The sequence below is a fragment of the Schistocerca americana genome, unplaced genomic scaffold (genome assembly GCF_021461395.2).
Source record: "Schistocerca americana isolate TAMUIC-IGC-003095 unplaced genomic scaffold, iqSchAmer2.1 HiC_scaffold_86, whole genome shotgun sequence".
Lineage (NCBI taxonomy): Eukaryota > Metazoa > Arthropoda > Insecta > Orthoptera > Acrididae > Schistocerca > Schistocerca americana.
In genome coordinates this window covers 629937-702025 of record NW_025726631.1, presented here as the reverse complement: position 1 = coordinate 702025, position 72089 = coordinate 629937, and the positions used below count along the sequence as shown (strand labels likewise).

The 72089-nt window shown below is 40.9% G+C and overlaps 1 long non-coding RNA gene across 2 annotated transcripts; it reads left to right on the top strand.

The window, feature by feature from the left end:
* Positions 1–43658: 43658 nt before the first annotated feature.
* LOC124591663 lies at positions 43659–63942 on the top strand. 2 transcript variants are annotated; one of them, XR_006977213.1, is made up of 3 exons: positions 43659–43763; positions 52260–52552; positions 63509–63942. It is a non-coding gene; the product is annotated as an uncharacterized LOC124591663 (long non-coding RNA). The 2 variants fall into 2 exon arrangements; XR_006977212.1 differs by lacking the exon at positions 43659–43763 and adding an exon at positions 51845–52179.
* The last annotated feature ends 8147 nt before the right edge of the window (positions 63943–72089 follow it).

Sequence of the window (72089 nt, the reverse complement as noted above, 5' to 3'; positions counted from 1 at the left end):
GCTCTCATATACCAATAATTTCAGAGTCAACATCTATAAGCAGTTCACTAACTTTATCTCTAATACCTCTTACATTTTGATGAAATACGCTAATTCCTTCTCTACTCGGGAACATGACGTCCTCTGATGGTGATTCCTTAGTTAGAGGGGCTTCCTTTAAGCAGGTATACCTATCAGCTGACTTCAATCTAAAAAAGGTGCAGCTCTAACACCAACTACTACAGGAATTTTTCCACGAGTGATCCCACCACCCCCTCCCACTACACTGTCACCTATAAGCTTTGCCAGCCTCCCCTCCCTATATCTTTTGAGGTGCAGGCCATGCCTAGTGAAACCTGATCTACTGATAAGACTGTACTGGCACAATTGCAATGTGATCCATCCCCTCTGCCACCAGTGCCTTCTCCAGCACCATGTTAACGTGCCTAACAGCCGCATTAAGATGAGGCCAATTGTGATGCTGAAACGCTGCACGAAATGCACATAGTGTTATGTTTGGGTAGCTATCTTTACCAGGTCACCACCTACTTCACATTCCCTGACCCTATCACGTACGTAATACTGTATGCATAATTTTCTTTGAACAAATGGCACAAGGAAGATAAAACTTTTAGTACTTTTTCTGCACGGAACGCATTATCATATTTTACATCACTTTATACAGGATAAATTATTTCCCTTAAAGAGTGTTTTGCACTAAGAGTAAGATTCCGGAACGAATTGTGCTCACTGTGCGAGGTTTCACTGTATTTGAATACTGCTCGTGAGTCTGGGATCTGTAACAAATAGGACTGATAGAAGAAACAGACAATACCCAAAAGTAGAGCAGAACATTTTGTCATATAATAATAAAGATTTTATTGTCTTTAGGCCATTACAGCAATTGACAACGTCAAATGAAGTTACAATTTATAATACAGTGTGATAAGGTATTGACTACTGAAATATTTTAGCTTATATTACAATAAATGTACAGTGGGTCATCTGTTGGATTACTGCATTTTACAGTTGAAGAATTCATTGATATCATAGAACGGGTGGGCAATAAACCATTCATGCAGTCTTTCTTTGAATGTATGTTCAGGAAGATCCTGTATAGCATGTGGGAGCTTATTAAATAGTTTGTGCCCTGTGACTTCATAGCTATTTATTGATTTTGATAGTCTGTGGTAAGGCGTGTATATGTGTTTGATGCTTCTTGTGTTGCAACAATGTACATTTTCTCTACGTTTCACATCTTGTAGGTTCTTCTTCGTAAAGGTTCATTTAGTAAGTGCGAAAGCATCGAGGAGATGTCCTGTCAACTCAAATGGTAAACACTGCGAGAGGAGTGTCGTGTACCACAGAATAGCTTACTTTTAAAATTACGAGTGCGTACGTTCCCAGAAGTCAACCTCCCGGAAGTCCACCAGTATATCGATCCTTCCTTCGTACAGCATATCCCAACAGGAACAGTCAATATTCGGAGGTACGACAGGAATGATCGATTGAAGCAAAAAATTTTGTAGGAATGGGCTGTAAAATGTGCCTGTGGTCATACCTTAAAAGCTATGACCACTGGTTCATCTTTGCTATTTTGAAAAACATCTCTTCTACTGAATAAATGTTTGTAGCTCTTAAGCTATGCACTTAAGAGCCCCTGCTTACTGGAAATTTTTTCTTTGTTTTGATCCATACCACCACCTCTCAAAATGCGGAAAGCAGAGAGCTTGCAGTACAAGGGACTTGTTACACAATATACAGGGTGTATTCATAGCTCTTATGGTATGTACTTTAGAGCCCATGCTTATGTGACGTTTTTTGTTTACAATGATCGTTTGTCACGTTCCCAAATCCTGGGACACTCTGTAGATGCGGATGTGGATATAGGATAATGCTAGAATATTGCATACTTTTTACTTGCTTTCGGTCGGTACAACATTGAAGGTTTTTTCTTACCTCAAAAATAAGATGTGTACTGAAATTACTTAATTCTATTATTAGATACTGTGTGAATGTCACCCTAAATAGTTTATAACACTGGTTTGGTGCAAGTGGATTACAACTGAACAGGAAAAGAACTAAATACTACAGTTTAAAAAACGAAAATCAACGGACTTCCAAATTATCCATAAAAACGAGGAACTTGGAGAAGCAGAATCTGTCAAATTCCTTGGGGTATTTTTAGAAAAAAAAATTATCCCGGTCTTCTCATATAAGCCTATCTCAATGACAATACTGTTCTATGCAAGTGACACGGACACTAGGAAAGTTCTCCGAATGACATTTTCACTATGCAGCGGAGTGTGCGCTGACATGAAACTTCCTGGAAGATTAAAACTGTGTGCTGAACCGAGACTCGAACTTGGGACCTTTGCCTTTTGCGGGCAAGTGCTCTACCAACTGAGCTACCCAAGCACGACTCACGTCCCATCCCCACAGCTTCAATTCTGCCAGTACCTCATTTCCTCTCTTCTAAACTTCACAGAAAAGCTTCTGTGAAGTTTGAGTCTCGGTCTGGCACACAGTTTTAATCTGCTAGGAAGTTTCACTAGGAATGTTGTTTACCACAACTCTTTTGAATCTATTATAAGATATAGTATAATCTTTTGGGAGGGGGGGGGGGGCGGGGGGGAAGAAGTAGTGTAAATAGAATATTATTAGTTTGAAAAGTATTAGTATAAATATATGAACTATTGATTCTACAGCGTCATGCCGACCTTTATTCAAAGGTCTAAAAATTTTAACTACTTCATGTATTTACATTTATGAACTGTTTGTCTTTGCCCATATCAATCCAGAATTATTTATGGGAAACCATTTTCAATTTATATATGGCACAAGAAACGAAGATAATTTTCTGTTGCTATATCATAGGCTAAATCTCTACTCCCAGGCTCCTCAATAAACAGCTATAAAAATTTATGATAAATTAAAAATGAAAAACTTTCTCAGTATGGAACTAGGTTCACTGAAGATAAAATTATGCACCATCCTAGTGCAAAAATGTTATTGTTCATGCATGGAATTTCTGAATGACGGGGAAGATTCCTTTTGTAGAATAATGAAACAAATTTGTAATGATTTTTATAGATTAGGTTTCTTTCTACATTGTATGTACCTCTGGTACATTATTTACAATTACAAGCATCCTCTACTTTAAATCAATTATGTATGTCATGAGACAATAAAATTGTGATTCTGACACACACACACACACACACACACACACACACACACACACACACACACACACACACAGACATACACTTTCAGTGACTAGTCTCCTTTAATCTAAAAAGAGTTTAAATTCTATCAAAACTTTGCTAGAATATTATAAACAGCTTGATTCATGCAAGGCACACCCCCTTCAGCTTCAAGATACTGACACGAGGTTTTCAGCAATTGGTAGTAAGCACAGGGGCATCTAAATTTGTTATGGAGTGAACACAGTTAACCCTTTTCCCAATCATAATTTGTTTTAATGGAACAGCATTCATTTTAATGGCAATCAAAACCTCTTTTTTTTAAATGGCAATCAAAATATCTCAAAAAGACGAGTATGGCGTTATACCACTCATAAATACTGGTGTTGAAATTTTTCATAAAAATATCTGTCAAATATGCTGGAGTTGAGAGGCAAGGTGGACAGATACTGATACTGGGATGTAAACACAGTCAAATTGGGCTCTTGTGCAAGAGAGTGTATTGTGTGCAGTGAGAAGAAGGACTGAGGCTGATAAAATGAAACATATTTCCTCTTCGTTTTGGCACTACAGGTCTCGGTGGACCTCGAGCTCCTCAATACTCTTCCTCCATACGTATCTGTTCTCTGTTTTTCTCCTCCATCAGATCTCTATCTCAGTAAGGTCAGTCGATACAGTATCCCGCCATCTAGCTCTCGGTCAGCCCTTCCATCTGGTGGAACACAACCTGTCTTTCATTATTCATTTGGGCATCTTGTCATCTGCATCTTCCCCACAAATCCCAACCAGAGTATGCTTTCAGAGTTAACAATATTAGGGAAGGAAAGTTGCTACTCACTATATAGCAGAGATGCTGAGTTGTGATAGGCACAACAAAAAGATTCACACAATTATAGCTTTCGGCCATTAAGGCCTTTGTCAGCAATAGACATGTGTACGCATACGCATACACACACACACACACACACACACACACACACACACACACACACACACAAATGCAACTTGCACTCACATCTGGCATCTCAGACAAATGAAATCATACTGTGGCACCTACTGCACCTAATATGAAAGACATACGTTTCTAGGGGTGTCTGTATACTTTTGATCACAGTGTATGTTCAATTCAAAATCAAAATGAAAAACCTAAGCAAGTGAATTCTTATGAAATGGAGTAAACGAATTTCAGTTTACAATTTAATTGTGCCAACCATGTTGAAGAATAATTCAACTGTTTCACTTTAACAGCAAGCTTTCCAATTAAAAGAAAATAATGCAAATAAGTTATGTTGATAATAAAGTAGTACTATGCTGTCTACTTAATGACACACTCATTTCATTAATTTACACAGCAATTGTGAATCACAACATAAAACTTGTCACAGCAAAGCACAGCAAAACAAAGAGAGCTCTGGCACCAGCTGCCGATTAAAAACTGTACATCTCGACACGACTATCACTTGTCGGTTCAGAAGCATGACGAAGAGGAACTTCTTACTTACTTCGCTACACAGTATTTTGCACTCGGGCATTAGGCGGTGTGAGAGAGAAACAACCAAAGCATGCAAAGTATAAAAGCTGTACATTCAGAAGTTCATAACTGTATACTATCAGAATTGTGGCCCAAACTTTAGTGCAGGCTCGATTGCTGAGCAACTACAATTTGTGACCACACTGAGGACTTCTCAGTGAGGAGAATGAAGCATTTTATCTCAGATGGAGTGCCGTCGGCAGGTGTAGAAGTAACTTCAAGTGTGACTGAGGGAAGTGCGTTAATGAACTGGCACACAATAGTAACAGTAGCCTGTAATGGGCTTAACACTACACAGAAGTGAGACATATCCCTACGTCTTCTTACCAACAAATGATACTCTAAATAAAAGTAATTTATAATAACAGAACATACAATAATACACTGAGGCCACGAAAGTCATAGGATACCCTTTAAATTGCTGACGGACCTCCTTTTACCCGGCACAGTGCAGCAAGTTGACATGCACTCGACAAGTCACTGGAGTCCTCTACATCTACATCTACATCTACATCTACATCCATACTCCGCAAGCCACCTGACGGTGTGTGGTGGAGGGTACCCTGAGTACCTCTATTGGTTCTCCCTTCTATTCCAGTCTCGTATTGTTCGTGGAAAGAAGGAGTGTCAGTATGCCTTTGTGTGGGCTCTAATTTTATTCTCAGGGGCTCTTTGCATGATAAACGTAGGAGGGAGCAATATACTGCTTGACTCCTCAGTTAAGGTATGTACTCGAAACTTCAACAACAGCCCCTACCGAGCTACTGAGCGTCTCACCTGCAGAGTCTTCCACTCGAGTTTATTTATCATCTCCGTAATGCTTTCGTGATTACTAAATGATCCTGTAACGAAGCGCGCTGCTCTCTGTTGGATCTTCTCTATCTCTTCTATCAACCCTAACTGATACGGATCCCACACTGCTGAGCAGTATTCGAGCAATGGGCGAACAAGCATACTATAACCTACTTCCTTTGCTTTCGGATTGCATTTCCTTAGGATTCTTCCAATGAATCTCAGTCTGGCATCTGCTTTACCGACGATCAACTTTATATGATCATTCCATTTTAAATCACTCCTAATGCGTACTCCCAGATAATTTATGGAATTAACTGCTTCCAGTTGCTGACCTGCTATTTTGTAGCTAAATGATAAGGGATCTATCTTTCTATGTATTCGCAGCACATTACACTTGTCTACATTGAGATTCAATTGCAATTCCCTGCACCGTGCGTCAATTCGCTGCAGATCCTCCTGCATTTCAGTACAATTTTCCGTTGTTACAACCTCTCGATACACCACAGCATCATCCGCAAAAAGCCTCAGTGGACTTCCGATGTCACCCACAAGGTCATTTACGTACATTTCCTCTGCGGAAGTACTGAGCCGCGCTGCCTCTGTAGCTGTTTACACAGTAGTTGCAAAAGCGTTGCCACAGCACAGTACTGTGCACAGCCCGACCTCTCGATTACGTCCCACAAATGTTCAACGAGATTTGCATTACAGGCATTCCGGGTGGCCGAATTGTTCACTCGAGTTGTCCGGAATGCGGTCCAGTGATATGGTACATTGCCATCCATAAAAATTCCATCACTGTTTGCAAAAAAGAAGTCAATGAATGGCTGTAAATTGTCTCCTAGTAGCCAAACAGAACTGCTCCAATGGACCAGTTTGGTTCCGTGTGAAGACAGCCCACACCATTGTGGAGCCACCACCAGCTCGCACAACACACTGTTGACAACTCGGGTCCGTGACTACGTGGGCTACGTGCCACACTCAGACCCTACCGTCAGCTCTTACCGACTTAAATCGGGACTCGTCTGGCCGGGCCACAGTTTTCAAATAATCTAACATTCGACCGATACGCTCACGAGCCCAGGAGAGGCACTGCAGACAGTCTCGTACTGTTAGCAAAGGCACCCGCATCGGTCGTCTGCTGCCGTGGCCCCTTAACGCCAAATTTCCCTAACGGACACGTCTGTCGTACGTCCCCAGTTCGTTTCTCCAGTTATTTCACGAAGTGTCGCTCGTGAGTAAGCAATGACAACTCTAAGCAAATGCCACTGCTCTCAGTCATTAAGTGAAGGCTATTGGACACTGTGTTGTCCACGGTGAGAGTTAATGCCCTAAATCCGGTATTCTCGCCACACTCCAGACACTACCGATCTCAGAATTTTGAATTCCCTAACGATTTCTGAAACGGAATGTCCGACGCGTCTAGCTCTGACTACTGTTCCACATTAAAAGTCCGTTAACTTCTGTCGTACGGCCATAATCACGTCGGAAACCTTTTGGCAGGAATCGGCTGAGTATTAATGACAGCTCACCGATGCACTGCCCTTTTATACCCCACCTGTATACGTGCACATTGCTATTCCGTGAGTTTTGTCACCTCAGTGTAAGTCTAATATAAACAGGCACATATTGTGTGCTGGTTTTATTTTTATTGCACATTTGGTGGGCCATATCTACATCTACGTCTACACAGATATTCCACAAGCCACTGTACAGAAACAGAGGATGACTCGCGTAAAGCTGAAATACTAAACACCTTTTTCCAAAGCTGTTTCACAGAGGAAGACCGCACTGCAGTTCCTTCTCTAAATCCTCGCACAAACGAAAAAATGGCTGACATCGAAATAAGTGTCCAAGGAATAGAAAAGCAACTGGAATCACTCAATAGAGGAAAGTCCACTGGACCTGACGGGATACCAATTCGATTCTACACAGAGTACGCGAAAGAACTAGCCCCCCTTCTAACAGCCGTGTACCGCAAGTCTCTAGAGGAACGGAGGGTTCCAAATGATTGGAAAAGAGCACAGATAGTCCCAGTCTTCAAGAAGGGTCGTCGAGCAGATGCGCAAAACTATAGACCTATATCTCTTACGTCGATCTCTTGTAGAATTTTAGAACATGTTTTTTGCTCGCGTATCATGTCATTTCTGGAAACCCAGAATCTACTATGTAGGAATCAACATGGATTCCGGAAACAGCGATCGTGTGAGACCCAACTCGCCTTATTTGTTCATGAGACCCAGAAAATATTAGATACAGGCTCCCAGGTAGATGCTATTTTTCTTGACTTCCGGAAGGCGTTCGATACAGTTCCGCACTGTCGCCTGATAAACAAAGTAAGAGCCTACGGAATATCAGACCAGCTGTGTGGCTGGATTGAAGAGTTTTTAGCAAACAGAACACAGCATGTTGTTATCAATGGAGAGACGTCTACAGACGTTAAAGTAACCTCTGGCGTGCCACAGGGGAGTGTTATGGGACCATTGCTTTTCACAATATATATAAATGACTTAGTAGATAGTGTCGGAAGTTCCATGCGGCTTTTCGCGGATGATGCTGTAGTATACAGAGAAGTTGCTGCATTAGAAAATTGTAGCGAAATACAGGGAGATCTGCAGCGGATAGGCACTTGGTGCAGGGAGTGGCAACTGACCCTTAACATAGACAAATGTAATGTATTGCGAATACATAGAAAGAAGGATCCTTTATTGTATGATTATATGATAGCGGAACAAACACTGGTAGCAGTTACTTCTGTAAAATATCTGGGAGTATGCGTACGGAACGATTTGAAGTGGAATGATCATATAAAACTAATTGTTGGTAAGGCGGGTACCAGGTTGAGATTCATTGGGAGAGTGCTTAGAAAATGTAGTCCATCAACAAAGGAGGTGGCTTACAAAACACTCGTTCGACCTATACTTGAGTATTGCTCATCAGTGTGGGATCCGTACCAGGTCGGGTTGACGGAGGAGATAGAGAAGATCCAAAGAAGAGCGGCGCGTTTCGTCACTGGGTTATTTGGTAACCGTGATAGCGTTACGGAGATGTTTAATAAACTCAAGTGGCAGACTCTGCAAGAGAGGCGCTCTGCATCGCGGTGTAGCTTGCTCGCCAGGTTTCGAGAGGGTGCGTTTCTGGATGAGGTATCGAATATATTGCTTCCCCCTACTTATACTTCCCGAGGAGATCACGAATGTAAAATTAGAGAGATTAGAGCGCGCACGGAGGCTTTCAGACAGTCGTTCTTCCCGCGAACCATACGCGACTGGAACAGGAAAGGGAGGTAATGACAGTGGCACGTAAAGTGCCCTCCGCCACACACCGTTGGGTGGCTTGCGGAGTATCAATGTAGATGTAGATGTACAGTATGTGGTGGAGGGCACTGTGTACCACTACTTGTTATTTCCTTTCCTGCTCCACTCACAAATAGGGCGAGGGAAAAACGACTGTCGATACCCCTCCTTGTGAGCTCTAATTTCTTCTATCTTATCTTCGTGGCCCTTACGCACAATGTATGTTGGCGGCAGTACAATCGTTTGGCAGTCAGCTTCAAATGCAGGTTCTCTAAATTTCCTCAATAGTGTTTCTCAAAAATGACATTGGCTTTCCTCCAGGAATTCCCATTTGAGTTCCCAAAGCATCTCCATAACACTCGCACATTGTCTGAACCTACTGGCAACAAATCTAGCGGCCCACCTCTGAATTGCTCCGACGTCTTCCTTCGGTCCGACCCAGTACGGATCTCGACCACTAGAGCAGCACTCGAGATGAGGTCGCACCGGTGTCCTATATGCAGTCTCCTTTACGTTCGAACCACTCTTTCCTAAAATTCTCCCAATGAATCAAAGTTAGCCGTTCACGTTCCTTACCACAGTTCTCACACGCTCGTTCCAGCTCGTACCGGTATGCGATGTCACGCTCAGATATTTAAATGACTCGACTGTGTCGACCAGGACACTAGTAATACTGTATCCGAACACCACGGGTTCGATCTTTCTACTCTGTACTCTGCCAGATCTCTCGCTAAAGTATCACGTCGGTAGTTGTTGTATGCTTCGCGTGTAGATCTCACAGACACACGAATCTCTACTGACCTTCACTTGTCGTCAATTATGCACTCGCTTTTGAACCGAGAGTGCAACAGCCTCTACTTCCACAGCATCCGACGAATTTTGTTATTAAACCGTGGTGGGTCTTTCCCATTGTTTTCTGCTTACGAGGCATGTAACTCTCCAGACCACGATTTACAATAGGCTTATACTTTGGCCATAATTCCTCAACATCCATGGTACTGGAAGTAAATGATGCCAATAAACAGTCTAAGTGAGATGTTAATAACTGCCCATATGCTCTATCGAGCAGAAACTCTCTCCTAGTCTTCTTGACTGAATTAATAACTTTCGTACTCATAATTGCTACAATGACATCACGATCGCTAATCCTTGTTTCTGTACTGTCTCTGTCAATAAGGTCAAGACTGTTTATTGCTACAAGGTCTAAGATATTTCCACTGCATGCGGGCTGCCGAGCTAGCTGCTCGAGACAATTTTCAGAAAACATGTTCACAAGTGTTTCGCATGACTGGATGTCTGTATATTCCCACAATGAATCGACAGACATCCCAGTCTATTCTCGGTAGGTTAAAATCACCTTCAGTTAGTACTACACGATCTGAGTATTTATGCATGAAGGTACATTTTCTTCTAATGACTCTTAGAAGTGTCACAGCAGAATTGGGTGGACAGTAAAAACATCCAACAATTAACTTGGTTTCACCTACACCTGTTATATGTGACTTCTTTGTCACACCCACTTCGACCTCAGAGACAACATTTTTGTCAACTTCAACGAATACTTCCCCTCCTATGGCCTCTAATCTGTCTTTCCAATATACACTCCACAGCTAGCTAAATATCTCTTAACTTTACTCTTCACGTTTCAGCTACCTCTCAGCCCAAGAATAATTTGAGAGTGAGAACTTTCCTGGAGGGCAGTACATTCAGGTACGTTATTACGAAGACTTCGACAGTTTACTCATAAAATTGACAGGCAAAATGTCTTTATTCTGAACGCCGTTTGACTCCCCTCGATGCTTATTGAATGGTGAGTGTCCGTCAGAGCACCTCAAACTACTGCCTAGCCAAATAATCCCATGTGCACTCCAGAATTACTCTGCTACCTTAGTAGCTGTTTCCTTGTGTGGTGCAAATTGTGTAGTGGATACTGAGAGATGACATGCATCTTCGGCATGGGACTGCAGTTGCAGCAACTTAGTGAGAGGAAACAGCTGCTCGGACATGGCAGTAAGCATTTCGTGGGTCGCCATCCTGCCCTGGAGATGTGCAATGTTCTCAAGAACTGTTACATCGACAATAAAAATCGTGAACTGGAAGGGAGATGCATTTCTGAATTTGATATTAATCTTTTATGAGCAACGATAAAAACATTTGAATAGTACAAGTTATCAATGTACATAAAGTATAGGAATATATATCGCATCTTCAGTTGCAAATTGTGTGAAAAGTTTAAAATTTAAAAAATGTTTTCTGTTCTACATCACATTTTACAATTAAAGTAATTATTACAATATCACTGACAAAGTCTGGGAGATTAACATGGGAAGTACAAGGACGAACTAATGCTATGCAGGTGTAATTGAGAAGTTCATAATAGTTTTTAAAAAAATTTTACCTTGCACTGATACTGAATGGTGGCCATTTTTATTTGTAATCACATGATGGTTTTTCAATTTGGAGACCAGGAAGTAACAGCTACATCAAGAATCTCAGACTTTTTGCAGATTACGCAGTCATCGAATTGAGTGCTATCCAAAAACAATCCAGTCAGATACCTATATACGATTTCAAATTGTTGCACAAATTGGCAGCTTACTTTAGGGCCAGTCCTAATGAAGTGATCCAATAAAAATTAAGTCAGTTGCTTGACCATTTTTAAATATTTTGATTTTTTATGGGTGATTACCCTGTAATTGAAAAGTTCAAAATAGTTTTTAAAACAAATTTTAACTTGCACCGTTACCGAATGGCAGCCATTTTTGTTTGTAAGCACATGGTGGTTTTTCAATTTGGAGACATTAGGTTAATTTTAATATCACTGCACTGTGTTAAGTTACAACACTGCAACTGACATGATTGTTTTTAGAAAAGTCTCCTCTACAACATTGTTTATTACCCAAAATATCCTAAATTCAAAAATAACCAGTCAAAATAACCTCCAAAGTTTGGTATTGAAAATTTAGAAAAGCCACTTTTTAGGCCCATAAATGACAACCAAGAAACAATTTTTTTTCTAGTTAGACATCATAAACTACTAGCCTTATATAGAGCCTTATACAGAACAAGAACACTGACAAATGTTTCCTTAATTTTTATAAATATTTGAAATTTGAAAATCTTAATTTTTTGTAAAGTGTGGGACTAGTTATCCTTGGTGGGACTGATTGAGTTTTGCACATTTTGTGCACCTATATGGTAGCAAAGTACTGTAAAAAACTCAACATTGACATTTGACTGTGAACATAGATACGAATTTTTGAAAATGAGGAAATAATTCCCATCACATTACAATTGATCTTATGGCTGTTGCCTAATTCATGTGTGATATTGGCTGGATGTAATCAAATTGAAGTTAAGGTACTGAATTATATGCATAAACTCTAAAGTACGTTAACTGAAAATATTTATTTAAAATTTTTCAACATAATACAAATGTTGAGTTCAGTAATTTTTCAAGATGTGGTGCTTCTGAATCCTAGTAGTTTCTGTTAAGACCACTTATTTCTTCAGACAGCTTGAGGGATATAGAATAAGACCTCCCAGTTGTTGTGGCAAGTTCAAGAACTGAAATCATCATGATCATCATCATCATCATTTAAGACTGATTATGCCTTTCAGCGTTCAGTCTGGAGCATAGCCCCCTTTATAAAATTCCTCCATGATCCCCTATTCCGTGCTAACATTGGTGCCTCTTCTGATGTTAAGCCTATTACTTCAAAATCATTCGTAACCGAATCCAGGTACCTTCTCCTCGGTCTGCCCCGACTCCTCCTACCCTCTACTGCTGAACCCATGAGTCTCTTGGGTAACCTTGCTTCTCCCATGCGTGTAACATGACCCCACCATCTAAGCCTGTTCGTAACCTCAACCTTGTGATAAGGTAACCTGAATCCACCCAGCTTTCGCTCCCATACAACAAAGTCGGTCGAAAGATTGAACGGTGCACAGATAACTTAGTCTCGGTACTGACTTCCTTCTTGCAGAAGAGAGTAGATCGAAGCTGAGCGCTCACTGCATTAGCTTTGCTACACCTCACTTCCAGTTCTTTCACTGTGTTGCCATCCTGTGAGAATATGCATCCCAAGTACTTGAAACTGTCCACCTGTTCTAACTTTGTTCCTCCTATTTGGCACTCAATCCGTTTATATCTCTTTCCCACTGACATTACTTTCGTTTCGGAGATGCTAATCTTCATACCATAGTCCTTACATTTCTGATCTAGCTCTGAAATATTACTTTGCAAACTTTCAATCGAATCTGCCATCACAACTAAGTCATCCGCATATGCAAGACTGCTTATTTTGTGTTCACACATCTTAATCTCACCCAGCCAGTCTATTGTTTTCAACATATGATCCATATATAATACGAACAACAGTGGAGACAGGTTGCAGCCTTGTCTTACCCCTGAAACTACTCTGAACCGTGAACTCAATTTACTATCAACTCTAACTGCTGCCTGACTATCCATGTAAAGACCTTTAATTGCTTGCAAAAGTTTGCCTCCTATTCCATAATCTCGTAGAACAGACAATAACTTCCTCCTAGGAACCCGGTCATATGCCTTTTCTAGATCTATAAAGCATAGATACAATTCCCTGTTACACTCATAACACTTCTCCATTATTTGCCGTAAGCTAAAGATCTGGTCCTGACAACCTCTAAGAGGCCTAAACCCACACTGATTTCCATCCAATTGGTCCTCAACTAATAGTCGCACTTTCCTTTCAACAATACCTGAGAAGATTTTACCCACAATGCTGATTAAAGAGATACCTCTGTAGTTGTTACAATCTTTTCTGTTTCCATGTTTAAAGATTGGTGTGATTACTGCTTTTGTCCAGTCTAATGGAACCTGTCCCGACTCCCAGGCCATTTCAATTATCCTGTGTAGCCATTTAAGACCTGACATTCCACTGAATTTGACGAGTTCCGACTTAATTTCATCCACCCCAGCTGCTTTATTGCACTGCAATCTATTGACCATTTTCACCACTTCCTGAAATGTGATCCTATTTCCATCATCATTCCTATCCCATTGTACATCGAAATCTGAAACATTACTGATTGTATTTTCACCTACATTGAGCAACTCTCCAAAATATTTCCTCCATCTGCCCAAGGAATCCACAGGATTCACAAGCAGTTTTCCTGACCTGTCCAAAATACTTGTCATTTCCTTCTTACCTCCCTTTCGAAGACTGCTAATTACACTCCAGAATGGTTTTCCAGCAGCTTGACCCAAAGTCTCCAACCTGTTTCCAAAGTCTTCCCAAGATTTCTTCTTGGATGCTGCAATTATCTGTTTGCCTTTGTTTCTTTCTCCAACATAACTTTCTCTGTCTACCTGAGTTCTAGTATGTAGCCATTTTTGATACGCCTTCTTTTTCCTTTTACAGGCTGCCTTGACTGTGTCGTTCCACCAAGCTGTTTGCTTCATCCTACCTTTACACACTACTGTTCCAAGACATTCTTTAGCCGCTTCTAGTACTGTGTCCCTGTACCTTGTCCATTCCTTTTCCAATGACTGTAATTGACTACATTCAACTAACTGGTACCTTTCTGAGATCGCTGTTATGTACTTGTGCCTGATTTCCTTATCCTGAAGTTTCTCCACTCTTATCCTCCTACATATGGACCTGAACTCCCGCACTTTCGGCCTCGCAATCCCAATTTCACCGCAGATTAAATAATGATCAGTGTTGTCAAGGAATCCCCTGAATACACGTGTGTCCCTCACAGCCTTCCTGCCTTCCTGAAGTCCTTAAAAACTTTGTCACTATTCGATTTCTTGAATGGTGTTATTGGGCCAGCAGGGTGGTAAAAATGCACAGAAACATAATTATTTTCCAAACTTATGACTTTCAACCTCTGCATGTCACCATTGTCTATCACACACACATGCTCCTGTGTCATTCAGTGTTAAAGACAGAGAAGTACTTTTACTGACACAATGATCCTGGTAAATTTTGGTATCTGATGTTATGTAACATCGAACTTAGTATTCTGCAATTCCAAGGAACCTAGATTAGATTAGTACTTGTTCCATAGATTGTGAATACGACACTTCGTAATAATGTGGAATGTGTCATAGATATGACATTACATAAAATATTACATGACACTCAATATTTTTAATTTTTTTTAAGGGGGGGGGGGGGGGGGGGGAGGGGGCGGGGGGAGAATGACCCACTTACTATATCCAAAAATTCATCTAATGAGTAGAAGGAGTTGCCATTAAGAAATTCTTTTAATTTCCTTTCAAATGCTATATGGCTATCTGTCAGACTTTTGATGCTATTAGGTAAGCGACCAAAGACTTTTGTGGCAGCATAATTTGCCCCCTTCTGAGCCAAAGTTAGATTTAACCTTGAGTAGTGAAGATCATCCTTCCTCCTAGTGTTGTAGCCATGTACACTGCTATTACTTTTGAATTCATTCGGATTATTAATAACAAATTTCATAAGTGAATATATGTATTGTGAGGCTATAGTGAAGATCCCTAGCTCTTTAAATAAGTGTCTGCAGGATGATCTTGGATCAGCTCCAGCAATTATTCTGATTACACGCTTTTGTGCAATGAACGCTCTTTTACTCAATGATGAGTTACCCCAGAATATGATGTCATACAAAAGCAGAGAATGAAAACAGGCGCGTTAAGCTAATTTACTGAGATGTATATCACCAAAATTTGCAATGACCCTAATAGCATAAGTAGCTGAACTCAAACGTTTCAGCAGATCCTCAGTGTGTTTTTTCCAGTTCAACCCCTCATCAATGCATATACCTAGAAATTTTGAATATTCCACCTTAGCTACCGATTTTTGATTGAAGTCTATATTTATTAATGGTGTCATTCCATTTACTGTGTGGAACTGTATATACTGTGTTTTGTCAAAGTTTAATGAGAGCCCATTTGCAGAGAACCACTTAATGATTTTCTAAAAAACATCATTTACAATTTCACCAGTTAATTCTTGTCTGTTGGGTGTGATAGCTATACTTGTATCACCGGCAAAACGTACCAGCTTTGCATCTTCGTGAATATAGAATGGCAAGTCATTAATATATATTAGGAACAGCAGAGGACCCAAGACCGAACCTTGCGGCACCGCATTCTTGATTGTTCCCCAGTTTGAGAAATCGCCAGTTTTTTGCATATTATGTGAACTGTGTATTTCAACTTTCTGCACTCTTCCAGTTAGGTATGATTTAAACCATTTGAGCACTGTCCCATTCATACCACAGTACTTGAGCTTATCTAGAAGTATTCCATGATTTACACAATCAAAAGCCTTTGATAGGTCACAAAAAATCCCAACGGGTGACTTCCAGTTACCCAGCCATTTAATATTTCATTAGTGAAAGTGGAATTGCATTGTTCCTTTAATTGCTATACAGTTTTCAGATCTGATTTGAAGTGTTGTTTCTATATGAAGCACTATCTCTTCTTTCTTGATGGGAAAATAGGTGATATCTTTAATATTATGCTTGCAAAAGGCATACATATCCTCTTCTGTAAGAAATTTGTCTGTGGTCTTTCTTTGTATGCTGGATTTACTCACTTCACATTTTGTTGTACCTCCTACTTCAATGTTCGGTCTCCAACCCAAAATCTACTTTGCGGTTGCAAAGATTTGAAAATTGTTTTTGTTCTTGTATTGACTACCACTTCTATCTCAAAAGTGTATGAGCTTCTCAGCCTTGGACAACTTTTCTTTTATGTAATTTGTTACATACACATGGAAAACCAAAGTGCTGTGCTCCAAGCAGTTACTTAGAATGCAAATTGATGAACTGCAAATTTCGTCCTCATTTTTAAAGCACAGAACAAATGGATGCACTGTCACCTGGTCATTGACCCAGTGGTACCCTTGTATTGCATCATGAACCACAAACGTAAAGTAAAAACTTAGTTTGGTATTTAGAAACATAGTGGTGACTTTGTGATTCTCTAAGTTATCAATTAAATATTCAAAGTACTCTTCCTGAGATTTAATCACTTAAGCATTTCAGCACTGCAGTTGTGACCCACTGTCTCAAGGTAGCACTGTCGGGCATTTCCTCCTCAGATTCGCTAAACAATTCAAGAGCAGTTTCATTATTGTAGCATTTATCATACAAAATCATCATGCAGTCATCATTGTTAGTGTCACAGCCTGTTAAATCTAGTAACTTTTTGTAGATAACATCATTGGGTTTTGCACCCATAGTCACCAGTCTGACGTTTTGATGACATAAACATGGCTCTAAGTCTTTTCTAATATTGTCTGAAATTCATTGTACCTTGCTTTCAATAGCTGCTTTTATTTTTCTGCAACTCAGTTTTCTTATTTTTGAGGCACAAGATATTTCTACATCAGGAAAAACAAAATCCAATTTGCTAATAGCTTTTTCATTAGGAACCAAGATGTCATTTACAAGATTACACAGTTTTGGTCCTGGATTCATCACAAATATTTTTGAATAACAATTTGGGCATGGGGAATTTCCAGGATTTACATTAAGTTTCATTTGGGTAGCTGTTTTACTCTCACTTAGCAAGGACAAATGTTCAAATTTTATTTCCCTCGAACCTTTAGTAACTGGCTTTTTATAAACTTTGAATGGATCAGAGCATTTTTTTTTTTCCAGAAATGTGATTGTATGTCAGAACATATTTTCCATTAAGATACTCAGAAACTGGTGATACAGAAGACCCTACTTGTTATTTTAGACAAAGTTTGTCTATCTTCGTCAAAGTCACTAACATATTTTACATTTTTTGAAACTGAACCATACACTGTTTTGTGACACACTTAACTTAGAGCACTGTTCATCCATTTTATTGCATTCCAATTAGGCTATCAAATTTATTTATTATTAAATTTTAAAATTATTTTAGTTGATTTCAAATTACACTAAAAACAAAAGTACATAAAATATTCTATGCTCTCAATGAAGTATGTAGATCCATACTAACAGAGGTTTCTGGACAGACCGGCTAAAACAATACCATACCCAGCAAATGTAGTGGGGGAACACAGTTTATGTCACCGACTACTGGGCTGCAGTACAGACTTGTAACTCTGGCTACCAAGCCCCTGTACACACTTGTCATGCACAAAATAGTAGACTTACCAACAATAGGGAAATTTTTCATTTTTATTATTTTACTTTTATCATTTTGAACTTGTAATAATGTGCTACTTTTTTTGAGAATAAACCTAGGTGTAAATGGGCAATTTTTTTTAACATAGAACCAAAGCAAAAGCTCCTATTGTTGAATATTTTGTTATTAAAATAAATAATAATAACTAAATATAGGATGACGGTGTTAACTTAATACATTAAACTAAACTCCACCCCGAACAGGCCACGGAGGCCCGAGGGTACTGACCGTGAGCCGTGTCATCCTCAGCTCACAGGCAACCTCATCAGATGCGGATACGGAGGGGCACGCGGTCGGCACACCGCTCTCCTGGCCGAATGTCAGTTTCCGAGACCGGAGCTACTACTTCTCAATCGAGTAGCTCCTCAGTTTGCTTCGCGAGGGCCGAGTGCACCCCACTTGCCGACAGCACTCGGACGAGTGACCTTTCGGTCTGCCGAATGCTGTCGGCAGACCGAAAGGTCACTCGTCCGAGTGCTAGCTCGGTCCGACAGCATTCGGCAGACCGAAAGGTCACTCGTCCGAGTGCTAGCTCGGTCCAACAGCACTTAACTTCGGTGATCTGATGGGAACCGGTGTTACCACTGTGGCAACTAAATTTTATTACAATGGAACAATAAACCATTTAAACGGGCACAATATCAACTATTTCATCGTATTCAAAAATTCATATCTTTGTTCATAGTCAAATATCAATGTTGAAATTTTTACAGTACTTTGCTATCATATAAGTGTACAATAAGTGAACAAAACAAATTTTTATATTCAGTCTCACCAGAGATAAATAGTTCCAAACCTTACAAAAAAATAATGATATTCAAATTTCAAAAATTTATAAAAATTTAAGGAAACCTTTGTCAGTGTTCTTGCTCTATTTAAGGCTAGGAGTTTATGATATCTAACTAGAGAAAAAAAATACACTCTGATAATCACTCCTTGGTTGTTATTTTTGGGTCTAAAAAGTGGATTTTCTGAGTTTTCAATACCAAACTTTGGAAGTAATTTTGACTGGTTATTTTTTAATTTAGGGTGTTTTGGGTAATAAACGATGTTGCAGAGGACATTTTTCTAAAAACAGTCATGTCAGTTGCAATGTTGTAACTTAGTCTAGTGCAGAGATATTAAAATTAATGCTAGTGTCTCCAAATTGAAAAACCGTTGTGCACTCACAAATAAAAATGGGTGCCATTCAGTAAGGGTGCAAGGTAAATCTTTTTAAAAAACTGTTTTGAACTTTTAAATTAAGGTTAATCACATGAAAAAAAACAACAAAATATTTAAAAAAATATTTAAAAATGGTCAAGCAACTCTCATTACATCTTTTCATATGGACTGATCCTTACAACATAAAACAAAGGTAATGAAGTGCAATCTGATCAAGTCAGGTGATGCTGGAGGGAATTGGATTAAAAAAATTAGTTTCTATATGTTGTAGATACATTTACTATCTGGACTGGAAAGTAATTTAAGTCATCAGAAATAAAGAGGGTATAAAATTAGTACTGCCAAAAGAAGGAAATGTGTCTCTGAAAAAGTGAGTATGTTATCATCTAATCTAAGTATATGTGTTAGCTAGCATTTTGTTATGCATTCATTTGGAGAGTAGTCTTCCATGGATAATAAATAGTATAGATGAGGCAAAGATAATAGTTTTTGAAATCTGGTTCTACAGGTGAATGATGAAAATGGAATGGGTACATCAGATAATACACTTAAACTAATAAACAAAAATAATCAGTTTTTGAAAATATAACAAAAAAATACACTCTGATAATCACACCGAGGTCACCACTTCGACGCTGTAGAGCACTCTCTGGAACAGGATAGTGCGTGTTGCCGGTGTGCACCCTCTGCCTATGCGTATTCACCTTAACTGATAACTTGGTGGTAGTTGTGCCAATGTAAAAGGCCGAACAGTGTTTAAATAACAGCTGGTGCATGATGTGTGTCATTTCACAGGTGGCTCTCTCTTTGACTGTACATGTTCTGCCAGTTACAGGGCTAGTACAGGTGGTGGTAGGAGGGTACAAGTCTTACAGTGAAGACAACCACAGGGGTAGGAGAAATAGCATAGGGAGAGAGGTGCAGAAGGAGAATGAGGTCTGAAAGTATATTGCAGAGATTGCGAGGGTGGCAGGCAAAATGTCAGACAGAATGAACCCCATTTCAGGGCACAATTTAGGGAAGTCAAAGCCTTGTCAGAGTAGTTAACTGTATTTAATTGGGACAAACTGACAAAAAGAAGGGACAGGTTGTTAAGACATTCTGAGGCATCAAGGAATGGAGGAAAGTGTGGTGAATGGGTAAAAGTCATACAGAAGACCAAACTTGAATACAATGAGCAAATTCAAATGTACAAGGGTAATCCCAAAAGTAAGGTCTCCTATTTTTTTTTGTAAGTACATAGACCTGTTTATTTCTACAATCGTTTACATCAGTTTACAGCTTGAACATTTAGCTATTTTTCGACATAAACACCATTTCTATCAATGCATTTTTGTAGACGCTGTGGCAGTTTTTGTATGCCCACATCATACCAGCTCGCCACCGTGCTGTTCAGAAAGTTATGAACCTCTCCTTTCACCTCGTGGTCAGAGCTGGGACCACAGTTAGCACTGACAGGTACTGTTAGACTCTGAAAAAACTTGAATGGGCAATTCAGAACCAGAGAAGAGCAATGTCAAGCAAGGGCGTACACATTCTCCGTGACAATGCTCGCCCACACGTTGCTCGGCAAACCTTTGCTCTCCTGCAACAGTTTCAGTGGAACATAATCACCCACCCACCCTGTGGTCCTGACTTGGCGGCCAGTGACTATCAACTGTTCCCTAGGTTAAAAGAACATTTGGCAGAAAAGTGATTCAGCTCCAATGGTGAGGTGTAAGAAGAGGTTCATAATTTTCTGAAAAGCGTGGCAGTGAGCTGGTATGATGTGGGCATACAAAAACTGCCACAGCATCTACAAAAATGCATCGTCAGAAATGGTGATTATGTTGAAAAATAGCTAAATGTTCAAGCTGTAAACTGATGTAAACCATTGTAGAAATAAACAGGTCTATGTACTTATAAAAAAAATAGGAGACCTTACTTTTGGGATTACCCTCGTATGTAGGTTTTTGTGTTTATATAAATGTGAAGAGACTTCTACCCCTACATCTACACTCCACAAAACACCATGAGGTTCATGGCAGAGGGTAAATTCCAGTGTACCAGTTATTAGGGTTTCTTCCTGTTCCATTCACATATGGAATGCGGGAAGAATGATTGTTTGAGGGCCTCTGTGCATGCAGTAATTAGTCTAATTTTATCTTCACCATCCCTATGTGAGTGATACATAAGGGGTTGTAGTCTCTTGCTAGAGTAATCATTTAAAGCCAGTTCTTGAACTTTGTTAGTAGACTTTCTCGGGATAATTTACGCCTGTCTTAGAGAGTCCGTTAAGTTTTTTCAGTATCTCTGTGACACTCTGCCACTGACCAAACAAACCTGTGACCAGTCATGCTGTTCTTCTCTCTATTCATTCAATATCCTCTGTTAGTCCTATTTGGTATGGGTCCCACACCCTTGAGGAATATTCTAGAATCAGTCACACAAGTGACTTGTAAGCGATCTCCTTTTTAGACTGATTGCACTTCCCCCACTATTCTACCAATAACCCATGAGCTCACAGGAAGAAATTATCAAAATCCTACGGAGCAACATTCACACTTTAAAAGCAGAACTATCAGTGCAGAAGCAAAAAAAATTGGGACCTGAAAGGGGAAGAAAATGTTTTTGTGAAATAGCTGTGGCAATTGACGAAAATAACATCAAAAACACGCGGACTATTACATCTGTTCAAAACAATGCACCTGCAACACCTACAGAAGAAACTAGCACAGAAATCACAAAAACTCCAATTTAATGTAAATGGGCAAGTGTAACATGCAGAAAAAAGAACTCAAAGCACCTCAGTAATGTAAAACAGAACGAAAACAGTGATTTCCTTGTTATGGGCAATTCTCTGCTCAAAAATGTGGCAGTGCCAAATTCCACAATAGACATTCGCCCAGGTTTCAAGACCCATCAACTGAAGAAACGTTTTAACAACATATATAACTCGAAGGATGGTTCAGCAGAGGCATCTCGGAAGAATTACAAGGGGATATTCATCCACGTAGGTACAAATTCCCTTACAAGCAACACTGAAGAGGAAATTGTAAACAAAACAAAAAATTTAATTTGATCTGACAGATACGTCTACAAGACGTTTAGAATGGTAGTGAGTGGTATTGTCTACAGAAGATCTGTGAGTGATAGTTAAATAGCGAGAATAAATAGTGATATAAATGAAAGCTGTAATGATATGGGAGCCGTGTATGTAAATCTGAAGTGGACTGACAAGGCAGCCAGTCCACAGTGACGGGTAGCCGAAAGAAAGGCACGCGTACACACACACACGCCGACGGGCGTCAAGTACTGGAACAGGCTACGTAATTAATGCTATGAAGAAAAGTACGTAGCTGGATTAATACTTATCTTTAATCAATCATTGTGGTACATCGCTCTTGACTATACACAGGAGACTTTAATTACAATCACTGTAAGGCTAATGGCGCCTTGCTAGTTCGTAGCCATTAACTTAGCTGAAGGCTATTCTGTCTCTCGGCTAATGAGAGTGAAAGGCTTCGTACATCTAGTCGCTAGCTAGGTCATCCGTCCAACTGGGGTGAGTGCTTGTTCGTCTCACGAGACCTGCCTTGTGGTGGCGCTAGGTCTGCGATCACACAGTGGCGACACGCGGGTCCGACATGTACTAAATGGACCGCGGCCGATTTAATCTACCACCTAGCAAGTGTGGTGTCTGGCGGTGACACCACATTCCTCCCCCGCAAATCGGCGAACGGTCGTGAGATAAGGCTTCCGCCCGCCGTGGGGAGGACCCCATGTTGACGTATGCGATGAGGTGGGGAGCCTAACAACAGGCGAGGCTGTGCCACCCGCACCCGGCCATTCGGTCCGAGGGGAGCTAGGAAACGCCTGAAAAGCTAGTCCAGGGTGCACGTCAACATGCGGTGCATGCGCCCATAATGAGACAGGAGGGGCCGAAGGGTCGACCTCCTGACGCAATGCGTGAGGAACATTGCGCGCTCTGAAAAATTGCGGTTGCACGTTGACCTTCAGTTCCAAATGTGCTTCATAGTTTTTAGCGCAACCTAAGCCCGGTGCAAAAATGTCTGCAAATTCGTCACATAAGCGAGAAACACCGTCTGAAGGCACAGTCTGATTGACTGATAGGATCTGATTTACAATAGACATGTTAAACAACTGAAATAAATCTAAGCCAAACAAGTTCACTGCAGTAGAAGAACGAAGAACGTAAAATGACACAAGTTTTGTTTGTCCTTTATATGTTGCAAAAAGAGTGCACTGTCCTAACACAGGTATTGTCTGTCCTGAATAACTATGTAACTTAACATTTGCGGCACGCAACGGAGGTGCGCCCAGTTGTTTGTACGTCTCGTGATTGAGCAATGAAACTGCAGCTCCGGTATCGAGCTGGAATGGTATCACTTTGCCTTCGAAGTCTAAGTCCACAAAAAGTTTATTGTTCTGCTGATGACAAGAGCGACTGTTTTGTGCAATTTGAACAGACACTGGTACAGAATCACTTGCTAATTGACGTGATTTCCGGCGACGTCGACGCACAGTTTTTGTGGGATGAACACAGTCACTGTTAGAAAAAGTGGCACTGGACGAATCGGAATGAACTACATGAATGTCCATGGGCGAAGGTCCACGATCCTGAGTGTCCTTGGTTCGATTCCGGCGCGAAGCAAAGGGCCTGGAATGATTGTGATTGTCTGATCGGAGCTTTTTCTGGCAAACACTTTGAACATGTCCTTTCCTATTGCAGAAAAAGCAAATAGCTTGGCGTGACGGGCAATGTTCACGCGAAAGTCTAGTAGCACACCGCGGGCATGATTGCACTGCATTTGTGGGCTGGCGCGGCACACCTGGTTTATAACGCGGCGGCAGCTGCGTTTGTTTGCGCGAGGGCAGTTGACCGGGCCGCGCAGCTCGCCCGGCGGGCCGGTTAATGTTACACACTGCTGGCGAAGTTTCAAAAGATTCCTGAGCACAGTCAAGTGTGTCTTGTCTATCTAATATGTCGATCACTTGTTGAAGGGAGGGATTAACTAGTTTCAATATTTGCTCCCGTATGCGAACATCAGAAACGTTCTGTGCAATAGCATCACGTACCATTGTATCTGAATAAGAAAGACCACAGTCACAGTCAAAGGCACAGTCCCTAGTAAGTCCTTGCAATGTTGCTACCCACTCCCTATTAGTTTGACCGGCCGTACGTTTTGTACGAAAAAACGTATACCGTTTTGCAACCACATTAACTGTTTCTTTTAAATAGGCATCTAAAGCAGACAAAATTTCCTCGTAGGACAGAGTTGCTATGTCACGTCGGGGAAACAATTTCACTATCACACGGTAGGTGGACACACCGACACAAGAAAGCAAAAACGGCTGCCGCTCATTACCTTGAATTCTGTAGGCGGCGAGGTAGAAGGCAAACTGGCGGGACCACTCTTGCCAGGTCTCTTGGTTCGGGTCGTAGTGCCTAAAAGGCGGTGCAACGGCAGGTTGTGGCTGCGGTAGCGGTGAAGCGGCGGTGGCCGCATCGGTTTGAATGGCACGTTGACCCTGGACGAGCTGTCCAAGGGCATCCAATAACGCCTGCGTCTGCTGATTCTGAAAGCGATAAAATTCGGACAGTACATCTGGAGAATGTGGCGAAGCCATGACACAAGTAAATGTAAGCAATCAGAAAGAATACTTTAACTCGTCACCAATGAAGTGGACTGACAAGGCAGCCAGTCCACAGTGACGGGTAGCCGAAAGAAAGGCACGCGTACACACACACGCCGACGGGTGTCAAGTACTGGAACAGGCTACGTAATTAATGCTATGAAGAAAAGTACGTAGCTGGATTAATACTTATCTTTAATCAATCATTGTGGTACATCGCTCTTGACTATACACAGGAGACTTTAATTACAATCACTGTAAGGCTAATGGCGCCTTGCTAGTTCGTAGCCATTAACTTAGCTGAAGGCTATTCTGTCTCTCGGCTAATGAGAGTGAAAGGCTTCGTACATCTAGTCGCTAGCTAGGTCGTCCGTCCAACTGGGGCGAGTGCTTGTTCGTCTCACGAGACCTGCCTTGTGGTGGCGCTAGGTCTGCGATCACACAGTGGCGACACGCGGGTCCGACATGTACTAAATGGACCGCGGCCGATTTAATCTACCACCTAGCAAGTGTGGTGTCTGGCGGTGACACCACAAAATCCTAATAAGTTCTTAAGCAATAAATGCTTGGGAAAAGATGGTCTTCATTTTAACAGATTAGGATCAAAAATTCACAGTAAATTGTTCACTGATACTTGTAAAATTCTGAATAAAGGGGGAAACTTATAAGGAATGATGGGGGATGAGAAACAGTGTTTGGTAACAAAAATGACAAAACCGAAATGATACCCAAGAAAGAAAATACTGCTTGAAACCATAAATAAGAAAGAATGTTCCTACATAATGCACTTGAATATAAATGGTCTAAGTGCTGACTTTCAAAACAAAAGTCATTAAATGGACGAATTACAAATTATTCTTTTGCAGTATAAAAATATCAAAGTTATTTGCCTCAATGAACATTGGCTTACATGTGACAATATCAAAATTCTTAACAAAATCGAAAATTTGGAAGTAGCAAACAGCTTTTGTAGATGTGAGAAATCATGTGGAAGCTCTTGCATACTTACACATTCTGAAATAAAATATGCAATAAGAAATAATTTTAATCATTTGAATGAAGACAGTATATTTGAGAGCTGCTGTATCGAGTTAAGGAACCTAAATATCATAGTAGTTTCTATTTACAGAGTATCAGAGAAAGTTGCAATTGAAACTTTTCTGTCCAAGTTTCAGTGCCTCCTTGAAAATCTAAAAAAATAAAAAGAAAAAAGGTTGTAACAGCTGCTGACTTCAACAATAATATCCTAGGTGAAAGCAATGATGTGTCCAAATTCACTGACAGTAAAAACTTTTGGCTTCAAAGTAAACTTTAAGCAAGCCACTAGGGTAAATGCACAGTCAGCCATTTGTATTGATAATATCCTAACCAACTGCGTATTTGAAGATGTCCATAAATTTTGCTTAGATCTAAGGAACTCTGACCACTCTGCATTATTCATTGAATTACCAAAAATTAACAAAGAAATTCCATGCAACAGAAGCTCTATGAAAAGTAACTCCAATGAAAAAAATTAATTGTATTTAGAAATAAGTTAAGAGAGGTTGAATGGCTTTATGACAACTGTATTTCAAGTAGTAGTAACTTTGACAAATATTTACGCAGTTTTCTTGGGGTGTTTAATGAAACTTTTCCACATCTACATCTACATACATACTCTGCAATGCACCATATGGTGCGTGGTGGAGGGTACCTCGCACCACAACTATCATCTTCTCTCACTGTTCCAGTCCCAAACAAAACGAGGGAAAAATGACTGTCGATATGCCTCTGTACGAGCCCTAATCTCTCTTATCTTAACTTTGTGGTCTTTCCGCGAAATGTAAGTTGGTGGCAGTAAAATTGTACTGCAGTCAGCCTCAAATGCTGGTTCTCTAAATTTCCTCAGTAGCGATTCACGAAAAGAATGCCTCCTTTCCTCCAGAGACTCCCACCCGAGTTCCTGAAGCATTTTCGTAACACTCGTGTGATGATCAAACCTACCAGTAACAAATCTAGCAGCCCGCCTCTGAATTGCTTCTATGTCCTCCCTCAATCTGACCTGATAGGGATCCAAAACGCTCAAGCAGTACTCAAGAATAGGTCGTATTAGTGTTTTATAAGCGGTCTCCTTTACAGATGAACCATATCTTCAAAAATTCTACCAATGAACCGAAGATGACTATACGCCTTCCCCACAACTGCCATTACATGCTTGTCCCACTTCATATCGCTCTGCAACGTTACGCCCAAATATTTAATCAATGTGACTGTGTCAAGCACTACACTACGAATGGAGTATTCAAACATTACAGAATTCTTTTTCCTATTCATCTTCATTAATTTACATGTATCTATATTTAGAGTTAGCTGCCATTCTTTACACCAATCACAAATCCTGTCCAAGTCATCTTGTATCCTCCTACAGTCACTCAACGACGACACCTTCCCGTACACCACAGCATTGCTATGCACCGTATCCAAAAGATCATTTATGTAGATAGAAAACAACCAGCGGACCTACCACACTTCCCTGGGGCACTCCAGATGATACCCTCACCTCCGATGAACACTCACCATCGAGGACAACGTACTGGGTTTTATTACTTAAGAAGTCTTCGAGCCACTCACATATTTGGGAACCAATCCAATACGCTCGTCCTTTAGTTAGGAGTCTGCAGTGGGGCAGCGAGTCAAACGCTTTCCGGAAGTCAAGGAATATGGCATCCGTCTGATACCCTTCATCCATGGTTCGCACTTAGAACCACATGTAACAAAATCACTGGTAAAGTTAAATGGATAACTCTGGGTATAAAAATTTCTAGTGTTAGGAAGAGGCAATGAAATGAGATATAATAAAAACAGGTATTTTACTGAATATGTATAACATTATAAAGCTACGTTCGAAAAAGTTGTGAAAGCAGCCAAACAAATGGCAAACAATAAGTTCATTTCACAACATTAAAGTGAAACAAAGGTAGTGTAGCCTGTCGTCAAATCAGAGTTACGTGTTAGAATTAATAGAAATGGAATATCTAGGATTAAAGTAAATGATAGCCTTATTGTAAGCCCAGCTCAAATATCGGAGTGTTTAAATGAATTCTTCATAAGTATGGCAAAGTCAGATGTTGATACAGTAGAGTATCAGAGCAAAGTAAACCCCTTTGGACTCCAGCAAAGAGCTGAGTATCTCACAGATTTTAAAAAAGTCTCAATAAAGCATGTGGAAAATATTATACTGTCATTAAAAATATTCAGTTGGGTGGGATGGGATACCGACTAAAGTGATAAAAGCAGTGTATCACATAATAGCATCTCCACTAACTAAAATAATTAAGCAATATTTTGAACAGGGATGCTTTCCTGATGTGTTGAAGTATGCTGAAGTCACACCTCTGTTCGAGAAAGGGTCGAGGGAAGAAATGGGAAACTATTGTCCTATTTCTATTCTTCCAATCTTATTGAAAGTGTTTGAGAAAGTAGTTGCAAATCAGATGCAAAATTTTATTGTAAAAAATGATATTATTATAAATAATCAATTTGGATTCCAACCAGGAAAAAACACCCTGGATGCAATAAATAACTTTACTGAAAAGATATGCAAAGCACTGGACCAGAGGAGTAAAGTTGCTGGTATTTTCTGTGATCTTACTAAAACTTTCGACTCTGTAAAACATCCCTTGCACATCTATAAATTAGATAAATATGGAATTACGGGCAATATTCTCAAATGGCTTACATTTTACCTGCAGAACAGAAAACAAAGGGTAACTGTCACTTCAAATGTGGTGAGTTATTTTCCGAAGTGGAACACTGTATCACAAGGTGTGCCTCAAGGCTCCATTTTGGGGCCAATCTTGTTCCTATTCTATGTAAATGACTTCTCCACAAATATCAATTCCCCATCACTTCTGTTTGCAGACAATACTTCTGTTTTAATCGAAGATGGCGATGCAGAAAAAATTCCAAGCCTCACTGTGAGCACACTGGATACTGTAGAAAACTGGTTCCAGTTAAATGGGTTGAAACTGAACATTGCAAAAACCCATATGGTACATTTCCAAACCCAACACTTAAAATGCACAGAGCTTAAAATAACACACAATAATCAACTTACGAAGAAGTTGACACTGTCAAATTCCAAGGACTAAATGTGGACAAGAACTTGAACTGGAACACACATATTGACTCCTTATCAAATAAACTAAGCAGTTTTGCATTTGCAGTGCAGATACTTGCAAATTCTACTGACACGTCTACACGAAAAATAGCATACAGTAGTTATTTTGAATCTGTCATTAGGTATGGTATAATTTATTTTTAATATTTCTCATATACTGAAACTTCAGAAAAAGAATATCAGATACATGTGTACCACACAGAAAACAGAATCTTGTCACCCATTATTTCGACAACTGCAAATCCTAACTCTACCCTCCATATACATTTATGAAATTATTATCTTTCTACACAGCAGGCAAAAATTATTTGAGGAAAATAATTTTAACCGCACATACAACACAACAAATAAAAATAATTTTATGCTCCCTAAACACAAATTGAAATAATATGAACATGCTCCACAGTATATGAGGATGACAATATATAATAAGTTAATGGGCAAAAATATATTTAATGTTAAGCCAGAGATCCTAAAAATAATGCTATATCAGATTCTGGGAGAGAAATGCTACTGTGACTCGATAGAAGGATTTTTAGAGGATGACATGATAATTTGAGTTTGGGCAATTTAGTGTTACATTTTTAGATACTATTTTTATTACTGTTGTCATTATTATCTCTGCCTTTTGTGCATATAAAACAAAATTGTATTATTATTATGATTCTGTATGTAAAGATCAGCTTTCTATGTTTACAGTAAATTTTACCCAACTTTTGATGTGTCTCCTGTACCTGGATCAAATGGTTATGTATGTTATGAAACTAATAAACCACAATTCTATCAACTGCTTTACCCATCACTGAAGCTATGTCACCATTCCATTTCGTATCGCTACAAAGTGTTACACTCAGGTATTTTTACGAGTTGGCCAATTCCGACAGTGACTTACTGATATTATAGTGATAGCATACTACATTTTTCGTTTAGTGAAGTGCACAATTTTACATATCTGAATATTTAGAGCAAGTTCCCAGTCTCTGCACCACACTGAAATCTTATCGAGATCTGATTGAATATTTATGTAGCTTTTATCGGATAGTACTTCATTACAGATAACTGCATCATCTTCAAAAAGCCTGATTTTTACTATTAATATTATCTGCAAGGTCATTAATGTAGAGCATCAAGAGCAAGGGTCCCAACACACTTCCCTGGGCAGACCCGAAGTTACTTCTACATCTGATGAAGCCTCTCCGTCTAAAATAACATGTTGTGTGCTACCTACCAAAAAGTCCTCAATCCATTCACAAATTTCACTCGATACCCCATACGATCATCCTTTTGGCAATAAGTGTAGGTGTGGTATGAGTCAAATGCATTGTGGAAACTGAGAAATACTGCACCTACCTGGTTGCCTCGATCCAAAGTTTTCAGTATGTCACGTGAGAAAAGTGCGAGTTGCGTTTCTCACGATCAGTGTGTCGAAATCTGTGCTAGCTGGCATCGAGGATGTCATTCCGTTCAAGATACCTCACTTTCGAGGGATCTACGATAGATTACAGTTAAAAGAGGGGCTAACTCAGCTGCAAAATCAGTATAGAATCTGACAGCGATTTCATCGGACCCTGGAGCTTTGTTTAATTTTGGCAATTGCAGTTGTTTCTCAACATCACTGACACCAATAATATTTCATTCACATTTTCAGCGGTATGAGGATTAAACTGTGGCAATCCTCCTCTGTTTTCCTTTGTAAAGGAACATTTGAAAATGGAGTTAAGCACAGGATAGGTTAGCAACTGAGCTACCTGAAGCCACTCTTTGGACTGATGACTCTATCAGCAACAACAGAACATTAACAATAACTGCTTACCTTCCTCTGACGATATACTCTTTGTCACGCCAGAGCACCGGGTCGTGTGCCAATCTCTTCCATTGCACACACACATTTTGCAAGATGTCTATAAGCTCATTAAACCTGAAGAATGAAAATACATGTAGTATTATTTCATCTGGGAGATCATCAATATTCTTCCCCTGACCATCTCCTGCAACCATTCTCAGAGCTGTCCTACTACTGTCGAAGGTGAGCTCCGGCACAGCGGCGTGTATCGGACCGGCAGTCTCTCTCCGACTCGCCGCAGCAGCCTCCGGTAATGCGGTCGGTCTGCAGCCTCGCCGTGCCACGTGGCCGGCGCGAACCTCTGCTCCGTCTCTGCAGCCGCAGTGGTGTGTCGCCACCTGTCAGCGGCGACTGCTTCCGGCTGCTGAAACAAAAATTTTCTACTCTGCCTGATCACAAATTTCTCATTAGCAGCAATTATTTCTGACTGACGAGTAATCACTCCAGTTGATAAAAAGTTCTACATTTTACTCGAGGACTGGTTTTGGGTTTATACTGAACTCATTTTGTAATGGAACCAGAAAATTGTGCTACGTTGAAGGGAAGTCATACGATTTTGAGTTTGCTTCAATGTAGCGCAATTTTCAAACTTGATTTTACTTCACCACAATACAGTTTTCAGATTCTACTAGAAAATTGTTTCAATGTAAGAGCCAAAAAAAAAAAAATGACTGCAGCGCCCTAGACCGCTCGGCTAATCCCGTGTGGCTAAGAGCCAAAGTTGGTCGTGAAGTAAACGTAAGTACTTTTTAGCAACTGGAGCAGTTACTTGTGAATTCAGTCCACATTTTCAGAGCAGCAGCACTATCCAGTTGTGCAGAAACTAGTAGTTATTCTGTTAACTGTATGGTCAAACACAGGACATTATTATACACTATGTTAGAGATACATTAATGTGACCACCTGTCTGACACCTGAGTAACCATCTTTTATGACACAAATCACTGTGAGATGTGCAGAAAGAGAGTCAGTAAGGTTTCTGACGGTACCGATGGGGGTGTGGAACTGTGCCGATTCACGTGCTGTGGTCAGCTACGCTGGGTTTCTCAGCAGGAATAACCCGACTGACGTGGTCCCACAGATTCTCGATCGGGTTTAAATTCGGGTAGTACGGCAGTCAACCGAGTACGGCAAATTCGTCCTGGGGCTCTTCGAACCACAGTGAGATGTCGCATTGTCCTGCCGGTAGATGTCATTGTGCCCAGAATATTGTTGTTGTGGTCTTCAGTCCTGAGACTGGTTTGATGCAGCTCTCCATGCTACTCTATCCTGTGCAAGCCTCTTCATCTCCCAGTACCTACTGCAACCTACATCCTTCTGAATCTGCTTAGTGTATTCATCTCTTGGTCTCCCTCTACGATTTTTACCCTCCAAGCTGCCCTCCAATACTAAATTGGTGATCCATCGATGCCTCAGAACATGTCCTACTAACCGATCCCTTCTTCTAGTCAAGTTGTGCCACAAATTTCTCTTCTCCCCAATCCTATTCAATACCTCCTCATTAGCTATGTGATCTACGCATCTAATCTTCAGCATTCTTCTGTAGCACCACATTTCGAAAGCTTCTATTCTCTTCTTGTCTAAACTATTTATCGTCCATGTTTCACTTCCATACATGACTACACTCCCTACAAATACCTTCAGAAACAACTTCCTGACACTTAAATCTATACTCAATGTTAATAAATTTCTCTTCTTCAGAAACGCTTTCCTTGCCATTGCCAGTCTACATTTTATATCCTCTCTACTTCGACCATCATCAGTTATCTTGCTCCCCAAATAGCAAAACTGCTTTACTACCTTAAGTGTCTCATTTCCTAATCTAATTCCCTCAGCATCACCCGACTTAATTCGACTACATTCCATTATCCTCGTTTTGCTTTTGTTGATGTTCATCTTATACCCTCCTTTCAAGACACTGTCCATTCCGTTCAGCTGCTCTTCCAGGTCATTTGCTGTCTGACAGAATTACAATGTCATCGCAAAACCTCAAAGTTTTTATTTCTTCTCCATGGATTTTAATTCCTACTCCAAATTTTTCTTTTGTTTCCTTCACTACTTGCTCAATATGCAGATTGAATAACATCGGGGAGAGGCTATAACCCTGTCTCCCTCCCTTCCCAACCGCTGCTTCCCTCTCATGCCCCTCGACTGTTATAATTGCCATCTGGTTTCTGTACAAATTGTAAATACCCTTTCGCTCCCTGTATTTTACCCCTGCCACCTTTAGAATTTGAAACAGAGTATTCCAATCAACATTGTCAAAAGCTTTCTCTAAGTCTACAAATGCTAGAAATGTAGGTTTGCCTTTCCTTAATCTAGCTTCTAAGACAAGTCATAGGGTCAGCATTGCCTCACATGTTCCAACATTTCTACGGGATCCAAACTGATCTTCCCTGAGGTCAGCTTCTGCCAGTTTTTCCATTCGTCTGTAAAGAGTTCATGTTAGTATTTTGCAGCTGTGGCTTATTAAACTGATAGTTTGGTAATTTTCACATCTGTCAACACCTGCTTTCTTTGTGATTGGAATTATTATATCCTTCTTGAAGTCTGAGGGTATTTTGCCTGTCTCACACATCTTGCTCACCAGATGGTTGAGTTTTGTCAGGACTGGCTCTCCCAAGGCCATCAGTAGTTCTAATGGAATGTTGTCTACTTCGGGGGCCTTGTTTCGACTCAGGTCCTTCAGTGCTCTGTCAAACTCTTCACGCAGTATCGTATCTACCAGAGTAAATGAGCTGTATATACGGTTAAACACGGGCCCAAGGATAGGTGCACAATTCTGTCGATTCACTGTAGCTTCCACGACAATACCGCCCTGGGAATGACGCAAAAACATTCCACAAGACCGTAATGCTTTCTCCTCGTTTGCTTTCACACTTATAAAACTGTACACGAAGGCCACCTGACGTCACCCGGTGAACATCCAGTTGCGGTATTGGTGTGCAAATTCCAGCCTTCATCCAATGAACAGCAGTCAGCATAGATGCACGAACCAGGCACCTGCTGTGGAGCCCCATACACACCAACTTTTGCTGAACGATCGCCAAGGAGACACCGGTGGTAGCCCGTGGGTTCATCCGGGTGGTCATTTGCTCGACACTTGCACGTTTATTCACCTGTACACATCTCCGCAGCTATTTTTCACCCCTGTCACCTACGGCAACCTGTGGTGCAACACAGTTGCCTTGGCGCCACTTCTGGTTAGTGCCATTTTGCCGCACATGGTATACTTTAATCGCGGTAGCATACAAACAGTTTACACACTTATCTGTTTCAAAAATGCTTCCACCCTCGGCTCAAAAGCCTATGATCGTGCACTTCTGGATGCCAGATAGATCACTCCATTTCCGCATTACGACAATGAATACACAATTTTTCGTATCACCCCAACATTTTATGTGTGTGTACATAGTTCCGCGTAGTCAGCGCGTACACAGCTTTCCCACTAGAGCGCTCCCCGCTAAGCACAACAGCGCAGGCGCAGCGCTCGTCCGTCTCCGCACTACGAGATTGCGCTGCCTTAGAGACGGACCAAATTCTGCTTCCGCCGATCCGCGTATTAATATGTAACGCAGCCAGTGAGATTGCTGCTAACGTAGAACCTTTTCTCCTCGCGGATCACACTCGCACAGTGATTACCTGAATGCGTGAGGTATTATAACGAGTGTACAGACCTCCAATTAGTCAGTCTGCATTTATCTGCACCTGTCTGTACCAGTCTACATTAGTCTATACCAGTCTATAGTCAAGTTTCAGTCTGCGCCTGTACATAGCCATGAATATAAATGTATAGACACTTTGTCAAGTATCAGAGATATGTGAGAATAAGATTAACGTACTCAGACCAAAGGAACTTCAGATTGTCAATTGTAAATAGCATCCAGAATCAAGTTACATAATGTTTATGTTTGTTCTTATTTTAATAAATGTGTGTGAAAATTAATCAAGTTCTGTTTAAAGTTGGTTACCGTCAATCTGCTACTCTAAGCGTGCAAGTGGCATTTCTATCGTCTGACCTAACGGCAGAAGATAAACACACCACGATAAGACCACGAGACATATTGCTGACACTCGCCTACTTCGTTAGAGCGACAAGCCAAATAATCTGATGGTGTGTGTACTGAAGGTCTTACAGTACGCACACCACAACGTGCCGTCCTCGAGTGCTTATTGCGTGTCAATGTCGAATGTGGGTAGTGGTCAGATTAACGTCAGTAGACTGTGTATAAAGAAAGCAATACTAATGGAAAACAGAGAAAACATAGATTGCAAATATATTTTCATAGAGAATGCACTCAAACTACAATAACAAAATTTCAAAGTTTGTCTACTTGACTCATATCATATACACTGATGAAAGCTACACTGCAGCTGAAGTCTAGATCTGCAAGAATGTACAGACTGAATTGTGGCTGACTGCTGACTTACTTCCTGTGCAAACAATGTTTATCAATGCATGCTTTTGCAGAATAAGTACTTTTTCACATTAGACATTAGGTGCCTTGTCCCAGAAGATCACATCATAAAACCATATTGAAAGTACAAGACCAATGCAAAACAGATGTAAAGTGAAGCATAGTGCTATAGCTAGAGAGACGCATTTGGCTCTTGAGACAGCAATGTGTGACGCCTTCAATGACTCCTGTCACAGAATACTTTCAAATGATCTTTTACACAACCCAAAGAAATTCCGGTGTTATGCAAATGAGACAGGGACTGAAATTGAGGGTAGCAAAGCAAAAGTTGAAAAGACTAACTCCATTTCCAAACGTTCCTTTACAAAGGAAAACCAAGGAGAATTGCTCCAATTTAATCCTCAAGCCATTGAGAAGAGTCAGTGAAATAAGTATTAGTGACAGTGGTGTTGACACACAGCTGAAATTGTTAAAACTGAACACAGCTCCAGGGCCCAATGGAGTCCCTGTAGATTCTATACTGAATTTGCAGCTGAGTTAGCCCCTCTTCTAACTGCAATCTATTGTAGATCCCTTGACCAAAAAACCATGCCCAGTTCTTGGAGAAAGGCATAGGTCACACCCATGTAACAAGAAGGGTAGTAGAAGTGATCCACAAAACTACTGTCCAATATCCGTGACATCGATTTTTGTAGAAACGTACAACATATTCTGAGCTCAAACATTATGACCTCCTCAATGCCAAAAAGCATGAAAACATCAATCATGTGAAACCAAACTCACACTTTTCTCACATGATGTAGTAAAAGCTTTGTATCAAGCAATCAGGTAGATGCATTATTCTTGATTTCTCAAAAACATTTGATCAGTACCACACCCAGGCTTATTGTCAAAAGTATGGTCAAATAGGATATCGAGTGAAATTTTTATCTGGACAGAGGGCATTTTGGTAGGGAGAATGCAGCATATTATCTTGGATGGAGAGTCATTGTCAGATGTAGAAGTAACTTCAACTTTGGGTGTGACCCAGGGAAGTGTGTTGGGACACTTGCTGTTCACAGTGTATATTAGTGACCTTGCAGATAATATTAACAGTAAAATCAGTCTTTTCACAGTTGATGCAGTTATCTATAACAAAGCACTATCTGAGAAAAGTTGCATAAATACTGAGTCAGATCTTGATAAGATTTCAATGTAGTGCACAGATTGGGAACTTGTTCTAAATGTTCAGAAATGTAAAATTGTGCACTTCACTAAACAAAAAGGTATAGTATCCTATGACTATAACATCAATGAGTCACTGTTGGAATCAGACAACTCATACAAATACCTGGGAATGATCACATAGGTTCAGCTGTGGGTATAGCAGAGGGTAAACTTTGGTTTATTGCTAGAATACTGGGGAAGCGCCATTAGTCTCTGAAGAAGATACCTTACAAATTGCTTGTGCGACCACTTCTAGAATATTGCACAAGTGCGCGGGACTCATATCAAATAGGACTAACAGGGGATATTGATCATATACAGAGAAGGGCAGCATGAACAATCACAGGTGTGTTTAATCCGGGGGAGAGTGTCACAGAGATACTGAAGTAACTGAACCGGAAGACTCTTTAAGATAGATGTAAACTATCCCGAGAAAGTCTATTAACAATGTTTCAAGAGCTAGCTTTAGATAATTATTATAGGAATATACTACAACACCCTATGTATTGCTCACAGAGGTGGCCTGAGGGTATGATAAGAACAATTACTGCACACACACACAGAGGCACTCTTCCCGTGCTCCGTACGTGAATGGAACAGGAAGATACCCTAAGAACTGGTAGAATGGGACGTACCCCTGCTATGCACCTCATGGTGATTTGCGGATTATAGATGTAGATATGTAAGTCATTCTCAGAATAATCCAGGTAGCAGCGGGCTTTTCAGTTAGCAAATCCACCTCTGTTGTTATCCATCTCGATTCCTTGGAATTTCACACCTCACACTTCCACCTTCAACCAGTGTACAGCCACTGATCTATACTCACAGTCCCTGTAAGTCAGTTTTATAATGGAACAGTGTAATATCAGTTTTTGTACTGTTGGCTGTGAAACAGTTATTCTCTTTGCTGTGTCTGGTACTTTATCAATATGCTTGTGTCATCACGAGACACTAAAGTTTTTGAAGAGTCCTACAGTATCCCGCATAAATCATTTGCGTGGATCGAGAATAGAAAGGGTTCGAGCACTGATCCTTGTGGCACACTATATTTAATGTTTCCCTGAATGATTCATTAGTAGTTATGGTAGTTATAAGAGTCGAGGGGTATGAAAGGGAAGCAGTGGTTGGGAAGGGAGTGAGACAGGGTTGTAGCCTATCTCCGATGTTATTCAATCTGTATGTTGAGCAAGCAATAAAGGAAACAAAAGAGAAGTTCGGAGTAGGTATTAAAATCCATGGAGAAGAAATAAAAACTTGGAGGTTTGCCGAATACATTGTAATTCTGTCAGAGACAGCAAAGGACTTGGAAGAGCAGTTGAACGGAATGGACAGTGTCTTGAAAGGAGGGTATAAGATGAACATCAACAAAAGCAAAACGAGGATAATGGAATGTAGTCAAATGAAGTCGGGTGATGCTGAGGGAATTAGATTAGGAAATGAGACACTTAAAGTAGCAAAGCAGTTTTGCTATTTGGGGAGCAAAATAACTGATGATGGTCGAAGTAGAGAGGATTTAAAATGTAGACTGGCAATGGCAAGAAATGCGTTTCTGAAGAAGTGAAATTTGTTAACATCGAGTATAGATTTAAGTGTCAGGAAGTCGTTTCTGAAAGTATTTGTATGGAGTGTAGTCATGTATGGAAGTGAAACATGGACGATAAATAGTTTGCACAGGAAGAGAATAGAAGCTTTCAAAATGTGGTGCTACAGAAGAATGCTGAAGATCAGATGGGTAGATCACATAACTAACGAGGAGGAATTGAATAGAATTGGGGAGAAGAGGAGTTTGTGGCACAACTTGACAAGAAGATGGGACCAGTTGGTAGGACATGTTCTGAGGCATCAAGGGATCACAAATTTAGCATTGGAGGGCAGAGTGGAGGGTAAAAATCGTAGAGAGAGACCAAGAGATGAATACACTAAGCAGATTCAGAAGGATGTAGGCTGCAGTAGGTACTGGGAGATGAACAAGCTTGCACAGGATAGAGTAGCATGGAGAGCTGCATCAAACCAGTCTCAGGGCTGAAGACCACAACAACAACAACAACAACAACAACAACAACAACATGATAAAGTGAAGAATTTTTCAATACTTCTTGTAATACATTTTAAAGTCTTTATTAGAGCTAGTCCTTTGCATTAAATAAAGCTATATCTTCATACTGGAGGATATTTTGATCCCAAATGTAGGCCCGCTTTTCTCTGGGCTTCAAACGTATGTTTCCCCAACTCAGTGTACACGATTATTGGATTCATAAAGATGTAGGCATATTTCTAGAAAACAAATTTCTCATATAATGTGTGTTCATAGTAAACTTCTCCCCATTTCTCATCACACGAATTCTCTATTAGTACTGTGAGTTGACATTTACATACATATCTATGAAATTTTACTTTCCCCTTTTTATTCAAACTGGACTAATGCTTTATTGCTGCTATTTGATTAAGGTTACCAGATAAACCACTTCCTGCCCTATTCTCATTTTATATTATCCTATTTTGTTAATATTTTATCTGTATACAGGGTGATTATTATTAACATTTTAAAACCCTCAAAGTGACGTAGATGACACAGAGACAAGTAATTTGATACAACACGTGTGTCCTCGCAAACGTTGAGAAATACTCCAAAATTGGAATGGCAAATGTTGAACATGTGACATCACCAGACGACACACCCTCGCCCATAGGGGGCATTGCTATACATCACTCCGCCAGACTACTCTGTTTTTGTAAATGTAAAATGATTAATTATCATATTGGATTACCACTACTGCAAGTACTACTGTGTCACATTGGTAATGTGAGAATGAATACAGAGTACACTAGCGGAGTAGTGTGTAACAGAGCCATTGGACCAACAAGTGTAGAACCAACAAGCCCAATGACTGCACAAGTGGTTAGTTATGTTACCTGGACACATCACATGGCTGCCATCCACTTTTGGGGTATCTCCCGACATTTGCAACTCTGTGCGTCTTATATCAAATGAATTGTCTCAGTGTCATCTACATCGCTTCAGAAGTTTTCAAATGTTAATAAGAATCACCCTGTATGTTATTTCTGTAATGTTTCTGACATGTCTGATACTATTGCACTAAGTGGTTGACGGGGGAATAAGTAAATAATGAGGCTTATATATATTTCACAAAATACAGTTGCCTTAAGAAATAAATTATCAATGCTATCACACTATGTCCGTCTGTTCTTGTTGGGAATATTACTGAGGGTGTCAAAGCAAAGCTGGACATCATTAATTCTGTGTGTCCTCAGTACAAAATATATGTGATGAAACTGATATTGAAGTCCCCACATACTATCATTTCCCTGTTATTAATACTATCTTTAGCAGCCCCTCTAATTGTTTAATGAAGTTTAAAACATTTGCTGTTGGGGGGCCACTACATATACAGCCAGGACTGGTATCTTGTATGTTTCCAAGGTTAAGCACAGCTTTCAAACAGCTGTTCAGTGCAGTACTTAGTGAGTTCACTGGCCTGGGAGTATATTCCACTTTTCGTGTATATGGCCATTCCTCCTTTCCTCATATTACACCTACAGTAAAGTGATACTAACTTGTTAGAAATTTGGGCAATAACAAAAGGGTGGCAAGAATTACCCTACATCTTTCTAAGGCCTTTGATAAAGTAAACCACCAAATTATCCTTGACAAACTGGAGACAATACACATCAGATGAACTGGGAGGAAATTGATTTAATCCCGTCTCCAGGCAGAAGTCAGGTTGTGGAACTCCTCTCATCTCAAAACAGGCACAAAATAAAGTGCATCTCACATGCTAAGAAAGTGGAAGCAGGAGTCCAGGGTAGCGTTCTTGGCCTCCTATCATTCTTGATCCATACAGATGACATTGAAAGCCCCAACAGTTCACTTGGCCCCCTATTATTCTCGATCTATATAAATAACATTAAAAGCCCCAACACTTCGACCAAAATTATACTATTTGATAATGATACAAGCATAATTATAAGTAATGATAGGCAATCCTTATCCACTACAGCTGAAAATGTTCTGAAGTGTGTGCAGCAGTGGTTTCGTGCTAACAAGTTAACACTTCATTTAAATAAAACAATCTGCATACAGTACAGTGAAATAAAAGAGAAGGATGACCTCTGTTTATTATTGAGCGACCAAGAGACAGAGAAAGTAATGTCTACAAAATTTTTGGGCATGTGCATTGATAATTACTTGAGCTGGAAAGACCATGTCATATACACACCTCAAAAATTCCATTCTGGAAGTTTTGCATTGAGAATAATTTGTGCAGTCTGTAGCACGGAGTGTGTAAGATCGGTATATTTTGCTCATTTCCATTCTATTGTATCTTGTGGAATAATGTTCTGGGGTGTAACAAAATCTCATCTGTAAAACATTTTTAAATTACAGAAAAGAGCCATTTGAATTATTACACGCAGCTCTCCACAAACACTGCTGGTCCAAATTGAGAAACCAGTAGTTAAAAATACCTACAGTACCATGTTTTTACATATTCAAAAGTGTACTGTTTACAAGAACACATATGAGTAGTTTACATACAAATTCTGATTTTCATAATTACAATACACATATCAGTAAGAATCTGCTTGTAGAAAGACAATGCTCCTCCAGTTTGCATCAAGGGAATGGAAGATGACAGAAAATTTAAAAGTGAATTCAAAAATTGCCTTTTAAATAAATGTGTTTAACCCTAAATTACTGGCAAATACTTGTATCTTCTTCATTGTCATATGAATCATTCTGTTCTCATTGTAAATTTTATACTTTGTTTTTATACTCTTTTAATTTCAAATGGTGTGATAAATGTGTTTCTCAAAGTGTACTGCATGCATTTCAAACCATTATTTACTTGAAACTCCCTCGCAGATTAAAACTGTGCGCCAGACCGAGACTCGAACTCGGGACCTTTGCCTTTCCGAGGCAAGTGTTCTACCCACAAGCTTGGGTAGCTCATTGGGTAGAGCACTTGCCTCGGAAAGGCAAAGGTCCCGAGTTCGAGTCTCGGTCTGGCACACAGTTTTAATCTGCGAGGGAGTTTCATATCAGCGCACACTCCGCTGCAAAGTGAAAATGTCATTCTGGAAGCATTATTTACTTATTCAGAAAGCATCTAGAAGACCAATGCATTAGTTCACTGTATCACATTTTTTAATGGATTGTAAAATGTTAATTTTATATTTATTATATTAGTTTGTAAAATTGGGCTGTGCATATACAATATATCGTATTACGGTAATTCCTTTATCATGTAAGTTCTGCAAAGGTTGATAACAAACTAAACTATCAATTTAGAGACCTCTGTTCATGCTCTGCGAGTTCCACATGGTGTTCGTTATGCATAGCACATCTGTAGAAATATCTTTACTGTACTGGTAGGAGCAGCACATCTTTTATATCTAACGTGTGTCTTATATTTTAATGTAAAATTCCAAATTTATTATGGTAGCCACCATTTCTGCTGTCCAAGCTGCAGTTCTTTTCCTAGTGATTGTTACAACTGTGTCTGTCGTTATTTGGTATCTCTGTCTTTCAGAAATATTTGCCCTAAGATAGACCCTGTGAAAATATTCACATCGAAGGGATTGAAATTATTTGTGCAAGTAACATCTAATTGGAAACATTGAAACATAGCTCTTACCATCTTCATATCTGAGCAAGGGCCATACCTGGCATGACAATGAAATGCCATATTGTTTTTCACACCCAAGCCTGAAAATGTTAGAGTCTTGCACAATACACATGGCTGAACACTCAAAGATATGTGAACCACTTGGGTGCTACTCTTCATAATGCCCTACCAAGAGATTGGAGACAGAAACTGCTTTTAGATCAGAGTTAAAATTATTTCTTGCTGAGAAGTGTTTCTACATTGTAAATGAATATGTTAGTGTATAGGATTCCTAGGCCCTCATTCATTGTTGGGTTCTTTTGATCGTGTTAATGATATACCATCTATATTGTGTTTTTCTTTGCAAGGATGTTTCTGCTGTTGGTTTTCTGTTTCAGATGCTGTGTAATACACCTCTGCTGAGGAGAGATATGGTACTAACCTAATTGTGATGATTATAATGGCAGGTTTTCGAGTGTTCATGCATTAAATCTTTTAGCAGTGTTACATAATGTGCTCAATTTTTTGAGCATTGTTTTGAATAGAAGTTTAATGATTTACCTACATCATTGATTGCAGAAAAATGCAAAATACACAATACGTCATTCTTTCATATAATTTGGTCATTTATTTTCAATTTTTCGACGGTGTTTTTATTTTCAACATTTCGTATTCATTGATTCACTTTTTGTAGCTGTTGCAGTCACAATATACGCGATGTATTTTATGATTACCCTTATTGTACCGGACTGACATTCAAAACATTGGGATTTGTTTCTCATCGGGCCATACTGACTTGTGTTTTCATCTTTCCCCTTGTTGCTAACATGAATGCTGGGATGCTTCCTTTGATCAGGTCCTGGCCGACTTTATGCAGTATCGTATTTTGTTAATGCCTTATGTAGAGTATATTATTTCTGTTATGTTTTCGACAGGTTCTATACTATTGTACTAAATAATCCATGGGTGAATAAATAATTATGAAATAGGTCTACTATCTGAAAAATAATCCCATGTTCTGTCACATCTTAATAAGATTTCGAAGTGGTGCAAGGATTGGCAACACGCTTTAAAAACTCAAAAATTTAAAACTTCCCAAATATTTTTGTTTGTAAGGAAGAAATAATCTCCTGCTACGAGAATCGTTTTCGTTATTACAGTTACAAAGTTATGCATGTTACAGGAACATGTTGTTGGCCATTTTCAGTACATCAGCAGCACCGCAATTTGAGCGAGTACTATATTTGTTATAGTTGCAGAAATAGCGAGGTTCAACAAATAACGTACAAGATAATTTGTTATGCACACCACATCCCGCAACTGTGAGTTGCCTTGGTAGTTAGTAAACACAGCTTGACAGTAACGAATAGTATATACAATATTATCGGAGAAACAGAGCGAGAGTTAGAAAGTGAAACACCGCTTTGCAAACCTTTCTTTTTGAAAAAAGTTCTGTAAAGCATGTCAACTACGCACACAATAATTCAATTAATCGGTATTCAAACATGAGTTGTTAAGCAATTTATATAGAACTATCGTATAGTACATACATCATGTGTGTTCATTTATCATGTTGGCAATGCTAGTATTCAAATGTTTTCTCACACTCCGTTGTCAGGACAATACCACTGAAAGCATTTGAAATTTCTCAATTTTCACTCTAGCAGAAGGTAGTTTCGGACTTTGCCGATTATTACAAATGAGGCCTTATCACTGAAGTTTGTAACATCCGATATCAGCGGATAACTGCCATTGTGAGCATTATCATGTTACATACCCTTTACATAAAATATATTAGTAATTCTTAAATTTAGTTACAGACCATATATTGACCTTAACCATGCATAACAAGAAGTAATATGTTCGGAAGTATTCTCACCTGAAAAGCTATCAATCATGTACTGCAGAGTGAATCAGCCAGTCTACTCATTTTTATTTCCGCTTACTGGCAGTTATTCCCCCTCCTGCACAGGGCTAGTGATGACATCGCGTTCCTTTAACTGTCGCCCGTCGTTAAGCCATCCACAAGCAAAGTGAAGGCAAAAAATCTTGCATTCGCATATTGTTGCACAGTGCTAGGAGGTAGTGTGTTGAACACAAAAAATCGTGGCCGGTGCGGTGTGAGCATTGGGGTGGATGTGGATTTATTTATTTATTTCGTGTTCCATAGCTCCATATGGGAACATATCCCTGGATATAGAACGAGTCAAGGTTTTTACAGATTATTGTTTTGTGCACATATACATTGATCTTATCATTAGATTAAAGAAACTGTGAAGTTTACCATATACCCTTAATATTAGTTAAGATACAAGACATCTGAAAGAATATACAGTCATACATAAATTTGGGTATTGTTCTTAAGTTATACAGGCGTCATATACAGTTGTTGTTGTTGTGGTCTTCAGTCCTGAGACTGGTTTGATGCAGCTCTCCATGCTACTCTATCCTGTGCAAGCTTTTTCATCTCCCAGTACCTACTGCAACCTACATCCTTCTGAATCTGCTTAGTGTATTCATCTCTTGGTCTCCCTCTACGATTTTTACCCTCTACGCTGCCCTCCAATACTAAATTGGTGATCCCTTGATGCCTCAGAACATGTCCTACCAACCGATGCCTTCTTCTGGTCAAGCTGTGCCACAAACTTCTCTTCTCCCCAATCCTATTCAATACTTCCTCATTAGTTACGTGATCTACCCATCTAATCTTCAGCATTCTTCTGTAGCACCACATTTCGAAAGCTTCTATTCTCTTCTTGTCCAAACTATTTATCGTCCATGTTTCACTTCCATACATGGCTACACTCCATACGAATACTTTCAGAAATGACTTCCTGCCACTTAAATCAATACTGGATGTCAACAAATTTCTCTTCTTCAGAAACGCTCTCCTTGCCATTGCCAGCCTACATTTTATATCCTCTCTACTCCGACCATCATCAGTTATTTTGCTCCCCAAATAGCAAAACTCCTTTACTACTTTAAGTGCCTCATTTCCTAATCTAATTCCCTCAGCATCACCCGACTTAATTAGACTACATTCCATTATCCTTGTTTTGCTTTTGTTGATGATCATCTTATATCCTCCTTTCAAGACACTGTCCATTCCATTCAACTGCTCTTCCAAGTCCTTTGCTGTCTCTGACAGAATTACAATATCATCGGCAAACCTCAAAGTTTTTATTTCTTCTCCATGAATTTTAATACCTACTCCGAATTTTTCTTTTGTTTCCTTTACTGCTTGCTCAATATACAGATTGAACAACATCGGAGAGAGGCTACAACCCTGTCTTACTCCCTTCCCAACCACTGCTTCCCTTTCATGTCCCTCGACTCTTGTAACTGCCATCTGGTTTCTGTACAAATTGTAAATAGCCTTTCGCTCCCTGTATTTTACCCCTGCCACCTTTAGAATTTGAAAGAGAGTATTCCAGTCAACATTGTCAAAAGCTTTCTCTAAGTCTACAAATGCTAGAAACGTAGGTTTGCCTTTCCTTAATCTTTCTTCTAAGATAAGTCGTAAGGTCAGTATTGCCTCACGTGTTCCAGTGTTTCTACGGAATCCAAACTGATCTTCCCCGAGGTTGGCTTCTACTAGTTTTTCCATTCGTCTGTAAAGAATTCGTGTTAGTATTTTGCAGCTGTGACTTATTAAACTGATAGTTCGGTAATTTTCACATATGTCAACACCTGCTTTCTTTGGGATTGGAATTATTATATTCTTCTTGAAGTCTGAGGGTATTTCGCCTGTCTCATACATCTTGCTCACCAGATGGTAGAGTTTTGTCAGGACTGGCTCTCCCACGGCCGTCAGTAGTTCTAATGGAATATTGTCTACTCCGGGGGCCTTGTTTCGACTCAGGTCTTTCAGTGCTCTGTCAAACTCTTCACGCAGTATCGTATCTCCCATTTCATCTTCATCTACATCCTCTTCCATTTCCATAATATTGTCCTCAAGTACATCGCCCTTGTATAGACCCTCTATATACTCCTTCCACCTTTCTGCTTTCCCTTCTTTGCTTAGAACTGGGTTTCCATCTGAGCTCTTGATATTCATACAAGTCGTTCTCTTATCTCCAAAGGTCTCTTTAATTTTCCTGTAGGCGGTATCTATCTTACCCCTCGTGAGATAGGCCTCTACATCCTTACATTTGTCCTCTAGCCATCCCTGCTTAGCCATTTTGCACTTCCTGTCGATCTCATTTTTGAGACGTTTGTATTCCTTTTTGCCTGTTTCACTTACTGCATTTTTATATTTTCTCCTTTCATCAATTAAATTCAATATTTCTTCTGTTACCCAAGGATTTCTACTAGCCCTCGTCTTTTTACCTACTTGATCCTCTGCTGCCTTCACTACTTCATCCCTTAAATCTACCCATTCTTCTTCTACTGTATTTATTTCCCCCATTCCTGTCAATTGCTCCCTTATGCTCTCCCTGAATCTCTGTACAACCTCTGGTTCTTTTAGTTTATCCAGGTCCCATCTCCTTAATTTCCCACCTTTTTGCAGTTTCTTCAGTTTTAATCTACAGGTCATAACCAATAGATTGTGGTCAGAGTCGACATCTGCCCCTGGAAATGTCTTGCAATTTAAAACCTGGTTCCTAAATCTCTGTCTTACCATTATATAATCTATCTGGTACCTTTTAGTATCTCCAGGGTTCTTCCATGTATACAACCTTCTTTCATGATTCTTAAACCAAGTGTTAGTTATGATTATGTTGTGCTCTGTGCAAAATTCTACCAGGCGGCTTCCTCTTCCATTTCTGTCCCCCAATCCATATTCACCTACTATGTTTCCTTCTCTCCCTTTTCCTACACTCGAATTCCAGTCACCCATGACTATTAAATTTTCGTCTCCCTTCACAATCTGAATAATTTCTTTTATTTCATCATACATTTCTTCAATTTCTTCGTCATCTGCAGAGCTAGTTGGCATATAAACTTGCACTACTGTAGTAGGTGTGGGCTTCGTATCTATCTTGGCCACAATAATGCGTTCACTATGCTGTTTGTAGTAGCTTACCTGCATTCCTATTTTCCTATTCATTATTAAACCTACTCCTGCATTCCCCCTATTTGATTTTGTGTTTATAACCCTGTAGTCACCTGACCAGAAGTCTTGTTCCTCCTGCCACCGAACTTCACTAATTCCCACTATATCTAACTTCAACCTATCCATTTCCCTTTTTAAATTTTCTAACCTACCTGCCCGATTAAGGGATCTGACATTCCACGCTCCGATCCGTAGAACACCAGTTTTCTTTCTCCTGATAACGACATCCTCTTGAGTAGTCCCCGCCCGGAGATCCGAATGGGGGACTATTTTACCTCCGGAATATTTTACCCAAGAGGACGCCATCATCATGTAATCATACAGTAAAGCTGCATGCCCTCGGGAAAAATTACGGCTGTAGTTTCCCCTTGCTTTCAGCCGTTCGCAGTACCAGCACAGCAAGGCCGTTTTGGTTATTGTTACAAGGCCAGATCAGTCAATCATCCAGACTGTTGCCCTTGCAACTACTGAAAAGGCTGCTGCCCCTCTTCAGGAACCACACGTTTGTCTGGCCTCTCAACAGATACCCCTCCGTTGTGGTTGCACCTACGGTACGGCTATCTGTATCGCTGAGGCACGCAAGCCTCCCCACCAACGGCAAGGTCCATGGTTCATGGGGGTCATATACAGACATACATAAATTTGGGTATTGTATTAAGTTACACTGTACTTACGGAGTATGATTAATCAATTGTAAAGGTCCCCCAGTAAGTTTTAAGCACAAACAAGAGATTTTGCTAAGAAATTCATTAATACTGTAACTAGACTCATCTAAAAGGAACTGCTTCAGATTTTCTTTAAACGTTGGCATGTTTCCAACCAGTTCTTTAATGAGCGGTGGGAGGGCATTAAAAATCTTGGTGCCACTGTATAAAACCCCCTTCTGGACCATGTTTTTCTTTTTTAGCTCATAATGGATATCCAGTTTTCTTTGGGTGTTATAACTGTGGTATGATTTTGAATAAGATGCTATTTTTTGAAACAAAGCACATCAGGGAAAAAATATATTGGGCAGGTGTTGTAAGGATTTGTAGAGCTCTAAACAGATCCCTGCACGAGTGCCTAGGGTGTACTCCACACATAATTCTGATTGCTCGCTTCTGTGCATGGAACATTTTTTTGCTATTGGTTGATTTTCCCAAAATATTATACCATAGGCCATAAGTTGGTGAAAATAGCTAAAATATGCAGTTTTTATTGTGCTCATTTCCCTAGTGTCTGAAATTATTTTTAAGGCAAATGTTGCTGAGCTTAGCCTTTTGCACAGATCTTGAATATGGTGGTGCCACTTTGCTATCTATATGCAGATCCAAGAATTTGGAGGACTCAACCTTCAAAATCTCGTGCTCACCCATTTTTAGGTTCATTTCATTAGTAACATTTGTGTTAGAAGAGAAGTGAATGTAATTTGTCATTTTTAGGTTGACTGTAAGGCCACTGGTTTCAAACCAGTTTGTCAAATCTGCAAAAGCTTTATTTGCAGCCTCATTTGACATATTCCCTGAGAGATTATTAACTGATAACATGGTGTCGTCAGCAAACATGAGTATTTTCCCATATTCTGTACATAGTGCTAAGTTATTTATAAATATTAGAACGAGCAGTGGGCCCAGCACTGAGCCTTGAGGTACTCCTGCAGTAATGGAGCCCCATTCTGAAGATACCTGGCCACCATGCAGTCCTTCCACGATTACTTTCTGCTTTCTACCACACAGATAGGATTCAAGCCACGTGCCTACGGTTCCACCCATTCCTAGGGTCTTGGCTTTACTCAAGAGAATATGGTGACTTAAACTGTCAAAAGCTTTTGACAGGTCACAAAATATTCCAACCGTCATCATATTATTATTTATGGCTTCCATAACATTGTCAACAAAGGCATGTATTGCATCCACGGTTGATACCCCTTTCCAAAAGCCAAACTGGCTACTGCTGAGGATATTATATTTACTAAGATGCTCAACCATTCTGCTATGCATCAATTTCTCTAGTACCTTGGAGAAAACTGAGAGTAATGAGATTGGTTGATAGTTTGTAGCCTCAGTCTTTTCTCCCTTTTTATAAATTGGTCTTATAAGCCCATATTTTAGCCTGTTGGGAAAAACACCTTCTTCCAATGATGTATTACTAATATGGCAGAGGACTGTACTTATTTCTTTACAACAATATTTCAGTAACTTGCTGGAAGTGTTGTCAACTCCAGCAGAATTTTTACATTTTAAAGACAATCATTTTTTCTAATTCTATCACTGTAGTTTTTCGAAGATGCTTCTCATCTATTTTGTTAGTTAAGGTGTTATGCAAGTATTCTGTAGCATTCTTTACAGAACCCTGGCATCCCATTTGGTTGGTGACTGTTAGGAAATGATTGTTAAAGATATTAGCCAGCATTTCAGGAGCATCCACCGAAAGGCTCCCAGTTCTTAAGCTAATCACTTCTTTGGCAGACAGGCTTTTCCCTGTCTCGCTTTTAACATATTTCCATATGGTTTTCATTTTGTTATTTGATTTGTCAATTTCCTTTTTTTAGATACATACTTTTAGATTTCCGGATCACCTTCCTTCATATTCGTTACCTGTGTGTTATTTTTTCTCCAACGAATCGAAAACCTCGGCTTCTGGTGAAATTGTTCTCCAGTGCAAAATTACACTACATTCAATTTCCTACAAAAAGGGACTGTACTTTTCTTCCTCTTGGACCAATAATTTGGAACGGGTTAAAAACAACTATTAAATTGTGTACCATATCTAACTGCAGTAGAGGCATACTAATGGATAAATTGTGTTCCAGGGGTGAAACAGGCTGGGCTGTGGGAGGTGTGTGGAGTAGAGTGTGAGTGAAGGTAGCTCACTGCACTGTGTTTGTGCACTTCCCACCTCCATAGGTCTACAAATCTGAAGGTGGAGCTGGTGATTCTCCACTCTATCTCGTCCACTGCGTCACAAGAAGCAACTACAGAGTATATCACAAACTTATATGGCCCCTCTGTAGTGCACTATATGAATCACTGCCGACACAGTGCACAGACACGCTCGAGGAGGGTTTAGTTTGCACAACGTGCATTAACACTACATGGAATGCGAATATAAGGTACTAATAACACTAATACAGGTAATGAATATGAACAGAATCTACTTTAATCTCTGCATACTGTGCTACACTGCTACAGGAGAAATTGGTTCTTTATGGTTCTGTTCAGAAGACGTAGTGTTCTTCTAAGAAAGATCACTTCCACCATTGTGAGTACTGCTCACTTCTCTGTTTACAGACAGGCTGTAACTGCCCTGTGTTTCGTGTCCACTTATCTTTTGCTGATAGACAAAATAGCTTTGATGAACTTGTGTTTAATATAATCCATTATGGAGTCGAGGTAGCAGTTTTCGTTATACTGGTTATCACTGTTAACATTCACCCGCGATTCTTATACATATATTTTAACAGCGCGTTTCAAGATATGATGATGAGAGCATTGTCTCTTGAAACGCGTTGTTAAAATATATGTATAAGAATCGCGGTTGAATGCTAACAGTGATAACCAGAACTTGTGTTTATATAGTGAAGTTATTTCCTGTTTGGAAAGGGAGTAGGCCTATTTATTTGAAGGTGTTAAGTGAGCTATTATGTTGTCAGTTACTTATGTGGTGTTGGTGGGAAAGGGACTGGACTGTAAAAAGTGGCACCCTGCTGCTGTGTATTGTAAAACTGTGTAATTGTGTTTTAGGCACTTGGTGGTGAATTAATGGATGACTAAAAATGTTACTGCACTTCTCTCCCATTAATTGTGTTACAGGTAGACTGCATAAATATTTTCCATTCATAATTCATGAATTGCTGCATTTGCAGAGTGGGCTGCACCGAGTGGAACCACTTAACGCACATCCACAGTACATCTTCCGAGATAGGTGTGGCTATGTCTGATGGAATGTGACTGTTAATATTGAAGTCTATAACAGTTATCTGCTGTAACGCATTGCTTGACTTATGTTGAAATATCTGAACAACTGTTATAGTCTTGGTGACCTACTTTTGTTGCAGTGGATTAAGCCTCTGAGCCTCATCGTATTTTTGGAGAACTGAGGCAGGGTGATGCATTTGATAACCCTCGTGCTGTGAAAAGTATTCCAGCTTGTGACAATGAAATCTATGATGTCCTGTACATATTGACAGTGTGTCCTATTTGGAAGAGTCTCTTCAGCGTGGTAGACAATTGACAGTTCCAGCTGTTGAACTTTTTTACATGATATGAGTAGCGCACTCAACAACTGCAAATAAGTACCCAGTAAACTGAAAATAACTCCACTGTGTAAACATGAGTTCAGTGAAGCTATTCTGTCCATTTGCATAATACAAATGGACAGGAAATGCTGGGGAGCAGCACCTGTGGTGGGGGAAGCTGCCTTTCCCGTAACGGATCACTAAGAATCAGTTTCTCCTCTTGCAGTGTAGAACATTGTGCAGAGATTTACATACGTCCAGTTCATGTACATTCCCTGCATTAGTGTTGTTAGTAACTTGTATCTGCATTCTGTGTAGTGTTAACTCATTTTGTGCAAAATAAACCCTCCCCGTGGACATCTGCACGCTGTGTCACCAGCGATTCGTGTGGCATATTGTGGACGGAGAACTTTGTGATGTACCCTGTAGTTGCTTCTTGTGATGTAGCGAGGGGGATCACCTGCTTAACCTTCAGTTTGCTTACCTAGGAAGGAGGGAAGTACATTAATTTTTTACCATTGGAACAATATTTTTAGTGCCATAATTTGCAATTTTTTTCATCCTCTGCAAACTATTAGTCCTAGAGAAAAAGTGACTAGAACCTTTTTTGGCAGGGAAGTGAATGCAGGTTAATTTTGTATTGGGGAAGAATTTCCCCAGGATCCGTTGTTTTTGAGTCATTCAAGAACAAAAATAAAAAATTACCTTTAAACCTACCCCCACACCAATGCTCACACTCCACAGGTCAGGGTTTTTAGTACAATGTTTGTGACAATATATCCTAGAACTGTGTAAAACTTTGTGACTACGTGACTTTTCCCCTAATTTTCCTTCATTGACTGGACTAAATGTTAGTGTTTGGAACTGACACAGATAGTGAAGGGCTTCATCATCAAAGGTAGTGTTGAGATGTGTATGTAAGTAAACTGGTTTTCAGAATTTTTGGTGTTACCGTTGTTTGTATTTTTGCACGATAAGGCATTTAGCGACAGCTGTAAACAGAATGGCAGAAGAACCTTTTGAGAGGACGGAAAAGAAACCCGAGCCTGTCAGCATTACCTCCCCTGAAATGTAAGAAACTGGTGGATTCCAAGACAAAATTGTGGAAAATGGAGACATCTTCAAATAACAGAAAGAAATAAAGGCTGAAGAGGCAGGATCACAGATGTCAGATGAAAGTTACCGCAAAAAAGGTTAAGTTGGAAAAGAGTGAAAATGAAAATGGATGCTTGTGCAGTGACTGAAGTTGAAGTCATAAATTGAGGATGATGGTGAGTAGTTCATATAATGTGTAATGCTACCTACATTTGAACTGTTGGCCTAAAGTGCACTTACAGTATACTTCAGGCTCTTGAGTTGCATGCTGCTGTTGGCAGATTGTATATCTCTGTTTAGCAATGGAGCTGTTAAGGAGCACATAACTGTGCTAACAACACATTAAAGAACCATGTAGGCCTACTGTATACAGATTGTCCACATTGTGTAGTTATTTAGATTGAGGTGTAGTTTCTTAATAGATGGCTAATGTGCTACTCAGTATCAAAAAGTAATTTGTGTTTTTATCTTATCGGTTTTGTTTGAAATGCACAAACGAGGAGCCACAGTTAGTTGCTTGAACCTTTAACATTAAAGTCCTGTTGCATTATAAGGGAAATATATTTGCTACCAGTGAATGTTAATTTTTATTCCACGCACTCTCCGTTGACATTCTTAACTGCGAAAATAACAGTATTGGAGAATTGTACATAAATGTGTTGTCAAGGCAACACACTTCTAAAGACCAAGAGTAAAAGAAGTCAGATACAATGCACACTTAAAATTTACATTCTTCATTTGCCAGAGGAAAACTTCAGAATTGGGTGGTTGCTTTTACCAAACGATGCAGAACATTGAAGTTGTAGGTTGCCTCTTTTGCTATTTAACCACTGTATGCACTGGAATCTGTAATGAAAAATCTGTTACCTGGTGCCCTTTTGTGAGACTTACATTCATTTCTTTTTTTGTGACTCTTTATTATGTTGTATTTTAAATGTAGGCATACTTTGTGGCCTTCAGTCCAAAGGATGGTTTGATGTAGCTGGTTTGATACTAGCCAATCATGTGCAGACCTCTTAATCTATGTATAAATACTGCAGCTACATCAATTTGAACCTGCTTACTGTGTTCGTGACATGCACCACCTGTACAATTTTTACTCCCCCCCCCACTTCCCTCCATTAACAAATTGTATTTGCCACAATGCCTCTGGATGTGTCCTATCAACTGATCCATTCCTTTCGTTACACTGTGCCACAAATTTCTTGTCGTCCACAACTCTTTTGTGCATGGTGGGCACGTGACCCCGAGCTCGTGCAACTCTCTTTCCTTTCTGGGCTGCGTGCCTTCCCTTTCCACATCCCTTCCTGTCCCCGACCCTCCTCCTCCCCCCCTCCCCCCTTTTCCCTTCCCCTTCCCCTTCCCCTTCCCCTTCCCCTTCTCCTTCTCTTTGGGAGTCTGTTTTGCGCCTACATCCAGAGATGGACACTTGTGAACGAATGAAGTGATTTCTCTTCTTTTATCTCTACAATGTAACATATCTGCCCTTACTTTGCCCTTCTCTTTTCTCGATTCTTCTCTTTCCCTTCTTCTCAGCTGCAGCGCTTGAGAATTCTTCTCTACTTTCCTTTTCTTTCTTTCCTCCCTGTGCCTGTCTGAAGACCAACCCACACGTAGCCGGTGACGGGGTAACGGGTAATTCCCCACCCCAGATAGACAAGTAGGACACGTACGTACCCCCTGGTAAAGGCCAGGCCCGAGGAGGGGCGGTTACCCGAGTTGGTACTTTCCGAACGTGCCGATCGGTCCTTCCGTCCGTTTCTCGGGAGGTGTGGCCTGAGGTGTACACAATCACCTAAGGCGGGAGTGCCCTCAGAGAGGGCTCCCACTAGGAAGGAGAACGCCATCAGAGACGCCAGTAATCATGGTGGATACTTTTGCAATGGTTTCTTCTAATTCTAAAACTTCTGCCCACAAGAGAAAGCTAGACGAGTCTCAGCCACGGACAATTCTTCTGTCAGTGCCAAAGTTCCTAGTCATTTCTCAGTCTGACGAAGGTCGAGACTTCTCGACAGTCGACCCTTTCATTATTCAGAAAGGTGTCAATGCAATTGCAGGTCCTGTAAAGTCATGTTCCTGGATACGAAATGGCACTTTGTTGCTAGAAGCAGATAGTGCCCTCCAGGCACATAAATTGCTTCAAACTACGCTGCTACACACCTCCCCTATCCAGGCGGGAGCACACCGTACTTTAAGCCCATCACGTGGTGTGGTTTATACAAGATCACACAACGGATTATCAAATGAGAACATTAAAAATTACCTGTCTGATCAGGGAGTAATGGCCGTACAATGAGTCACGAAAAGGGTTGAGAAGGAATTGGTGCCAATCCGCACTCTCTTTTTGATGTTTGACAGAGTTCAACTTCCATTGAACATTAAAGCAGGATATTTTCAGTTCATGTTTACCATCCCCGACCCTATGCATTGCTATCGGTGTCAGAGGTTTAATCACACCAGCCAGTCATGTTCCAATATGGCCAAACGTGTAACCTGTGGCAGGGATGCCCATGAGGGTGCTTGTCCACCTCCATCCCCTTGTTGCATCAACTGTATGGGCGACCATGCTGCTTCCTCTATAGATTGCCCCATTTTCAAAGACAAACGGTTATTTCAGGAAATCAGAGTGAAGGAAAAGGTGTCGATCTTTGCTGCTCGAAAGTTATTCGCCAGTCGAAAGCCCACTGTGCCTCATGCAGGTAAATACAGCACTGTCCTTGCCTCTCCTCGGCCAACAAAGGAGGCGGCCACGCAGACTTGTGATCTCACCTTTAGTGCCACGGTCGTCAGATCGGCCAGTGCAAAGATCACCCCTTCAACTTCCCCACTCTATGGCTCACCCTTCATCGGGCTCTGCTAAATCACAAGCCCCAAAATCAGACAGCCAGACTTCCAAAAAAGAGCCTACTCGTGAAGATTTTTTACGTACCCCGACTTCACAACCGTCGATCCCTCCCTCATCTCAACGTCCTGTTTCCAAGAAGGCTAATTAGAAACCCAGTTCCTCTCCTTCTCCGCCACGGCGTGTCTCATCTACAGCACCACCTGGCGGTCACCGCGATTGGCCATCTTCTGTGTGGCCCAGGCGCACTGCTGGCGGCCGATCAACCGGCCGATTGCTGGTGGCAGCAGCTGCTGCCGAACAACCTATGGATCGGGATCTTCTGCCTTCGGCTGAATGCTGTTCCACGCTGTCGGTCACTGGCTCTGAGCAGTCGTTGAGTTGACGGCAACCTTGGTCACATTCTTCCCTTTTCTGTCCACCCGATGTCCATTATCCATTGGAATATCCGTGGCATTCGAGCCAGTTGGGATGAATTGTCGATCCTCTTACGATCCTACTCGCCGGTCATCTTCTGTCATCAGGAAACAAAGCTGCGTCCCCGCGATCACATTGTTTTTCCTTATTTTAAGTGAATCTGATTTGATCTCCCCTCTGTTGATGGCACTCCAGCATATGGAGGACTCGTGACTCTTCTCCATGTTCCTTCCAAACTGTTGCTGTCCATCTTTCCCTTTCTGGATACACCTTCTCTCTTTGTGCTGTATACATTCCATCGTCCACACCAATGGCAAGAGCTGATCTCCCTCATCTTCTTCGTCAGCTTCCGCCCCCCTATTTGCTGGTTGGGGACTTCAACCCCACCACCTACTTTGTGGACCTCTGCGTCCTTGTCCGAGAGTCTCCCTGTTGATTGACCTCTTCCACCAACTGGATGTTGTTTGCCTCAACGCTGGGGAACCTACATTTTTGTGTGCCTCCATATCAACCTACTCATTTGGACCTTTCGGTCAGTACTGTTCAGCTAGCTTGGCACTTTGAATGGTTCCCTCTTGCCAATAAATACTCGAGTGACCATTTTCCATGTGTCCTTCGATTACAGCCACAATTGCCATCTATGCGCCCAAGACACTGGAAGTTTTCTTAAGCCGATTGGACGCTTTTCTCCTATCTAGCAACATTTGATGACCGTCAATTTCCTAGCATCGATTATCAGGTCACTCGTGTTACAGAAGTTTTTCTTACAGCCACAGAATGTTCGATACCTCGTAGTTCCCCTTTGCCCCAGTGCCCCCCAGTTCCTCGGTGGAACGAGGTGTGCCATGACGCGATACGCGAGTGGAGACGTGCTCTTCGTGTTTGCCGCCATCATCCTACGTTGGCCAACTGTATCTGCTATAAGCAGTTACGTGCGCGATGCCTTCACATCATATACGACTGCAAGAAGGCAAGCTGGAATTTCTTTCGCAGCTCATTTAATACCTTCACTCCCTCATCAATTGTTTGGAGTCAGTCTGACAGATATCCGTCACTTCCAGTTTTCCCCCAACCTCTGGGCTAACTGTCATGCAGGATACCTTAGTGTACCCAGTCGCAATCTCTAAGTCATTGGGTCAACACTTTGCTGAAATTTTGAGCTCTTTGAATTACCCACCAGTCTTTCTCCTGAAGAAATGGGTTGCGGAAGAGCGACCAGCGACCTCTTGCTTTTTCCTCTCAATATCGTGAAAGGTATAATGCCGTTCTTTCTATGCGGGAACTCAGACATGCATTCTCCTCCTCTCGCTCTTCTGCTCTGGGAGCAGATGGTATCCACGTCCACATGTTGCTGCATCTATCATACACTTGTCTGTGCAACCTCCTTCGCCTTCATAATCAACTTTTGTGTTGACAGTACCTTTCCCAGAAAATAGCGGGAAGCTATTGTCATACCTGTTCCGAAACCTGGAAAGGACAAACATCTCCCCTCCAACTATCGCCCAATCTCTTTCACGAGTAGTGTTTGTAAGGTTTTGGAGCATATGGTAAATAGCCATTTAGGCTGGTGGCTGTGGTCCCAAAACCTTTTAACAACAGCCCGATGCGGTTTCTGAAAGCATCGTTCGACAGTTGACCATCTTGTTGCTCTGTCCACTTATATCATGAACAATTTTCTCAGCAAACACCAAACGATAGCTATATTTTTTGATACGGAGAGGGCATACGACACCTGTTGGAGGACAGGCATCCTCTGCACGCTGTTCTCTTGGGGCTTTCAAGGTCGGCTACTCCGTTTCATCCGTGAATTTATGACAGAGCACACATTTGAGGTGCAGGTGAACACTACTCTATCCCGTACTTTCTCTCAAGAAAAAGGGGTGCCCCTGGGCTCCGTGCTAAGCGTTGTACTGTTTGCCATCACCACAAATCCAATTATGGATTGTCTACTTTCCGATGTCTCGGGCTTCCTCTTTCTCGATGACTTTGCAGTCTACTACACCTCTCAACAGACCAGCCTTCTCGAATGACGTCATCAAGGATGCCTCGATTGCCTCCATTCGTGGAGCATCAAAACCAGTTTCCAATTTTCTCCCAGTAAGACTGTCTGTGTAAATTTTTGGCGTGGTATGGAGTTTTATCTGCCATCTTTACATCTAGGCCCTGTTGACCTTCCATTCACAGATGTCGCCAATTTTTTGGGACTTATGTTTGACAGAAAACTGTGCTGGTCTTCCCACATTTCATATCTTTCGGCTCGCTGTCTGCGATCCCTCAACACCCTCTGTGCTCTGCTCCTGGGCAACGGACAGAGTGATCCTCCTCCGCCTATGCTGCGCCTTACTGTGCTCAAAATTGGACCATGGAAGCATAGTTTACTCCTCTGCACAGCCGTCTATTCTTCAGTGTCTCGACTCTGTCCACCACCGTGGATTGCATTTAGCATCTGGAGCTTTTTACACCAGCCCCATGGAGAGCCTTTACGCTGAAACTGCTGAACCTCCGCTGTCCGATCAGTGAGCTGTCTGAGTCATTTTGATAGTCATCTGTCTTCCATGCCTGCTAATCTGACCCATGTTTCCCCCCCCCCCCCCCCCCCCCCCCCGACGCCTCCTTGAATTTAGGGTATGCAGGCAACCCTTCCTCTCTGCTGCCACCAGGAGTCCACTTCTGTCAACTGCTACATTCACTTTCCTTCCAATTTCCTAAAACCTTTCTGACAAATAGGAGTATGCTGCCACCTTGGCCCCACCCCTGGACATGCCTTCTCTGTGACCTTTGTCAGCTTCCCAAGGATAGTACCCCTCCCCCTAGTTTATCGTTGGGCATTAGCTGCTCTATGCACACAAATGGAGGATGCCACATTTATTTATACTGACGGCTCCAAGACCACCTTTGGTGTCAGGAAAGCCTATATTATTGACGACACCCCTATTAAATTTCAGTTTCCTGACCAGTGTTCAGTTTTTACTGCTGTTCTCCGTGCTGTCCAATACATCTGTTGCCGTCAGCGGATACAGTATATTATATGCTAGTATTCGCTGAGCTCTCTTCTCAATCTCCAAGCTCTTTATCCTGTCCACCCTCTGGTCCACCAGATTCAGGCCTGCTCCACTTGGGGGGAATCTCTGTGGCATTTCTCTGGATCCCAGGGCATGTTGGTATATGTGGAAAGAGGCAGCCCATATAGTGGCGAAGGTTGCTCTCTGTATTCCTCAGCCCGCCGTTTGCACGGTTCCGTTTGCTGGTCTACAGAGCATTTTATATTGTTGTGTTACTCTTTTATGGCACACTCATTGGTCTGCACTTCAGGATAATAAATTGTGGGTCATAAAACCTCTTCCCTGTGCTTAGACCTCTTCCGTCTGGCCCTGTTGTTGGGAGGAGGTAACTTTAACTTGACTCTGGATTGGGCATTGTCTTTTTAGCCATTGAGATCTTTTAAGTGGCGCTCCTCCTCTGCTTTGTCCCCACTGCTCTCAGTCGTGGATGGTGAGACACCTGTTACTTCAGTGCCCCTATTTTAAACCACTTTGTGCCCGTTTACAGCTGTTTCCCGATATATCTTCCATTTTAGCAGATGACTCGTGCTCAGCTGATCGTGTCCTTGAGTTTATAAGTGTGAGTGAGATGACATTGGTCATTTGAAACTCTTTTTGGGGAAAACAACCCCCTCTTCAATAGCACTTTTCTAAGATTTCCTTCTGTTTTTTTAGTTTTCCTCCTCATTAAGTTTCGCTCCCATTGATGCTGATTTCAATTCCTGTTTTATCCTTCACTAAGTCACAAATGGGCGCTTATGACCATAGCTATTTTGTGCACTGAAACTTTTTTTAATCGTATTGACCAACTAGGATCATGTTAACAACTTCAGTTCCTCATCTTCCTTTGTTATTTTCTATTTTTCCAGTATTCCCTCATTTTCTCTCCATAAAGTCTCTTCATTTCTTCTGTCCATGTTGTTCCCCATATTTTATTTCTTCTGCTTTGAATGCCTCCCAAATTTAGTATTTTATTTTTAAAACAGTTTCTTTCTGCTGTTTCTGGTTCTTTAATGTTGTTTCTTTCTAGATCTTTCCTTACTACTGTAATCCATGCTATTGTCGATTTCTTCTTTCAGAAATATAGCAGTATTTGCTTTGTTAGTTTATTTCCATCCATTCGGTAGAGGTGTCCAAAAAAGGTTAATCTTTGTGTGGCCATTACTTCATATATTTCCTTTATATTTTTGTAGATCTCCTCATTACTTCTTATATTCCAACCATCTGCAGTTTTTATTGCAGTTGTTATTTTTCTAATAATCCTTCTTTTGAGAACCTCTAATCTGTTCATCTTATAGTTCATTTTTAGGCATTAAGATCCATATAAACATTCTGGTCGAACCAGTGTGGTGTGGGGTTTTAGTTTTGTTTTTCTAGATATACATTTCTTGTTGTAAATATTTTTGGTCAAACCCTATGCTCTTTCCATTTTGTTAATCCTTACATCTATTGCAGATTTTTGTAGTCCATTCTGTTGAATAGTCTCCCAAGATATGTATATTTATTTACTCGCTCTATTTTACCTATTTGTTTTGCTGTGAATTTTGGCACATTTTTTATACTTGTCATGAATTTTGTTTTTTTCCAGCTGAAATTTTGAAACCAGTTCTGTTTGCTATTTATTCCAGAAGGTTTATCTGAAGAACAGCTTTTGTCAGGTTTTCTGAAAGTATTGCAAAATCATCCACAAAAGCCAAGCAGTTTACCTTAATTCCATTTGTTTTCCTTCCCAGATTCATTGGTTCAATTTTGTGATTTGTTTAGCTCCGAATTTCAGATCCTTACAGTTTTTTCTAGAACACAATTAAACAGTAAATCACCTTATTTTATTTTTATTTTTTAAGTTCTTATCACCAAACCTCAAAATTTTTATTTCTTTTCCCGAAACTTTAATTTGTTCAGAAAATTTTTCTTTGGTTTCCTGTACTGCATGTTCATCATACAGTCCAAATGATAGGGTATAGACCACAACCCTGTCTCACTCCCTTCCCAACCAGTGGTTCCCTTTTGTGCTCCATGACTCTTATAACTGCCATTTGGTTCCTGTAGAAATTCTGAATAGCATTTCACTTCCTGTATTTTACCCTTGCTTCTTTCAGAATTTAAAAGAGTGTATTCCAGTCAGCAATGTCAAAAACTTTCTGTAGGTTTACAAATCATATAAGTGTAAGTTTGCCTTTCCTTATGCAGTCTTTTAAGATAAGTCACAGGGTCAGTATTGCCTTGCCTGTCCCTACATTTTTCTGGAAATCAAATTGATTTTCCCCAAGGTAGGCATCTACCAGTTTTCCATTCTTCTGTAAATAATTTTTGTTAGTATTTTGCAACTATGACTTAGTAGCTTGATAGTTTGGTAACATCCACACCTGTCAGCACCTGCTTTATTCACAATTGGAATTATTACATTCTTCATGAAGTCTGAGGGTATTTCGCCTGTCTCACACATCATGCATGCCAGATGGAATAGTTTTGTTGTGGCTGGGTCTCCCAAAGCTATCAGCGGTTCTGACAGAATGTTGTCTACTCCAGGGGCCTTGTTTCGCCTTAGTTCTTTCAGTGCTCTGTCAGTCTTCCCGCAGTATAATGTCTCCCACCCCATCTTCATCAGCATCCCCTTCCCTTTCTACAATACTGTATTCATGTTCATTTCCTTTGTAGAACTCATCTATATATTGGCTCCACCTTTCAGCTTTCCTTTCTTTGTTTAGTACTGCTTTTCCTTCTGAGCTCTCGATATTCAGAGAGCTGCTTCTCTTTTTGCCAAAGGTCTCTTTAATTTTCCTGTAGGTGGCATCTATCTTTCCCTCAGTTATGCAGGCTTATAACGGCTTGCATTGTCCTCTAGCCATTCCTGCTTAGTCATTTAGCACTTTCTGTCAATCTCATTCTTTAGACATCTGTATTCCATTGCACCCAGTTCATTTGCTGCATTTTATGTTTTCTCCTTTCATCATTTAAATTCAGTGTCTGCTGTGTTATCCAAGGATCCTATTAGCCCTTCGTTGTTTGCCTATTTGATCCCCTGCTGCCTTGACTATTTCATCTGTCAAAGCTACCCATTCATTTTCTGCTGTTTCAGTCAAAGGTTGCCTAATTCTCCCTTTGAAACTCTCAGTAATCTTCGGTTCTTTCAACTTATCCAGGTTCCATCTCCATAATTTCCTATCATTTTGTGATTTATTGAGTTTTAATCTACAGTTCATAAAAAATAAATTGTGGTCAGAGCCCACATCTGTCCCTGGAAATGTCTTACAGTATAAATGTGGTTCCAAAATCTCGTGTCTTACCATTATGTTAGGTGACACATTTGAGATGTTGGAAAAGTAAAGCACTATATACAAGAAAGTGTGCAAACTTGTTGCTTATTAGCAGCACATACATGTGGAGGGGAGGCTGGACTTTGTGTCTGAAATTTGTCACACAGCACATTAGCTCTCAACATGTCGGTCACTGCAAATGGGGCACATATTGTGCCTCGGGGGTGTGCAGCATTCCTGGAGTGATTTGATAAAAGGCTACTGTAACATGACTCTGTAGGTCAGTCAGATTCTGCGGTTTTTATGGAAATAATGTTGATGTTAGGCCGGAATATTAAAGGCTGTGGGAGGGGTCTACCAAACCCACACTGGCGATCATTGAATATCTGAATATCTGGTTTAATTGTCCTCACACAATGACATCCAAGTGTGCTGGAGCACCATCATGTTGATAGACATCGATGTCCAGTATCCCATCTTTCTGTAATTGATAAATGACATACTGGTCAATTATTTCCAGGTAATTGAGAGCACAAACAGTCTCCTCCACAAGAAAGAATGGGCTGATAACACTGCACCGACACCTGAAAACTCCCTGGGTCTCTACAACACTCGAAAATTTTTTAGGCCACATGCCACATTGACTACGTTGTTGCTTTGTAACAACCATTTTCACTTACAAGGTAGCACACTCAGCGTGTGTTGACTGTTGTCACCTCTGTAGGTTGTACAATGTGCTTCTGACATCTGCTGTTTGCACTGTGAACTAGGTGCTGACAGCTTGCCTCACAAAGCATGGTCATTCATTGTTAACTCGCCCCATTTTCATGTACTTTGCAGAAAATCGCTTGGAGATTTATTCACTAACTTAATAAATATAATGCAATACTCTTATGACGTCTTAGATGGATCACCCTGTACAATCAATCTGAAACTTGCCATTGTCTCCAGGTCTCTTGCACATATACAACCTTCTTAGACGATTCTTAAACCAGATTACAATGAAATGAACACCCTTAGCTGCTTACAGGCATTGACATACGTCAACGGGGACAGATGAAAATGTGTGCCCTGACCGGGACCTGAACCCGGGATCTCCTGCTTACATGGCAGACGCTCTATCCATCTGAGTCACCGAGGACACAGAGGATAGCGCGACTGCAGGGATTTATCTCTGGCATGCCTCCCGCGAAACCCACATTCTCTACGTATTGTCCCGCACTACATTCGTCGGGGCACACATTTTCATCTGTTCCCGTTGATGTATGTCAACGCCTGTAAGCAGCTAAGGGTGTTCATTTCATTGTAATTTCATTCTAATGAGCTGCACGGTCACCGATGGTATCTGTTCTTTCGGACATGTCCGAAAGAACTGATACCCTCTCAGTAAATCTTAAAATTTTGCACAGGACATAAAATCACTGCTAACATCTGGTTTATCAGGCACATTTCTTTTTCATACCTTTCCCTGTCCATGTTTTTCTACTATTTTTCCTTCTCTTCCCTTTCCTACTATACCAAATTGCATGTTTGAAGGCACTGTACACTCTCTAAACTAAATGTTTTTATTTTCAGAAGCTACACGAAAAAGCTCTCAGCTCTACAGTCCGAGTCTGACCGACTTGTCCGACGAGCCACTGTCGGCGGCACTGCGATCGCAGGCCCCTCACGGTGTGCGCTTACTCAGGCAAGTGTCGCGGGGATTTGTTAATGTAGAGGCTGACTGTACGCTGTAGGTGTCTGCAGACTTCCATCATTAGAGGAACAGTTCTATGAACAGTACATGCCATTCTTGGGAGTGTGGACCACTTCGTTGGTTACTCGAGTTCCTCATCTGACCCCAGAACTGTCATTTACTGCAGCTAGGCATTTAGCACTAATAAAATGTGAGTTACATAAAATGGAAGTGTCCGACATATCAGCAGCCGTGAAGATATGAAAATTTAAAGGTATCTCCATTTTGAGCAGTACAAACTTTAGAATTATTATTCTAATTTGTTAATCCTGTGGTGTAGTCCATGTACTGTGTGAAAGTGACTTGTCAACATATGATCGAAGAACATTTATTATAAACTTTCCTGGTGATCTCAGTGAACTGCATTTGGTAATATCAAGACCTATGAACTGGTTAAGAGACTTACTCAGTTATAAAACTTTTGTGCCTGTGTTTGTTTATATTATGCATTATATGTATATTTAACCAATTGTATAAGAAATCTTTAAATAAGAATGTAAAATGACTGTGTAAACTTGTGACTAGTAATAATTGAAGGTTATTGGCAACGAAATGTTGTTGTAAGCTTGTAGTGTATCTTACGGAATATGCCCATGACACAGGCAAGTCATAGGAGCAATACACATTGGGTTCAGAGCTGGCTAGAAATAACTTTTTCAGTTATTTTGAAATTTAACTTAGTCATCTGCCAGAATGCCTATGATGTTGGGGGCTAGAATAAATCTGCAGTAACTCATTTTCTGTTGTAAAAGGCAAATAAAAGGTGTCTTATACCTAGCAAAGGTTTTACGTTGGTGAATCAACTGTTATTGAGACGACCTTTCCATCAACCTTTTTGCTTAATTATACATGGATCTTCTTAGGGTTTGTTGTACACGTTTCTAAATTTCAAAGAAGTATGGGTTTTCTGGGTAAGGACACCTTACATGTTGTGTAATCTATCCACCATGTGCTATGATCTCCTGCACCTACTATTAGAGTGGATTTACGTCTGCACCTGAGATCCAGCACAGTACGAGGGCAGTTCAATAAGTAATGCAACACATTTTTTTTCTGAAACAGGGGTTGTTTTATTCAGCATGGAAATACACCAGGTTATTCCCCAATCTTTTAGCTACACAACACTATTTTTCAACGTAATCTCCATTCAATGCTACGGCCTTACGCCACCTTGAAATGAGGGCCTGTATGCCTGCACGGTACCATTCCACTGGTCGATGTCGGAGCCAACGTCGTACTGCATCAATAACTTCTTCATCATCCACATAGTGCCTCCCACGGACTGCGTCCTTCATTGGGCCAAACATATGGAAATCCGACGGTGCGAGATCGGGGCTGTAGGGTGCATGAGGAAGAACAGTCCACTGAAGTTTTGTGAGCTCCTCTCGGGTGCGAAGACTTGTGTGAGGTCTTGCGTTGTCACGAAGAAGGAGAAGTTCGTTCAGATTTTTGTGCCTACGAACACACTGAAGTCGTTTCTTCAATTTCTGAAGAGTAGCACAATACACTTCAGAGTTGATCGTTTGACCACGGGGAAGGACATCGAACAGAATAACCTCTTCAGCGTCCCAGAAGACTGTAAGCATGACTTTACCGGCTGAGGGTGTGGCTTTAAACTTTTTCTCGGTAGGGGAGTGGGTGTGGCGCCACTCCATCGATTGCCGTTTTGTTTCAGGTTCGAAGTGATGAACCCATGTTTCCTCGCCTGTAACAATCTTTGACAAGAAGTTGTCACCCTCAGCCACATGACGAGCAAGCAATTCCGCACAGATGGTTCTCCTTTGCTCTTTATGGTGTTCGGTTAGACAACGAGGGACCCAGCGGGAACAAACCTTTGAATATCCCAACTGGTGAACAATTGTGACAGCACTACCAACAGAGATGTCAAGTTGAGCACTGAGTTGTTCGACGGTGATCCGTCGATCATCTCGAACGAGTGTGTTCGCACGCTCCGCCATTGCAGGAGTCACAGCTGTGCACGGCCGGCCCGCACGCGGGAGATCAGACAGTCTCGCTTGACCTTGCGGCGATGATGACACATGCTTTGCCCAACGACTCACCGTGCTTTTGTCCACTGCCAGATCACCATAGACATTCTGCAAGCGCCTATGAATATCTGAGATGCCCTGGTTTTCCGCCAAAAGAAACTCGATCACTGCCCGTTGTTTGCAATGCACATCCGTTACAGACGCCATTTTAACAGCTCCGTACAGCGCTGCCACCTGTTGGAAGTCAATGAAACTGTACGAGACGAAGCGGGAATGTTTGAAAATATTCCACAAGAAATTTCCGGTTTTTTCAACCAAAATTGGCCGAGAAAAAAAATGTGTTGCATTACTTATTGAACTGCCCTCGTAGTTAATCCATCATAGGGGAGTGGAGGGGGCAGGGGTGGTCATCGTGCACCCTCTTTGGTCACACTCTGGTGGTGCTCAGACCATCTGTACCAAAGGAGGACAAATATTTATCAAGTGCATACAGTAATTGTATACAGTGTCTTATAAATAATTTTTCATCAAGGTTACATACATTATACAAGTACCATGTAAATAAACAAAGAATGTCTTTCAATAGTCATATTTAACTGTGCATTTCACAGTTGCAGTAATTAATCAAATCACAAAAGGCTCCATTTTTGGTATAACTCCTGATGTAACTAATCTAGTACTTTTATCTTCCAAAGTAAACACCTGGCACACTTGGAACAAGCCTAGTGTTTTGTCTACTATACAGATATCTACTATACAGATATTCTAAAATGTGTAGTCCTCATTTTCAGGCTTGGTCCATTCAAAAAGTATCTGACTTTTAGCTACAAAATCAATCTTTATTCAGATACAATAGTTTCAGCTTCAAAGCAGTGCCCATCAGCTTCTACACACCTCTCCCAACACTGCTGCCACTGCTGGAAGCATCACCAGAAAGCCTCTTTCGGTAGGGCGTTCAACTGCTCCGTCGAATTCTGCACGTTGTCTTCCCTGTTCTGAAATCTGATCCCTTTCAGAGCCTTTTCCTGTGTACGGAAAAGCCAGAAGTCACTCAGTGCTAGGTCAGGGGAACAGGAAGCTGACAAACCACAGTCTTTTTTTGTTTTCCAAAAAAAACTCCGAATTAATGGAGAACGATGAGAGGACGCATATTGTCACAGTGAAGGGTGCCCACTGCCTGCGAGTCCAGCTGTTTGTATCTCACCGATTCACGCAGGTAACCTTTCGGTCATACTCCTCGTTGACATTAGGACCTTCTGGGGCGTACTCGTGACAGACTGCACCAATGGAGTCAGGAAAGATGGTCAGCATGACTTACACATTGATGCGGACCTGCCTCACTCTTTTGGGTCTCAGGGATGACAGATACTTCCATTGCAATGAGAGGAACTTTGTTTCTCTGTTGTACATGTAAACTCAGGACTCATCACCAGTGATTACTGCATTACAAAAGTTCGGATTACTACGGACAGTATCCAGCACGTCCTGTCTGATCTCCAAATGAAGTTGCTTATGGTCAGTTGTTAGAAACTTTGGCATAAATTCTCCTGAGATGGCATGAATGGGTTCAACACTAATTTTAACCTTGTGTGCAAGTTCTCTGCTCATGTTTAATCTACCCTGCATCACCAGTGTCCTTACGTTATCAGCTCTCTGGATGGTGAGGACCTACCTGAATGTGCTTCACTCTTCACTGATGCGTGGCCATCTTTGAAGTGGTCGTGCCACTCCTTTATATATGTGGTACCCGTCACTTCGTCCCCAAACACTTCTCAAATCTTGTCGATTCTATCGACCTGAGAATTGCCTAGCTTAAAACAAATTTGATGCAATAATGTTGTCCCACTTTTTCTGTCATTTTGTCCACACGACCAAATCCGATAACTATCTCTTATAAGTGTTCACCTGGCAACAACTAGGCAGTGACTGGTCGTTTCTGCTATTGTGAAAAAAAATCACACGTTTGCACTATGTACGCTTACCAACATAGAGGGGATGTGTGTCCCAAAGCCACTATTGGTGTCGACATAAAAAATAAGATTGGATACATTTTGAATAGTCCTCGTATAATGCTAAAGCACGTGCTCAGAAACTGAGAGCTCTCGGTATCAAATCCTGGTTGAAACACAGAGGTATTTCAGTCTGCCTTTACCCCAGCCCTAACCTCACCCTGACGGGAAGGCGTGAGACACGGTTCAGATTCCACGTTAAATTGTAGGTTCCCTTTCCCCGATTGGACAACTGGAGTAGATTAGGGACTCGCATGCCGCTAAAGTGGTATCCAATTGAAAGAGTTGCACCAAACTGTTGAGCCATGTAAAATTATTATATTAGCCACTGTTGTCCTGCAGTACCTAGTTGACACCCACGTGGTGACCCTTTTGTAATGTTATGTCAGGGCACACTAAGGTGAAATGTTACTGAAGCTCACTGTGAGCTTGTTGGTTAGTTATTATTCCTGTCTCCTCCCACCCTCCCCCACCCACCCCACTCTCTCTCTCTCTCTCTCTCTCTCTCTCTCTCTCTCTCTCTCTCTCTCTCTCTCTCTCTCTCTCTCTCTCTCTCCGCCAACCCCCCTCTCTCTCTCCCTCCCTCCCTCTTTCCCCCAGTCCCTCCCTCCCTCTCTGTCTCTCAAACTATTTGAAAGTTCATTCTGTGTTTGCACACGGATCAATCAGAAGCAGTGTGTGTGCTAGTTTGAAAGTTTCTGGCAGACTAAAACTCTGTGTGCCTGACCAGCACATACACCTTGCCTTTCACAGCAGTGCTCTGCTAACTGAGTTGTCTGAACACAACTCGTGACCTTCCCTTGTAGCTTTACTTCTGCGACTACCTCCCGAACTTCACAGTAGTTGTTCTGCATATCTTGTCATTCTATTGCTCAGTCAGTAGAGAACTTGCCAGTGAAAGGCACTCGCTCCAGGTTTGAGTCCCAGTCTAGCACACAAAGCCAGGAAGATTCGTAATTGAAGTCAGGCATTTATGTTTTTGAAGCACTAGGCACAATCTTTCACAGCAGTTGTGATTAAACAAATACAGTTGGTACTCTTCATCCTGGCACATCCCTTTCTGTGTAATAACTGACAGTCGGGTTAGCCCGCATCCTATTCACACGACACCGACATTTCGGTCTCGCTGCACTCGGCCTATCTTCTGTGGGTGCTCTGACCTGCAGGTCCTGCATATTGCGCCCATTGCTGATCTGTGTCCTTGCCTTTTGTGGAGCAGGCCTATGGTATTTCATTTCATAAACTTGTGATTAATTTTTATAGCTTTCGATTAGGACACAGCTCTCAAAACTGTAGGATACGAAGGGCAGAAGGAAAGTCGTGAACACAGTAGGTTTAGATCTCAGAGGAAGTAAGTCTTTTTACATTACTGAAGGATTGTAGTCCTTGCGTAGCCTGTTCAGAACATGGAAATGGCACTCTTGTCACGGCAGACTACTGAATTGCCACTGTCTTGTTTCTGTTTCCATTTACCAGTTAGCCCAACTTCTCGAATTTAGTATTTGACACATTCAGTTTCCTTGTACCTCTGTGTTGGCTTAACCCCAAATGGCGACACACCTGCAAATATGAAAGCATTTAGATTTCTTCCTTCAGTACAGAACCTGACTGTGGTGAAGAGTAAGTGGGAAAGGGAACTTGCCTGTTGTGCACCTTTCTTTATTCTAAACGACTTTAATTTCCATTTTTCTTTTGTAATCTCAACACACAAGTATCATAGAGCATCTAAATTTTTGTAGTTAAAGAGTTGAGGACATTGTGTTTGTCCAGGCAATCATATATTTTGTACTTCAGCATTTTATCGTCTGTCTAACTATCCAAAACAATGAGCCTACACTTACATCCTTACTCCACAAACCACAATGAACTGCATGACACAGGGTACTTACCACAGACCCACTGTACCACTTTTCCTATTCCATTCAAATGTGGAGTGCAGAAAGTACGGTTCCTGTACACAGTTTAATAAGTTTAATCTTGTGCAAATTCCTATAAGAATGATGTATAGGAGGTTTGTAGTATATTTCTACTCCCCTCACTTAATGATAGTAGGCTCTCTCGGGATAGCTTCCGTTATCTACAGGTGTCTGCCACTTCTGTCTTTTTAGTATTTCTGTGATGCTATCCTGTGGGTCAAACAAACTTGTGACTTTTCATTGTACTCTTTTTTTTTCTTTGCATACATCCAGTATCCCCTGTTAGTCCTATTTGGTATGAGATTACATTTCCATACCATTCTTCCGACGAACCAAAGCCTGCCAGCCACTTTGGATGACCGAGCCTTTGTGATCATTCTATTTTATGACCCTGCATATTGTTACACCCAGGTATCTGTGCGAAGTGATTTGATTCTAATTGTGAGTTATTGGTATTGTGGTCATAGGACTAGTACTTTATTTTGTTTTGTGAAGTGCAGTATTTCACATTTCTGTACATTTAAAGCAAGTTGCCAGTCTCTGTGCCACTTAGAAATCAAAATTGTACAAATATGTGACTCTGTGCAGCTTTCTTGAGGCAGTGCTTCATAATAGATAAATGCGTCATCTGCAAAAGGTCTGAGGTTACTATGAATGCTGTCGGCCAAACCGTTGAATATTCAACATGAATATCACCCTTCCCTGAGACACACCTGAAGTTAGATGACAGTGCCTTCAGCTTTCCAGCTTTCCCTTTCATCTCTGAAAGGGATTGATTTCTAGCACTGAGATCTTTGTAATTAAACCGTAATTTGTTTTGACATTAGCACGCATGACCTCTTCAGTGTAATTCTCTCTGCTTCAGTGGCAGCAGACACACCACTTCTCCCTCACCTGTACACTGTTGCATCATTTACTGAGATACGTCACAGTCTAGTTGCCATGGTGATCTGGCTGGCAGAGCACATGGCTCCAGCCCTGAAAGTCCTGGGTTCAGTCCCAGATGGGGGAAGGGATATTTCTCATCCCAGTTGGAACTTAGTCAGGGGGGAATGAATAATATATTTTATAATCCTCCATTATGCCTCCTATCTCGGTAACTGGTAGAACGTAAACATATCGGTTGGATGTCAGTCAAAACTTAGTCGAGTGCACACATGTCATCCACTTCATTTACCATGGTGGGCAGCATGACGAGAGCCATCTCACTTTTTCTGAAATGGTGCGAGCGCCACGAACCCCGATATTTCACCGTCTCGCCAGTAAGAGATCCGTGCTAATCCGACTCTCGTAGATACGCACTGTCATTACCCAAATTGTACTTATGTGAGGTAGCCTGGGAAGTAAGGTTGGTTAGCCACAAATAAAAGTAACAGAACTGCAATAACATTCAAATGTAATTGAGAAGCACTTTGTCCTCTAGTAAACGACAGTTGCCAAACTCGACTGTAATTATCGATCCCTCGCTATTGTAACTGTCGTTCAAGACGAGAGCACACGAGAGACAGCAGTGTCGGGCAAACGTCTTCCTTTATGTGCCTTATACGATACTTCCATCAGTAGTGTTGAACACGATTCTTCTTGCTAATCGAGAACTCGCTACAAAATGGGCTGGCCGCGGTGGCCGTGCGGTTCTGGCACTGCAGTCCGGAACCGCGGGACTGCTACAGTCGCAGGTTCGAATCCTGCCTCGGGCATGGGTGTGTGTGATGTCCTTAGGTTAGTTAGGTTTAAGTAGTTCTAAGTTCTAGGGGACTTATGATCTAAGATGTTGTGTCCCATAGTGCTCAGAGCCATTTTTGAGCTACAAAATGGTTTAAATGGCTCTAAGCACTATGGGACTTAACATCTGAGGTCATCAGTCCCCTAGACTTAGAACTACATAACTACGTAAACCTAACTAACCTAAGGACATCACACACATCCGTGCCCGAGGCAGGATTCGAACCTGCAACCGTAGCAGCATCGCAGTTCTGGACTGATGCGCCTAGAACCGCTCAGCCACAGTGGTCGGCGAGAACTCGCTACAGAGAGAATTTATCTCACATTAGTCATTTCTAGGACCTCATAAATTTATGTCACACTCTCTGTACTTACACAGTTACAACATGGAAAAATAATATGTAAAGAAACTTTCATTTGCATTAATCAGCTTTACACGGTCATGCAGACCTTTCAATAATGATTCTAAACTATATTCTTGCACATTTGCACATAATAAAGAGAATAAAAGAGTGATTGTTTAATACTTCCATTACACAACCAACTGGCCATACGTGTGGTTAAATTCACGACCATCAGAAATCTCGCAAACACTGAACCGTGCGCTAAAATCTTTTACTTGTAATGTTGAAACAGGACAATGACTTGAGAGTGTGATCCTACCATTGTTGTAATAATCATCATAGTTGGAAATGATACTTGTAGACACATTCAAAGCTACTTCCTTCTCCTGCATATTACTGCATATACTTTTTGCAGAATAATCTGTTACTATTCAGATGCCGT